Genomic DNA, 72,089 nt, shown 5'->3' with positions numbered 1-72,089 from the left:
CTTGTAATGCGGAGATCACCCCAAAGTTCCTAGACTTCCCAAAACGTCTATATGATATTGATTTCCCAGTAGGGTTCTTTAGGCTTACTTTCTGAATCTCACAATCTATCCTGGCCTTGTATAAGCTTAGCCAATCCATCCCCAGAATCACATCTAGGTCCCCCAAACTAAATTCTATTAAATTAGATGGAAAAGTGCAATCTTTTATCTTCAAAGGCAAGTTCTTAAATAATTTCGTACACCTTATTGTTGCACCATTAGGCATACTAACAGGTAAATCAATTGCCTCAAAATCTACTAACTTCAAATTTTTAACAATAGAGGTCGAAATAAAAGAATATGTTGCCCCTGAATCAAACAATGTTTTAACAGGTAAGGAGTTGATAGAGAAAGTACCCGAAACTACGTCTGCAGAACGTTCAGCTTCATTTCTACTCATTACGAACAGCTTTCCGGGAGCCTTGTTGTTATTGTTGTTTCCATTGGCAGGTTTGTTTTGGTTTCCCTAGTTGTTTGGTGCCCCAGTAGGCTTCGAACCTTGGTTCCCCGAATGGTTAAACCCTGGTTTCCCTTGGTTACTACTCCCACTACCATTCTGCTCTCTCTTCTGCTTTGTAAAGCACTCATACTCTCTATGCCCCTTCTTACGACAGTAGTTGCAAGTTACCAATTCCCCCTTACAGTCCTTCCCAGGGTGATTGTTGTTGCACATCTTACAGTGATGCACTCTGTTAGGCTGGTTTTTGTTGGTGTAGTTATTCCCCTGGTTATTTCTTTCCTGAAAGTTACCATTGCCATTATCATTCTCATTTCCATTTCTATTCCTTTTGAAGTTCCCCTGACTTCCCCCAGCATTAAACTCTTTCCTTTTATCCCCAACAACCATATTCTTTTTGTCCCTCCTGGTCTGCAGGCCATAAATATGGGCAGCTCTTCCATACACAATGTCTAAGGACGTAAAGGTTTCCCCGCCTAATCCCAGTTGGATCTCATCGGTTAACCCCTGTTCAAACCTCTGAGCCTTTAGTTCCTCAGTAGCTACCACCTCAGGTGCAAACCTCGACAAAGCTATAAACTTACTGTAGTATTCAGCAATGGTCAAATTCCCCATCATAAGGTTGATAAATTCCTGGGCTTTCTGCTTCCTCATAAAAGGAGGATAAAACTTCCCCCTCAAAGCAACAATAAAAGAATCCCAATTGAATCCCTCAGCAGCGCTTAGTCTAGTCCCATTTTCCCTCCACCAAAGGTCGGCCTCATCTTTTAGGTAGAGGACAGCTTGGCCTACTTTCATATGCTCAGGACAGTTTACCGCCCCAAATAGTTTCTCAAATTCCCTGATCCAGTTTTCAAGGAAGGTGGGGTCTGCCTGCCCCTTAAAGTATGGTGGCTTAACTTTCGCAAGCCTTTCAAACATGTCCCCTGCAGAATCGGGACGCTCAGTTCTTTCCTGGGTTAGTTTTTCCGCCAAGAGGCGAATAGCAGCAGCTAGGTCACTATTATTGGCCATCCTAGAGCGCGACCTGAAATTAATATGTTCTAATTCAGGTTCAAAACTTTACTTACATTATCCTCTAGCAATGCAATATCACATTAACATTCAAAATGCACACGAAATGAACAATCATGCAAAACATTCAACTGAGAGACAAGGAATAACTTCAATCATCACGAATAATAAGTTAGAATAAAAGAAGAAAACATTCCCCTTTCGTGCCCGTAAAACTTTGATCCTTTAGATAGTCAATAATCTAACTTTTATTCCTCAGAAGAATGTCAATAACAATCCTAAATATTAACACACACCTGTTCTCAAAATAAAGTAAAAAGGTTCTACGATATAAACATAAACTATGGTTGGGCGGATTGTCCAACATTTTTCTCACACACAACTAAATATGTAAGCAAAGCTAAAGGGAAACATCATCAGACTTGTCCTTTGATTCGCTATAACCTTCTAGGGTGAATAACTCATATTTAAGTTCATCATCGTCATCCATATCAAAATAATAAGCTTCTTTTCTTGGCCTAGAGGATCTTCGTAGACCTTGAAGTTGATGATTAGCTTCCTCTGGCTCAGGCTCAGGTTCAGGTTCATGTTCGGGCTCAAACTCAAACTCAGGTTCAACCTCCAATTCATGTTCGAACTCAAACTCAAATTCTTGTTCGAACTCAAACCCAAATTCATGCTCAAACTCAGGCTCCGAATCGCTTTCAGGTCTCAAAACATCTTGATAAATATCGACCCTAGTTTGCCCTCTAGCACGATCAAATTCACGAAGGGCTTCATCATCACTATCAGGTTCTCCTGCTCTTAAAACTCGACGCAGAACAAGTTCATGGCTGGTGTAACTGTTAATGTCAGACTCGTAATCCATTTCATTTTCATCATCGCTTAGAACAATAGGGTTAGAATTGCTCCCTATTCTATTCCCTTGTATGCCAGACATGATTAGTGATCTATAACAATTAAACATAGTTTCTATGTTAGTAATTAGTACTCTCACTTACCGTATGATCCCACAATACACAATAAGTAAGAATATATATCAATCGCAAAGCGTAGGAAAGACACGACAGTTAGCAGGTAGAGAAATTACAATCATGTTGACATAATGCAGACACAATGCTTCTATTCTATATGCCCTTTCCTATACTACCCAACTCTCAAAATAATCATAGTATATCAAACATTGAAGCATAAAAGAATAAAACACGAATGATTTATAAGAATTTGATTGATTAAAAGAATAATTATTAAACGATAAATAATTATTATTATTTTTTTTTTTTTTTTTTACGGTACTGTAGCAGCAGCAGCAGTAAAAAAAAATTTATTTTATTTTATTTTTTATTTTTTTGAAAATATTAATTTGAATTTCAAAAGAATCGAAATACATTAATTCACATGAACAAGAACGCATTTCAAAGCACGTTTCAAGAGTCAATATTAAAATAAATTCAAACATTTCTAGCTAATAACTTTCAATTTATTCACTAGTGCGAAATTACTTTTACGTAACTAATTAGTTAGTTAGGCGCCTAAATTATAAAAGGTAGACACGAAATGTCAGTAAAACATTTAGCTCAAAAATACCACTTTGTAACACCCCAACAATTCCCATTTTCTAAAATAACCCTTCTTAAATATAACTGTAGGGAATTATCAAAGTATTATCGCCCGTGTGAAAACGTAACGGCTTATTCAGAATTTTGCAGCGGAAAACATAAAACTAACTTTTAGGTTCATAAATAATCTATTACATATTAGGTCCAAAACCAATTAACTGAAATAAGGAAACACGAATAGTACGACAAATTTCAAATCCAAGTTAACAAATCAAATCACTTAATTAAACAAATATAACTACAAGCTCTCTAATCCCGATCCCAATGATGCATCATCTTCAAACCTGTAGATGGGCAACGCTTATTGATCCTTAGAGACTGCTCACCAAAGATGGGTCATCACAGGATCAATAGGCATAGCCATGATCAACACACACAAACAAAGCATGTAATCAGCAAAGCTGAGTACTACATACTAAAGCAATAATAATCCTAACATGATACTATTAAACATAATTAAGGGCAGACAAAGCATGATAATCTGACGACCATACTTAACTAGACTAGGCTAGACTGGACTAGACTTTTATAACAATAATATTATTTTAATTGAAATAGGCAATGGACCGAGTTTTCTAGCTAGAAGTCTTCACTAAGGAAGACGAGGTACGGGCGCGACTCCGTAACCTCAGTGACCTGCGATATCGAGGAACGTTTGACTGAAAATAGGACGCGGTGATCAATCCGGTCCGAATGAAAGGCCATGGGCTACCACCATGAACCCCAACTCCTGTTTGTCCGTCACTTTAGACGTGCACAGTCTAAAGCTATTGCTACTCAGTTTCACTTTACATGATTTACAAATTGACACCCTATTATGACTCAACAATCACATAAGGCATGCAACTCACATTTATTTACAACTGTTTTTATCTTGGAATTGAGTAAGTGATCACAAAGGCATCAAACAAGACTCATTCCAATTAACTCTAATCTTTTCTTTAATACTGATCAACCCCTGTATATGGGTATAAGGTTTCAACTTACTAAATAAGGTCCTCCGCCCTCATAAAGTAGTGAAAAGCTAAAAGGGAACAACAATTAACTGATCTGAATTATATACTAAATAATCTAGTGTTCCCAATCAAACATATTTGCATCAATCTTCCATACTAACATGTTATAATCCTCAAAATTCAATAAAGGTTTAATATGTTCATCCAACATTATCAAACATGCAATTTCGACCTGACTAAGTTCATCAACAACATTAACATAACCAAGTTCATCAACAATTCAACATGGTTTCAACAATTAGCACACATTCCAAGCACACAGGTATGTACGTACCTTGTGTAAACAAACTGATAGGCCACTTTAACACTTTCAAAAGTCGCCTAAAGAGAATTCTCCGCCTAAAACAACCAACAAGTAATCCCAATCAATTTCTAATCATTGGCAACCATAATAAAGCATTCTAAATGTATCCTAAACATATTTAGAGCTTTCCCCAATATCAAAACTTAAACATTTGATTTCCTAGCATCATAATTATTGAACTAGTGATTGAAATTCGTTGAAAACTTTTGCAAACATCGTACTTTAAATTTTCAGCAATATAAATTCATTTAAAAGCTTCACCAAGGTCAATCTACGTTCCTAGTATCTCAAAACAACCAATTCAATAATCCATACTCGACCTACCATGATTAATAATTATAAAAACCTTGAATTTCATACTTTAAACAATCAAAAACCAATATTTCAATGTAATTAGATAATCTGAAAATTAATAACTTTATTATGAAATTCATATAATCTTAAATTTATAATTTAGATCACAAAACTCATAACTTTAATTCAAGAAAACTTAACTCAAACTAATAAATCATGAATAAACCCTAACTCAATTTTTAATTAACCAAAACTGAAAATAATTCGTTTATAATTAGCAACCCAAAACTGAAAATCATGTTCAAGCCATAAAAATTATAAATTTAATATCAAGAACATAATTTAAATTAACAACTTTTATTTAAAATAATTAGTTACTTAGGGTTTAAGAAATAACCAAGAATTAAGGAGAGAGAAAAGCTGGACGGCGGAACGACGGTGGCTCGCGGCAAGGTCTACCGGCGACGGTGGTGCTGGGCCGCGGTGATGCTGCAAAAAACGCAAAGGGCTAAGGTAATGGACGAAAAACAGAGGGGGGGGGGGGGGAAAGGAACGAAAAACAAAGGAAGACAGGAGAATCGAAGGAGGAGAGAGAGAAGGCTGAGATTACCGTGGTGGTCGGTGGCTGGGACGACGGCGCAGGTGGAGGTGTTGAGGCCGATGGCTGCGGGTCGAGAGGTTGAAGAAGACAGCTGCTCTCTTTTCTTTTCTTTTTCTGTTTACGTGAGTTATCAAAAAGAAGGAGGGGTTATAGTTTTGGAGTTATATTGGTTTTGGGCTTTGCCCAATTGGGCCAGGAGTAGAATTTAGGTTGTTGAATCCGAAAGGGTTAGGACTTGTTTTCTAATTTCAATAGAACGTGGTTTTGCAATTCGAATTCGTTTTAAAGTAAAACTCGAAAATACATTTTGGTTTCATAATCATTAAAAGTATTCGAAATGAAATAAAATAATTATATTTCAATTATATATTCGTTTCTAAAATCCGTAATTTATGTTTAAATATATATTAAATATATTAAATATTCGTTAAAATATATAAATAAAATGTATAAAATTACGGGGGATTACATGAGAGCCACGACAACTCATCGAATGGGGGCACCAAAGATGGTGACATCTGGTGTCAAATCAATTGCCTTGGATGAGCTATGTGGCGCGGGGGGTGACAGACCACGACCTCGATCATGAATGCGATGCCCACCATTCACCAAACTTTCGGTCTTTCGGGTCTCAGCATCATCAAATCGTGCTTCCCTTCGAACCCATGCCGAAGAGTTCATACTCCGATTACCTCCACCTGTAAAACAATTTGAAACATGCTCTTTTTCCGAAGGAATGTTGGAGTTAGTATGAGTCAATTTAGTATTAAAATAATCATTAGAAACATTGACTCCAAAACATGACTCCTCTACCATAGGGCTCTTAGCAACATGGGTTAAATTGAAAGTAACCTTGTCATCCCCCACATTTAAGGTCAGCTTGCCATTCTTGACATCTATGATTGCCCCCGCAGTGTGTAGGAAAGGTCGACCTAAAATAATAGGGATCTTCCTGTCCTCTTCCATGTCCAACACAACAAAATCAACAGTGACAGTTCAGTAGGAACACTTGACAAGAGGGGGGGTGAATTGTTTCTTGGGAACTTGAGTAAGTTTCTTGCGGAATTTAAACAATAAAGAGACTGAGGACAATGAGCGAAGAAAGATATAAAACGGAGGAACCTTCTTGACCCTAATCAAGAAGAACCTCACTACTCTTTTGTATTAATGCAATAACTCTATTACAAATACACTCGTTAACTCGAGTTCCTCTCGAACACGAGTTCCCCACAGCAATCCCCTTCAATTACTGTGCTACTCTTTCTCTCTCTAACTTAACTCTAAGTCGCTCCTTTTCTCTTTGACTTAACTCTAAGTCGCTGTTTCTCTCTTTGACTAAACTCTTAGTCGCTCTTTCTCTCTTTGACTTAACTCTAAGTCACTCAAGGATCACTCAATCCTTAAACCCAAAATACAATATGATAGATAGATTCTAGTACGTAATAAAGCTTATAATAATAAGGAACTCAAGGAACACTATATTTTGCCAACTGATTCTTTTAAAACGTTTAAGCTCTTTAAGATAGATTTTGTAGAAATCAGTTGTGTTTTGAAAAGCCAAAACTCTTCTCCTTTTATAGGAGAGTTTTACTTAGGGTTGGGTACCCATGTTCTCCTCAACTACCCACTAACAGTTACTGCTCAGTAACATGGGCATAGTTGGAGAGAAACAAGGGAGACCAAATCAAAACACTAAATGTACGTTAAACAGAAATACGTGGGGAGAGTTTCAAGGAACATGGAAAATCTTTTACTTGAGAAACAAGGATAATAAATCAGAATCCTATGTTTCATTTATTAATTAAATTCATTTTATTTATTAAAAAGATTTTCCAAGTTAAAACTCTTTTATAATTACAGTTAACATATTTCATTTAAAACGTACCAAAATACTTAGGTTCCTTTCGTTCCAAATTACGTATAAACAATATTAAATACTTACATAAATCCTAAACATAAACTCATATGTTGTAGTCTTCATGTTGCACCTTTAGAAGCTTCACTCGAAGACTTCCCAATTTGTTCCTTCTCTGGAACATCGAGGATCCACATAATATATGAGGATCTCGCCTTAGGACCTCGCCTAAGGATCCCGCCTTGCTTAATGATTATTTCTTCAATGTAGTGTCTGACATGGATCAATTACTTGCTTATATTCCACGTTGCTTAGTTTATCCAACTCAGGATCTCCTTAACTTAGCATTATCCCTCTAAGGATCTCGGAACCTATTATGAAACATAACTTAACCAATTGTCAGGAGTTTGCTTTGTCATCATCAAAACTTTAGGGTCAACAATATTCCCCCTTTTTGGTGATGACAACATAAGCAAACTTTCACTAAATGCAATAATAATCAATTAGCATAAATATAAAGCAATAAATTAAATAAAGTATTTTTATAAAAATTAATCTAAATTTCCTAAATGAAATTAAGGAAAATTGAAATTAATTTTAATAAACGAAAATAAAATTAAGAACGAGAAATAATATTTTATAAACTTACATCGAGAAGAGAATAGTGAGACGGACTCAAGTGATCAATTTAAGTTAAGTTTGCATTCATTTCCCCCTGTTGGCATTAACAAAAAGTAGAAATACACAATACTAATATATACCGATTATAGCGTCCTCCGATCAACGGTTGACAAACTAAGTTAGCCTCAAAGTAAAGTTCCAACGTACTAGATTCGAATATAAAACATAATAAATAACAAGCCAAGTTTTTAGAGATACGATCTTTAGAAGTTCCACAGAAATAAAGGAAGAGAAATTGTATGTTTCCCAACAGATGGTTACATACAAAAAAAATAAAAAAAATAAAATAAAAAGTTCCAAAAAAAATCAAAAGCGTAATGTAACACAAATGGATAGGATCAGGAAAGATGGCTTGGGTATGTAGCAAGTTTAGGTTGTTCCTTTTTCAACTGCATATAGATCCATATCCTTTCTCAATTGCGTCTTTTCATTCTTCCACTTTCTCATCATCATTCTCATTATCATAATATATATCAACAAACAACAGAGAATATTTCACCTTGGAACCACTTTGTGAACCCTGTCATACTCTTTTTTGTTTTTTTTTTTGTTTTTTTTTTTTTTAATTTTTTTTTTTTTTTTTTTTTTGGTATAACAACGTCCCCTTAGTATATAAACTGCAAAGCTTTTCAACACCAAGTTTATAAACTGCAAAGCTTTTCACCAAATATGCATCCTCAACCGAAGAAACACGGTTTGGTGTAAATTCCCCCTGAGAACGAACATCCCCATTCCCCGACCGGTTTGAGGACCCCCCACGACCACCGCTGCCTTTTGGCGGGTCGGTGAGGCACCTCGGCGTTTGGATCGTTGCTGGAGGAGGGGTTGACATTGGAGGGTGGTTTAGGGACGATGGTCGGCGTGGCTAGGTGGGTGTCGGACACAGCCAGGTTTGGGTCATCAGCCGCCACCAGCGAAGGGACGTGGGTCACCGACGCTGGTGGCTCGCGTTTCTTTGAGGGATGGGTCAGTTTCGCTGGCAACGCGACAGTGGGCTCCGCGGCTGGGCTCGATCGGTTGGCCGGGTCGAGTCCGGTCGCTGGGCTGAGTGAGACTTGGCCGGTGGTCATGGCTAGCCGAGTCAGGCCGCCGGTAGTGGTGGTTGGTGTTTTAATTTTGGGGATTTTTGATATTTAGGGTTTGAATTTGGGGGTTTTTGATTTTTAGGGTTTCTTTTGTTTGAATTGGTGAAATTTGAATTTGGTGGTGGAATTGGGTATGAGAGATCCATAGGTGTGATCCATTAGCTTTTAATTTTGGAAAAAATAAAATTTAATGAAAAAAATAAATAAAAATATGGATATATAAAAAGAAATAAAAATAATAAAAATAATTTGTGGAAAAATAAAAGATGGAAGAAAATTGTAACAAAAAGAATATATCCATGATCCTCCTATTTTAGTGGAACTGTTTTAATTACGTATCTCATATTGCTTGACTAATTAAATACATATTTTAATTTTAATTTTTTAGTTGTTCCTTAACAATGGTAAACTTCAGTTATGCTTCACGCACATGTATTTATAATGGTATATAGTAGCTATGCATAAATCTATAAAAGTCATACCTTGTGAGGAACTTTCCTGCTTACTTATCTCAGCTTGATCATCCCGAGGTCCAATCTCATTTTCCCGTGCTTCTTTCTGCTTGTTTACTTTGCATGTTCCTTGCACAAATTTTCATTAGTTGTACCAAACAGTATATTATCAACGTAAAATTGTACAACTAGTGAGTCAGTTCCTTTTGATTTTAAGAATAAAGTTTTGTCATATCTGCTTCGTTTAAAATCATTTTTCAGAAGGATTTTAGATAATATTTCGCACCACGATCTTGTAACTTGCTTTAACCCATGGAGAGCTTTGTCAGGCTTATAGATGTGATTTGAAAATTCATGATTTTTATAATGGGGAGGTTGTTCCACACATACGTCCTTTTTAAAAAATTCATTTATGGAGACACGTTTGACGTCCATGTGGTACAACTTAATTTCTGTAAAGGCTGCAAAAATAATTAAAGTTTTTATAGTTTTTAATCTAACAACAGGAACAAAAGTTTCTTCGAAATTAGTACCTTCCTGTTGATTGTAGCCTTTAACAACTAACCTTGCTCTGTTCCTGACCATTGTTCCACGTTTATCAAGCTTGATCCTGTACATCCATTTGAGTTCTATCCCCTTCTGGTTATTTGGCTTGATTATGGAGAGGAACGCATGGAAAGTACAGAAGTTCCTGAGTTCAGATCTTGTCACAATTCCTCTTTCAATGTCGCTGACGATCAGATCCATTGGAGAGGAACTCTGATGTTTCCATGGCTTAGGTTGAGATTGAGCCACAAGAATATTCAAACTTTCCTCAGTTACTTCTGTTTCTTGAGTTCCTTGAGATCCTCGAGTTCCTTGTTCCTGTTGAATAATAGGGTGATCCTCAGGAACAGGAACTTCTGGATCATGAACTCTAAGATCTTGTTCCTCTTGAGTAGGAACTCCCTGATTCACTTTGATTTCTTGAACTCCTGATTCAACTGTCTCTTTATGTTGTCTAGCTGGAGAGGTTTCCTCATTGTTATCTGTGAAGTGAATCAAACCATTTTCGAAATCCTTCTGTTCCTGAACTTCATTAGTTTCATCAAGCATAATATGTACATTTTCAACTCTTTTAAAAGAGTCTTTAAGAGAGGTGTTCCTGTCAGGCAACTGAAAGAACCTACCATGTACATCAGATTTAACATTATCGAGGTAGGTTGTGTGTTCTTTGCTAAGTTCCATTGCCTTGTCACTTTGAGCCTTTATTACGATAAGCTTTTTAAAAATGTCTAGAGTTTCTATCAATAATTCCACTAATTCATTTACAGACAGAGATTGAAGAGTTGAGGAACTTACTTCACGTGATGGATCTTGTGTTGATTCATCGATCTTTGCCATAAGACAAAGGTTTGTTGTTTCTTCTGGTTGATCCTCATCTTCTTCCGAGTCAGTGGCTTCTTCCCAAGCTTCGATCATTGCCTTCTTGAAGTTGGGCTTGGCAAAGGTGCATTTGTTGAATCTTTCCTTATATTGATCCTTTCTCTTGCCTTTCCCTTTTTCATTTTCCCACTGAGGGCAGTCTTTGATTTGATGGTCAGAATCACCGCACTTGAAACATCCTTGGTCAGACTTGGAACCGCTTGGTTTTCTCATTGAGTTCCTTCCTCTTAGATTTCCAGGTTTAGAGTTCCTGTAAAATCTTTTCATTCTTCTGACCAACGTAGCAACCTCATATTCATCAGGTTCTGAGTCCTCCTGTTCCTCAGCCTTGAGAGCAAGGCCTCGGTTCTCAGGAACAGCTGCTCCTAGATGTAATTCATGAGTCATCAAGGATCCCGCCAATTGTTCAATGTTGAATTTGGTGAAGTCCTTTGTTTCAAACAATGCAGTGACCTTGGTTCTCCATCTATCATCCTGTGGCATGCTCCTTAGGATCTTCCTAACCTGTTCATCAGAGGGAATATTTCTTCCAAGAGAAACTAGTTCATTAGTGATATTAGTGAAACGAGTAAACATTTCCTGTATTGTTTCTCTTGGTTGCATTTCAAAACGTTCATACTTAGACATTAATAAATCAATTTTTGAACGTTTGACCTCATTAGTTCCTTCATGAGTTATTTGAAGGAGATCCCAGATTTGCTTTGCGCTCTTGCACCCCATAACTCTGTTATGTTCATGAGGTCCAAGGCCGCAATGCAAGATTTTCACAGCCATTGCGTTGATTTCAAATTTCTCAAAATCTTCCTTAGTAAAATCAGACATGGGTTTAGGAACTACCTCATTTTGAGCATTGATCATTGTTACCTCGAAATCACCGACTTCTATGACTCGCCAGACTTGATAGTTCTCTGCCTTGATGTAGATCTCCATCCTGTTCTTCCAGTAGGTGTAGAATTTTCCGTTGAACATTGGAGGTCTTTGAGTGGAATAACCTTCCTCGAGTTTCTCGTAAGCGTTCATACTTTCCAGGAACTTTTTCTCAACAGGGTTTCCTGTATTTTTGTGAGATCCTGCTCTGATACCAACTGACAGTTCAGTAGGAACACTTGACAAGAGGGGGGGTGAATTGTTTCTTGGGAACTTGAGTAAGTTTCTTGCGGAATTTAAACAATAAAGAGACTGAGAACAATGAGCGAAGAAAGATATAAAACGGAGGAACCTTCTTGACACTAATCAAGAAGAACCTCACTACTCTTTTGTATTAATGCAATAACTCTATTACAAATACACTCGTTAACTCGAGTTCCTCTCGAACACGAGTTCCCCACAGCAATCCCCTTCGATTACTGTGCTACTCTTTCTCTCTCTAACTTAACTCTAAGTCGCTCCTTTTCTCTTTGACTTAACTCTAAGTCGCTGTTTCTCTCTTTGACTAAACTCTTAGTCGCTCTTTCTCTCTTTGACTTAACTCTAAGTCACTCAAGGATCACTCAATCCTTAAACCCAAAATACAATATGATAGATAGATTCTAGTACGTAATAAAGCTTATAATAATAAGGAACTCAAGGAACACTCTATTTTGCCAACTGATTCTTTTAAAACGTTTAAGCTCTTTAAGATAGATTTTGTAGAAATCAGTTGTGTTTTGAAAAGCCAAAACTCTTCTCCTTTTATAGGAGAGTTTTACTTAGGGTTGGGTACCCATGTTCTCCTCAACTACCCACTAACAGTTACTGCTCAGTAACATGGGCATAGTTGGAGAGAAACAAGGGAGACCAAATCAAAACACTAAATGTACGTTAAACAGAAATACGTGGGGAGAGTATCAAGGAACATGGAAAATCTTTTACTTGAGAAACAAGGATAATAAATCAGAATCCTATGTTTCATTTATTAATTAAATTCATTTTATTTATTAAAAAGATTTTCCAAGTTAAAACTCTTTTATAATTACAGTTAACATATTTCATTTAAAACGTACCAAAATACTTAGGTTCCTTTCGTTCCAAATTACGTATAAACAATATTAAATACTTACATAAATCCTAAACATAAACTCATATGTTGTAGTCTTCATGTTGCACCTTTAGAAGCTTCACTCGAAGACTTCCCAATTTGTTCCTTCTCTGGAACATCGAGGATCCACATAATATATGAGGATCTCGCCTTAGGACCTCGCCTAAGGATCTCGCCTTGCTTAATGATTATTTCTTCAATGTAGTGTCTGACATGGATCAATTACTTGCTTATATTCCACGTTGCTTAGTTTATCCAACTCAGGATCTCCTTAACTTAGCATTATCCCTCTAAGGATCTCGGAACCTATTATGCAACATAACTTAACCAATTGTCAGGAGTTTGCTTTGTCATCATCAAAACTTTAGGGTCAACAAACAGGGATAAAAAAATTTACCTACTCTAACAGGCACATCTTCTAGAACACCTAGGGGGTATTTTACAGATCGATCGGCCATTTGCAGAGTTATGTTGGTAACTTTTAAATCACCCATGTTCAATTTAGTACAGACAGACAAGGGCATGACACTAACACTGGCACCTAAATCACATAAGGCTTTGTCAATAAAAAGGTTGCCAATATTACACGGGATAGAGAAACTCCCGGGGTCCTTCAACTTGGGTGGAGACTTATTTTGTAGTAAGGCACTGCACTCTTCAGTAAATGCAACAGTCTCCACCTCACTAAATGCTCTCTTCCTAGTCAAGATGTCTTTCATGTATTTAGCATATGCAGGTACTTGAGTAATTAATTCAGTGAAAGGGACCGTTACCTGCAGATTCTTTACCACTTCTAAGAACTTACCAAACTGCTTGTCTAGCTTGTTCTTTAGCTGACGATGAGGGAAGGGAAGTTTGATAGGTGGAACTTGTATCTCAACTTTCTTCTCAACCCTTGTGTCAGCTTCCTTCTCTTTGACCACCTTCTCACTTTCTCTTGGCACAGCACCACTTACAGATACTTCAACCCCTTCCTCTATAGTCATAGGTGGCCCATCATACTCATATCCACTCCGCAAAGTGACAGCATTTACAGACTCTCTGGTCACAGGCTGTGAAGGGAGTTGACCCTTGGGTCTCTCTGCGAGAGTAGTAGCCATTTGTGACAACTGTTTATCCATGATCTTGTTATGAGCAGTGAGGGCATCGATTTTGGCATCCTTTTCGCTCAGAGACTTCTGCAATTCTAACATCATATTCCGCATCTCAACAAGCATGGGATCAGGACGTGTGGGTTGAGGCTGTGGAGGAAAGCCAGGTGGTCCACTAGGCTGCGGGTTGTAGTTACTTCGCGGTTGGTAGGGCTGCTGTGGTGGTGGTTGGTAAGGTTGTTGTGGTGGTGGAGGGTGTTGAATCTGGTAGGGGTTCTGAACATTAGTACTCCTATATGATAATAGGGGGTTGTTTTTATAGCCCTCATTGTATGAGTTGGAGTACGGATTGTTCTGCTTGTAGGCCTGGAATGCATTGCATTGTTAAATAGAGCTCTTACATTCCGGTGCATAATGACCTTGCATCCCACAACTATTACAGACATTGGCCAACTGAGCACTCATTGCGGCGACACTAGCTTGTTGGGTGGCTTGGGAAGATGCGTTTTGCATATTATCCAGCTTGTGATGTAGGGCAGTTAGCTGAGCAGTAAGCTGTTCAATAGAGTTCATCTCATGCTTAACACCACAATCGGCAAAACCTCTAGGATTCCCATATTGGGCACTATGGATGGCTATCTCCTCAATCACCTCTAAAGCTCTAGGCACCTCCAGTTGCATAAATCTCCCACTGGCAGCTGAATCCAAAAGACACCTAGACTCATTACCCAGACCATTATAGAACTGCTGAACCAGGAACCAGTCCTCCAAACCATGGTGTGGGCACTCTCTTTGCAAGTCCTTGAATCTTTCCCAAACCTCGAACAAACTCTCATCTGCTTGTTGAGAGATACCTAATATCTGTCCCCTTAGACGAGCTGTCTTCTCAGGTGGGAAATATTTAACATAGAATGCAAGGGCCAAAGAATTCCAATCGGTGATTTTCATAGTCGCGCGGTTGAGACTATTAATCCATAGCTTTGCCTTCCCACTCAATGAAAATGGAAAGAGTATCTCCATAGTCTGCTCCGGTGTTAAATTCTTCTGCTTAATGGTGGCACAATACTGAATGAAAGACTGAATATGGAGATTAGGATCTTCACCCTTTTCCCCACCGAATTGGTGTCTCTCGATCATGTTTATCAGCTGGGGTTCGATCTTGAAATTCTCGACCGCAATGGAAGGCATGATTGCCTTGGGGAGCATAGACAGACTTGGTTTAGAGTAGTCTGTAAGCCTTGGCACAAGTGGGGGTGGCAGTGGTGGTGCTTGGTCACCCATCTCTGAATCTGTATGGAATAGATTGCTAATCAGATAGTCGGATTCAGAGTCAGAATAGTCTCTCAACTGTTTAACGAATCTACGCCGTCTATGAAAGGTCCGTTCAGGTTCAGGATCGAACGAAGTCAGATCGCTGGTATGGACAGTCCTGGACATAAACAAGCAAAAACTAGAAAACAGTCGTGAGATCCGGTCTCAAGGAACGGGAGTCCCTTGAGAAGTAACAAACAATAATCTAGAAAAACAATTAATAACAGAAAATAAAACCGTTTCCCCGGCAACGGCGCCAAAATTTGACAGGCTAAAGTCGTATCACCTAATCAAAGATAAACCTAACGTTCACCAACTAAAAATATAGAAAGGGAAGCAGGGATCGTATCCACAGGGAAACGGGCGTTCTTTCTACTATTAAATTACTAATCTAGACTACTGGTAACAAGAGTTTGGATTGGTTTGTATAAAACTAAAGCAAATAATCAAATCGGAAAATAACAATATTAAAGGAATCTAGGGCAGCGGTTCACCATAAATGCAGACCGGGATTGGACAACGAACAATGACAATCAATTAACAATCATAACTAGGAAAACATGCATCTCTCGAATCTTATGAATTCCTTAGGATATAACAACTAGCGGGCTCTCGCTACGTACTAGAAATAATTCCTATCTAATAGCCACAGACCAAAAACATCAGATTTATACCTCTCGGCGCATAATCTAAGGTTAATCGAACTCAAATCAAAATAGTCCGGCCGAACAGAATTGACGAGCAATAATAATAAGCTATAGAAATCATAATCAATCAATCAATTAATCAAGTCCACATATAATCCCAATCATGCATTCATGGATCCCCTAAACTCTAGAAATTAAACTACTCACTCATGATAATAAATAACAAAGCAATTAACATAATGGAAAGCATGATTAAAGCAATAAAACGAATTAAAGTAAGAAGCAATACCGAATTGAAGAACAATGAAGTAATAAAGCTCGAATCTTTGATTAAAATTAAAAACTAAGTGTTTGGAGAAATAAAGAGAACTAAAAATAAACTAAGTAATTAGGAACTAGAATAAAAGATGTCACTAAAAATATAAGGGGCTAGTATTTATAGTTTGCCCAAAATAGAGCCCAAAATCGGTAATAAAAACTCGCGAAATACGCTGGAGGTTGGCGTCGCCCGATCGGGCGATGTGCTCGATAGTCGGCCCAATCGGGCGAAATTCCGCCCGATCGGGCGGTTGCAAAATGCCCAGAACAGCGCCCAGAATGACCGCCCGATCGGGCGCGTGTTGAAACTGCACGATCCTCTATCTTCAAAACGTCATATCTCCTTCGTTATTCGTCGGAATCAGGCGAGTGAACACTTGTTGGAAAGCTATTGAAGTCTAGAATCCAACCCAATTGAAATTATATCATTTGGAGTTGTAGAACTTGAGTTATGCTTAAAATAGTGAACTATGATCATTTTTGTACTTCCTTCGTTATTCGCTTTGCTTCAAAACTCTTCAAACTTAATGTTTGTGCTCTCGAAAGTACATAATCTCTTGTATTGATTCAAATGAGTAGGAAATGCACAAAAATATGCTAATTCCTACAATGATGAACCTGAAACTACAAACACACTACAAGGAGCACATTAGTACTAAAAATTGCTCCGAAGAGCTCATTTGAGATCAAAAAGTACTAAGAGACGGGGGTAAAAACTCTATATAAAACACACATATCACTCTACCAGATGGAGATGATACTTATGATGTGTATAGTGATGCATCAAAGAATGGTATAGGGCGTGTGTTGATGCAGAACATAAAGGTTATTGCGTATGCATCAAGACAGTTGAAATCGTGTGAACGTAATTACCCTACCGATAACATAGAACTAGCAGCCATAGTGTTTGCATTGAAGATATGGAGACACTATCTGTACGGTGTGAAATGTAAGATATTCACGGATCATAAAAGTTTAAAGTACACCTTCAAACAAAAGGATTTGAATATGCGCCAAAGAAGATTGTTGGAGTTGACTAAGGATTATGATCTAGACATCCAATATCACGAAGGAAAAACCAATGTAGTTGCAGATGCCTTGAGCATGAAATCAAGTCATAGTGTAAATGCGTTAGTAGTCGCTAACGAGTTGTGACAAGATATGCAACGATTGAATCTGGAGATAGTGAGTGGTGAATGTCTGGAGGGCAAGATGAATGCATTGACTATTCTACCATCGGTATTTGATGAGATTAAGGAGAATCAAGCTGGAGATGTAAAGTTGGAGCGCCTCAAGGAAAAGATTTCGCAAGAAAAATAAACAGATTTTAAGTTCCATGATGATGGAAGTTTGAGGTACGAATGAAGGTGGTGTGTAATCCCGCATAAATTTATAAATGTTATGAATGCTCCGCATATTTTAACGCATAGTTAATTACATTTAAATAGAATTTACTAATTTTAGTAATAAATATATAATTAACGTATATTTATTTTATTTAATTACATTCTAAATATTAGATGTACGTCATCCCTTTTACCGGAAAAGTACGAATTTCAAGAATCCATGTTTACTTGTTATATGATCGTCGGCTTTGAGCCATGTGTGTCACCCAGTAAGCTTCGAGAAATAAGAGGGTTTGAAGTATAAGACGACAACATGATGTTGTGGTGGTTCTCTAGGTAGTGTTACGGTGGGTGAAGTTGGTGAAGCAACACCTCCGAGTGAGTCGAAGGCCGACAAATTTGAGCTAGTCACTGTGTGGAAATAATAGCTATGCTCTAGCAAGTCAGCAACTGTGGTGGTGGGTACGTTATGGAGGAGGGAGATAGATGGTAAAAGAAGAGATATAAGGTAAACGAAAAGTGTAAAAATATATGGTAAAATGGTAAGGGTAGAATAGAAAAAGGGTTGGATAAACTAGGGTGTTTTGGTGGAATTTCAGGGCGTCGTTTTACATACAACACCCAATTTCATGCCTAACCTCCTTTATATAGGTTTCCAAGAAGTGGTAGAAAAAAATTAGGAAATCGTTTTTAGAATTTCCAAAAGACACAAAAAGCCTTAATAAAACTTTCCATCATTTTCTATTTTGAATTCTCAATCTCTTTATAAAACTATTTCAAATAAAGAAAATGTTAAATGCTTTTCCTTTCTAAATTATATTTAATAAATATTAAATGAAATTAATTCCTCCTTTATCATTTATATGATTTAATAATCATGTAAAATCCTTTTAAAATGCTTAATTAAATTAAAAGTATATTGAAATTATATTTATATATAAATACGGGTATTACAACGTTCTCCCGTGTCCTGGAAAACAAAGAAACAACCAACCATGTCTCATTCGTCTGCCGAAGTAGTATATCGTTCTATGGTCGTGGCCTCTTGTGAGTTAAAATGGTTGAAGTCATCATTATCCTCCCTTGGGGTCATGCATTACAAGCTTATGAGTTTATTCTATGATAGTCAATTTGCTATGCATATTGCTGAGAATCAAGTGTTTCATGATCGTACTAAGCATATAGAGGTAGACCGTCATTTGTTTGTGAGGAGATATTGAAGGGTAATCTTTCTACGTCATATGTTCCTACACGTAATCAGTTAACAAGCATTTTGACTAGGACACTTGGAAAGACAATATTTTAGGTTTCTTTTGCGCGCGCAAGTTAGGAATTCAGGAACTACATGCTCCTACTTGATGAGGAGTATTAGGAATTATATTATATACTGAATTCCTAATATGTAAAGTTTCCTATAGTTAATAGGTTTATGTTTTAGGAGCTTATGTGGTGTTAGAGTTGTCTAACCGTGTATTAAAAGTATGTCAATAATAATATACGAAATACTAATCCACTTCCTCCTAATCTTTCTTGAGTGTAACAATCATGGTTTCAGAGCAACTGTTTTGGTCCATGTTTGTCCCACAAAGGGAGGGCCCACAAATGTTGAACAATTTGCAATATGGAGAAGTCGAAGATCTGTTTGGAGCAAGTAGCCCAACAAAAGTGAATGCCCGAAGTAAGAGCTTAACCTCAAGTTAAGAGGTTCCAGTATGGACTTTGTGTGTGACCTTTTCAGACTGCAAGCGTAAATGTGGCTCACATGTGAGGGGAAGTGTTAAATGTATATAGTTCACATGTGAGTATAGACTAGTAATCCCTATTGAAGAGAGAAAAAGAGATTGTCTAACATATAAATTAGTGAGCTACGTACTCCACCTATCAGTATATCGTGTTTGGTTTTAGAATCGAATCTCGTTCGGTGTTGGGCTCGACTTGACCCAATGGAGCTTATTAAGGGTCCACTTGGTATCGTTTTTTTCTTTCTTTCATGTTTTATATTTTTTACAAATATATGAAAATCGAAAAATGTAGTTTCCAGTTTTTTGTTGTCAGTTTTCAAAATCAACACGATTACTATAATTATGTCTGTTTTTTAGTTTATTATTCAATCTAATCACCCGACTTTGCAAAACTAAATAAGAAAAAACCGGGTGAACGAGGCCTTAATTTTTCGTAGTTTTTCATCACTCTAGAGGGGAAAAACTATGAAAAAGAAAATAGACAAAAAGCAACTAAATGATTTTCAAATTTCATTCATATATACTTTCACTAGTGGAAAAAATACCTGTTGAGGGGGGCATTTTGGGCTTATTGAGGCGAACATGGCCCGCTTCAATAGACGTGGCTTCAACAGCTCACTTAGCTGTTGAGGCGGGCTTTGTTCGCCTCAACAGGTCATCTGTTGTGGGGGGCTTTCAAAAGCCCGCCTCAACAGCCCAAAACTAAAGGAAAAATTAAGGACCTGTTGTGGGGGGCATTACCAAAAGCCCGCCTCAACAGAGTAGTCTATTGAGGGGGCCCTTAAAAAGCCCGCCTCATTAGCTCGCCAAATTGAATTATTGTTTCTGTTTTGGAATTTGAAATGTAATTATTAATTAATTTATCTTCAATTGCTTTATTTCTTGGCTGATGTGCCTTTTGCTTGGAGAATACTCCGTATTAATTGGTTAATATGAGCATGCTTGAATACTTCCGAGACAAAAATTTGAAATCCTTTGGGAAAATACAAGAACAAATTTATTCATATTGAACTAAATAACTTATCCAGCAATACATTATTAAATAAATTAACACTTTCTATATATAAGTATATATGATTACATCAAGTTACAATTATCAAAAAGTATGAGTATTTTTTTAAGTCTTCAATTCGGAGGATCTAGGTACTTCACCATTTGATAAACCTGCAAAAACAATTAGCAATAAAGATTAAACTAAGAAGTGAACAAACCAATAAGAAAAGATCCACCAAATAAAAAACAAATACGTACATAGAAATTAGAAATTAAATTTAGAACAAATAGATTTACATTAATTTATTCTAAACATTAAAAAATTAAATATATCTTTCAGATTGTATGCATTTTACATATTATTTGAAGTTCTTAGAAAAAAAAACTGGTAAAATTAATATATATATATAAATTATAGTTCTTAGAAAAACTGGTAAAATTAATTTTTTTTAAAAAATTTTAAAGCGGAAAATAAAAGTGATCGATGAATCCAATATAATGGATCGTAATTCCAACAAAATCGGCCGTTTAGAGTTTTATTATCGATCTAGATCTAAAATCCAATGAAAACATAAAATTAAGAAAAATTAAATAAATTACCGATAATTTCCATAAAATAAGAAAATCAAAGAACCTAAAGTGTTTTTTAAAAAAATCAAGAGATATTTCCAATGAATTCAGAATAACAACTAAAAAATTCAACAGGTTATCCAAAATAAAACAAAAAAAATGAAAATTATGAGGAAACTTGCCGTTTAAAACATTCTCCTCGTTCGTTTCGCCTTCTGCACCGCCATCCCCTCGTTAGTTCCGCCGTCTCCATCTCATATTGAAATATTGACTCGTTTAAATTTCACCGGCGCCACCTACACGATCTCGTCCATCGCCGTTAACATCTGACTCTTCGTCGGAGTTTCAAAAAACACATAAACATTATTCATCTTGATAGATTAAGAAGGTTTTTTTTAGGGGAAAGAGATTAAGAAGATGAACGAGAGGAATTAAATGCAAATGTGAGAGGATAAGTAAAATGAAATCGCAAAAAAAAAATGAAGAAGAGAAAAGATCAGATCTAAGGAAATAAGGAGAGAGAGAGAAAAAACGGCTAAGGAAATAAGGAGAGAGAAGGAATGAGATATAAAAACCCTAATCAAACAGGTGAGCTGATTTAAGTTGGGCGGGGGGTCTATTGAAGCGAACAATTAGAGTTCGGCCCAATAGGCTTGGTTTGGTTGAATCGAACAACACCAAAGCCCGCTCTAATAGACTATGTTGAAGCGAACAATTAGAAGCCCGCCTCGATATCTCATTAAAATCTTTGACCCGCGTTGACTTAGTGGTTGTTGAGGCGTGCTTTTAAATGCCCCCCTCAACAAGGGGGCTGCAACAGGTATTTTTTCCACTAGTGTTTTCCATTTTAATAACTAAACAAGCTCAAAAATCAAAATAAGTAATTCTCATATTTATACAATTTTACCGTACTATACCTGATCATCCATAACCCGGCCCGCTGATTGGAACCGACCCGATAAAGTACGAGTTTGAATAGCATAAAATATACATTTTAGACCAAAATCCGAGTCCGGCCGAAAAAATCCACTTCAACGTGCAAAACCCACACCAAATTCATTGGATTGGACATAATTTTTAGCATTAAAGTCTGACCCGACCCGAATTTTAGTCACCTTAGTCCTTACGTTTCCTCGTTATACCCCCTTTTACCAAATACTCCGCGGTCACTTGGACGACTTCCGCTATTAATTCACCCTTTAACTCCCTACAAAAAAAAAACTATTGTTATTGAATTGAATTTATTAAACATTAACCCATTCTAAACTCAGTCACAAATAGACCTGGTTATCGGGCGGGACAGGTCAGGGTCGGTGCGGGCCAAAAGAGGGTCGGGTATTAAAAGGGTCATTTTTAGCGGGTCGATAATGAGCGGGTCAAAACGGGTCGCGGGTCAATAGCGGGTCATTAGTGGGCGGGTCAATAAACGAGCAATGAAAAATGAAAAACAAAATAGCCATGTGCAAGTACAAGTAAATACGAAGCTATACACGTAATTTTTTGTATCATTATTATTTTATTTTTCAAAATAATTGTAGTATAAGTTTGACCCTATAATGGCCCTGTCCAATAAAGGCCCTGTCCAATAAGAGCCCTGCCCAATAAAAGCCCTATTAACTTGACCCTAACCCTATATCCATTGGACTACCCTGTCCAATAACCAGGTCTAGTCACAAATCACAATTAGTCAAACATTCGAAGTTTCAAACCATGCATTATTGTTATTGAATTGAATTTATTGATTAAATGATACACCAGCTGATAAAAAAAAAAAATTAACTACTACCATCACCACCACCATCTCCATCGTCATCGTCATCGTCATCGTCATCGTCATCTTCAACTTCATCTTCATCTTCATCTTCATCTTCATCTTCCACGCTTCTAGGGTTTCTGAGAAGATCAACAATGGCGCAATCGTCGGCGAAAGGAGGAGAAAGAGGCGGAGGAGGAGGAGGGCCGAGAGTAATTGGGGATTATTTGGTTGGGAAGCAAATTGGATCAGGTTCATTTTCTGTAGTTTGGCATGCTCGTCACAGAGTTCATGGCACCGAAGTTGCAATTAAAGAAATTTCAATGTCTCGATTGAACAAGAAGTTACAGGAGTCTCTGTTGTCTGAGATTTTCATCCTCAAGCAGATTAATCATCCTAATATTATTCGATTACACGATATTATTGAGGTATTTCTAATTTTCAGCTATTTGACTTTGAAGTTCGGTGTTTCATGATTTTGGCAATTTTATTTTATTTTTTTGGCTTTATGAGAAACATCTGAACTTGAATTTGGTTTAGTTCAGCCTCTAGTTCTGGACATTTGCACAATTTAGAACATAATTTAATTTTAAAGCAGTATTTTTACCTGCCGTACCTATAATCGGTTACAATATTCGAACAATTGCACATGGGGTGGTTCATATGGAGCTTGGCCAGTAAAAATGATATCTTGGGCCGAAGCTTTTCGTGGATGTTGATTACCTCAGTGGCTCAGTATGTTAATTGGGGCATTTTTGGGTTATGGGAACTATGCTGCTAGTTAAGGTTGTGGAGCACTCTTCTTTTCCTCCACTTTGATTAGCATCGACTTGTTATTATACTCTAAACGCACGTCATGTTTAACTAGTTCATATTGGTTACTATTACCTGTTATTTGAGGTTTCGCTGTCAAATGTTTTTAGCATTTGAAGCTTTTGGAGCTGATTGGTTTATGATTTAGAAGTTTTTTATGGAAGCTTTGGAATGTTATTGTTGGATAGGAAATTCTTCTCAATTTTAGATGACTAAGTGTTGTATCTCACTAGCTTTAATGAGTTGACTTGATGTAAGGCTCATCACTGTTTAATGTCTATGAATATGGTTGACATTGGCCTACTAAGTACTCACGACTAATGGTGTAGAAAAATTCTACATTAGCTGCTGCCATAAAGGGCACAATTGTGCTTCTTTTTAGGCAATTGGAAAGCTAGACCTACAATTACTTGGTGGAGGCCGCTGGAGCTACTTAAGTTTGTGTTATTTGTTTTTATATTTGAAATGTCAACTTTTAAAATTGATCATAGTGGTGATATATATTTTTGTAGCTTAACATTGCATCATAGCCTCATAGGCTAAAGGCTTTTGGTTGTCAATGATTTATGTTGCAAATTTTCTTGTGTGGGTAAAATGGAAATGCAATCATCTATAATTCCAACAGGAACTTTATGCTTTTGGACGAGAGAAACCTCTTATGACTTGGATGTTTTGTATTTGCTCAATTACATATTTACATGTAGTTGATCTTGTTTTTCTTTTTTTGGTGGCTACAAAAGCTGAAATAAGTTGTGGAATGAAAGAGAATACGTAATTATTGTGGTGGTGATGTGCAATAGAATGCATGAGATTGTCCTTTAAACTATCAGATCTGAAGCTTATTTTACCTACATTAGTTTGAGAAGAGGTCTATTGCAGTACTGCACCAAATCACATCTCATAAACTATAAGAGGCGACCTTTTTGCTTGAGTAGAGGTGTGGTAGTTTTGACCCATAAGGCTCAAGGGATAATGAAATACTCCAAGGAACGAGGGCTTTATAGTGTATAAAATGGACATAAATATGTTAACCTCCATTTTAGATTGCACGAGGGTAAGATCTCTAATGTTTTGGTAATTAAAAGAGGTAATTCACATGTTATATTTTTAATAGTCCATGTCACCTTTTATTAGAAAGAAGAATTGGCATATTATCTATGTCCCAATTCAGCAAAGGGGAATTCTAGATCCTTCTAGATGCTGTTGTTTAATCTTAGTAGGTAAGTGGCTGCTTGGAGCCTATTTAGTCTGTAGGTTTCTGTTAAGCAATCTAATGATTCTAAGCCGAATATCTGATTTGATAATTGCAATTATATAACTTAGTATGCAAGTGTCAAAATTCTATACCTTACCCAATCATTGTCCAGAGGTCATCAGGGTGGTAACTCAAGAAGCACATTCCTCAAATATCTTATGGGATTCCCCTTCATTTACGAGTATCACATTTTTCCTCGTAATTACTGCAGTTAGGCCATGCTCACTTCATCTGAATTTAATACGAATTGTTTAGTAAAAATAACTTTTAATTAAATGAAATTAGTTTTTAACCCGGGAAAACCAATTTTTGATTCGTAAACATCAGTTTTAGTAAAATTCAGCTTTAATTAGTACTCGTAGTTAGGAGTGTGCACCAGTCCAAACCGGAACCTGTATCCAAAATTTTCTTGGTCCGGTATCCGGACCGGTCCTTTTGGACCTGATTTGTTGTTAAAAGAAAATTGTTCCTCACAATTTGAATATGAATCAATCTGAATAAAAATTTAAACATCTATAATAAAAACTCACAAATCCAACAAATGAAACTGCACCAAACTTCACAAATATCAATCATTCACTAAAAATTCGAAATTAATGAAACAAAAAATTTCTAGAAAATAGAAGAAACTGAAAGAGTTTAATGAAAGGAAGAAGAAAGAAGAGATTTGAGCTCTAGCTAGTTAAGTCATAAAATTGAATAACGAGATAAATTTCCAGAAAATCGAGCAGTAAACTCAATTATGTCAAAATCAACTTCAATTACACTAGATAATTCCTTCTCACAACATAATCTTACTAGTACCAAAAATCCATCCAATTTCACTACCTCATAGACTAATTATATACAAGCAAATTGGATATAGTAAATTGCTCAACAAATACAGATTCGAGACGTAAACTGGGAGCAGATACAAACCCCTAAAATTTTAGTTAATCTCGACAACAACCAGATCTGCCATTGGAGAGACCTTTGAGTTGAAGGAAGAGATTTGGCAGCATAAGATTGACAAGAGGAAGAAGAAGAGGAGAGAGAATGAGGGGGAAGGAGGTTATGAGAAGGAGAGAGGAAGGGGAGAGGAGGATGTTAAAAAGAGGAGAGAGAAAGAAGGGGAAAGGGAGAATGCATTAGCATCGCCATGGGAAGTTGGGGCATATGTCTTGTGCTCTTCCCGGAAGAAAATAAAAAATACATCAAAACCGGTTTCTACTTTCTAGTCCAGACCAAAATTTTAGAGTTTTTGCCGGAATCACCTATTTCATTGGACCGAAGATTGGACCTTAACCCAGCGGTCCTGAGCGCACTAGACAGTTCATGTCCGGTTCCAATGTGAGAAATACACTAAGAAATCATCAAAATTCAATTTTTTTAATTAGAAAAACCGGTTTTGATGAGTAAAAGGTCATTTAGTCAGCAAACAGATAATAACTAATATTTCCTCCTGTCTCATTTATTTGCAAAAGTTTGACTAACTTTTGCACTATTCACAACTTCTTTTTGATAATGTTTGGTGATTATATACAAGAAAAATAGTCATTTGGGTGTTGTTAGATTCGCCTCAATGTGTATTTTCAAAATATATCTTCCTTCCAATATTATTGCACCATTTACCTTTAAGGAAGTTTCACAAATATTGCACCATTTCCATTTTAGGAAATAATATATTTGCTTTCATACTACCAATCACTGTTACCTGGTTTGCTAGTATGAGATTGGGTACGGGTTCGCAATTCGCTACCTAATTTGCTAAATTAGACCAAAACTATACCATTTTGATGTTATAGTTCGCTTTTTCGGTTCGCGGTTCGTGGGCTGATTGGAGGATTAGGTAACACTGCTACCAATAACTAATATACCCTTACATGTTAACTCTTGTTGATTTATTAGTGTTTGCAATTACATGGACAAGTTTGTATTTTTGTCTTTTCCTCTCTTCCTTTTTCCCACTACCTAAAATCTAGTGCCCAACCCATATGGTGCAATAAATATGGAACGGAGGAAGTATATATATATATATATAATTTTTTTTTTTAAATTTTTACTTTTTGATTATTGAAGATATGATTAAAGTTGTGCATCGGCAACCGTGAAAGTTAAACTGTTGACGTAAAAAGAACAGAGGATGTAAAAACGTAAATCAGCAAAAATTACATTGATTATTTCCATCAATTTCTTTTTTTCTTTTTTGTATTACTTCGATTAAAGGGCTTGCGGCTGCTCTTTCTCTATACTCTCATTGAAATTATTCATCAATACTAACTTAAGCTTTTTAGGGCCAATTCTCATTGCATTGGCTGTGGAGTCTACCTTCTAAATGTTTAATAGCTATGTCTAATTTTGCACCCCTTAAAGTTTGTGTTCTTAGCTTCAGCTAACCAACTTTTGTTAGAAGCCATCAATTCAACTATTAAGTGAAATATGGAGTTCTAACACAAACTTCCTTCTTGTTTTTAACAAGGAAACTCTTTCTCTTCAATTTCTCTATTTGAGATAATCCTGGGAAGTTGAAACAAGAATGCAAAACACTTCCATGTAGTTGCTTACATGCTTAGTTTTTTTAGTTGTCATGTAACTTTGTTAATAATTTAATATTTTGTAATTATAGCTTTGTGATCAATATTCTCTTCTAAATAGGGAAGACTTGGGTGATTATTTTGATGAATAAAAAAGGGGCTATCTCGTGGTTGAGTAAAACTTTGATATCCCTTTAAAAGGTTGTTTAGCATAATTCTGTATGTTCTGTGGAAAATTTGATTTTGGACATTATGGTGGTATAGCCTTTACTTAGTGGTAATTTCTTCTTTGCTTTTTAAAATTTCTATCACTCCAAACATCTGTTCCACGTACTGAGCAAAAGTTCAGGTGCTAGTCTTTTTACAGTTCGGGAGTCAGTTCTATTTCACTTCCTAGTTCTTATGTCAATTTAGAATGAAATTATAGTATCACTAAGACTGTAGGTGTAGAAAGAAATCATGAGGTCAAGCTCATTTGCAATAGTTGAAACCATTTTAGTGCCTGATCCAAAAAGAAGTGGCTTTAGGGTATCTTTTAAATCTTCTGTCTGTCCGGTCCTATTATTGAAACCCATTAAAGCATTAATGTAGTTACATTATTATTTTCAAATTGCGTCGTTTTTGTTCGGTGATATGCTCTAATGACGGTCAATTGATGATGTTTTTCCTTTACTTGTCACTATTTCTTGTTGAATATGGTGTTTCTTGTTTGCATAGTTTTAATAGTCTGTCATTTTCTATTTTAATTGCTAAGCATGCCTAATTGCCATGTAGGTTCCTGGAAAGATACATCTTGTATTGGAGTATTGTAGTGGAGGCGACCTTTTCGTGCATATACAGCGCTATGGAAGGGTCTCGGAAGCCACTGCCAAGCAGTTGATGCAACAGCTTGGTATATCCTGATTTTGGCTGTTCAATTATCTAAAATTCAAGATGATTTATCTGAAAATTTAATTCTTGCAGCGGCTGGTTTAAAGGTTCTAAGAGAGAATAATATTATTCATCGGGATCTGAAGCCACAGGTGCGTGTTATTTTGGCATGTGCTTTAATATTTATTACGGAGTACATATTAGGGTTATGATGAAATTCATGATTGGTTTCTTATTTGCTTCTTGCTCGTTTTGAGGTAATTAGCCTTGTGAATTGTGACTTAACTCTTTAAACTCCTTGATCTTTACTGCAATTTGCAACCATTAGCTTGTGAGAAAAACTGTTGTGGGTATTGAAAGACTGAAGCTGCTACTCGAAGACAAAATTATTTGGATCTTTATGATGAATTTTTAGGTGTTAGTTCTTGCAACTGCTAATACGGTTTTATGGTATTCTTGGACACCTGTTTTTATCGTGACAGGTTGATTTGATTATCTTTTGCTTCTCCATTCACTCGATCATATATGTGTTGTTTGGGTATGCCTTGTTGTTGATGTGATGTAACCTCTTTAACAAAGGCCCTGTTTTTCTATTGTTTTCTGTGGATTGTCCTCTGGATTGTGTTATTTCATATAAACTTGGTTCATATATCAACAATTGTTTTCAATAGGATAAGCATATGATCTAATATTTGAAAATCAAGCTGACAGCTTGACATGCCTTATGGTATTTGGTCCTGATATTTGTTTATGAACATGGGTAAAATCCATGGCTGAAACAGAAACGATAAAAATCTCTCAAAGCATTGTGGGAGAAGAATATCTTTTTATTAGATGAAGTCACAAATTTGAATGAGTATAATAAGACCATACTAGGACCTTAACCATCTCTTCTTAGCGTTTGAAACAGTGTGTATTTCTGGCACACAATTTTTATGCACTGAATGAAGGATAGTCACTTTCACCAGAGAGAGTGCCTAGCTTGAACGATGGTTGAATAAACTAGAGTCCGAGTTCTTTTTGGTTGTTGACTTGGATTTCTCTGTTCAGCAGTCACTTAGATAAGTGAGTACACTTGTCTCTTTACTTGCCTGAAACATTGGGTATATTCACTGTGAGGACTATGTAATAAATTAGTATGCGCTACGCCTTTTACAAAGTACTGAATGATATGGAAGGAAGTCGAGGAACTATGTTAAGAAATTCGAAAATGATCAAAGCTGAGATCAACTTTGATACTTGAATAGAGAAATCTCGCAGTTCTATAAAAATCCCCAAATTTTCTTTGATTCTCCTCACTTTCTCTCCCTAAACTAAGCTAATGGAGTTTAACACTAAATATTACTCTAATTAAGCTACAAAATATAACAAGAATAATTGAAGGTTGAATTAAATACAATAAGGGAAAATAAACTAGAAAATAACCTAAAAACTGCCCGTAGGAGTGACACAAATGTCACTCATCAAGGACCTAGTGGCGTTTTTTTTAGCTTGCAGGTTGGTTTGAGACTAAATACTTTCTGAGGTGTGAAAGTGTTTGGAGAGATCTTTTGACGAAGAGGAGGTGAGGTGGGCTGTTTTCAGTACAAATGTGGACAAGGGGCTGTGTTCATATGAATTTACATTGCCGTGGGATGTTATTATCCTTTACCTTCTTGCATATTTAGGAGAGTTTCATGAGATTGGGTTACTGTGAAAAGTATTATCTTGTTTCTTCTGAAACTGTAATGAAGGTAATGTGTACCGTACAATTTCTGAGGTCTTTAGGAGAGACAAATATTTTGGAAGCGGCTCCTGTGTCCAATTAAATTGTTTATAAGGCTCGTCATAGAGGTGTAAAAGGCTTGGATTTTGTGACAACATATTAGAGAATAAAGTTTTGAAGATGGTGAAGGTGCTCTTAGGGATTATTTTTTCACTGGTTAAGGCAGAGGTATCTTGTGCCTTCTCTTCAATTTTTCACTCTAGGTTTGCTTGGTAGGATGTTTAAGAGATGTGTACGGTTCAGTGCGGGCCGCACGCAACCCGACCAAGTGGCAATTTCTATAGTTAATTTACCATTCTTCTACTCCCTCCGTCCCTTAATACTCGCACCGGTTTGACCGCTGCGGAGTTTAAGACATTTGAATTGACTTATTAATTTAATGGGTGGTAGTTGATAGTGGGGTATTTTTTAATATAATTAGTGGGAAATGTGTAAGGGGTGGGGAGTGGTGAGTGAGGGATGTGGATTTTTAAATGATTTTTTGTGGGGAGTAGGGGTGTAGGTGGGGTAGTAGGTAAGTGTGAGAAATAATATAATATTGGTAAAGATTTCCATTTATAGAAGTGGTGCAAGTATTAAGGGACCGCCCGAAAAGGAAAGCGGTGCGAGTATTAAGGGACGGAGGGAGTATTTCGCTTGCCCAGTTATCCTCTTTACTACTCTCTCTGTTCCACTAAGATTGCCCCATAGGCAAGAATTCACTTTTTCAAAATTTGGTTGAACTTTGGCATGTGGGGTTCTTGTTTTGTCCTTTTCCTAGCTATTATCTCTATCTCTTTCTTCCAAAAAGGGTATCGGGAAAACTGACTATAAAAGGAAATAGGAATCTTAGTGGGACAGAGGGAGCATTTATCTATTTTCAACATTTCAAAGGAAGTTGTGACTTGTGAGTGAGATCGGAAAATTTTGAGGGTTTTTAGCTTGGGTTGGGGGGTGGGGTGGGGCGTGAGTGGTGGTGAGAGAAAGGATCATCTTGTTCTGTGTATTTTGGTGTGTTGTGCCAGCATATATGCAGAGGAGCAGGCCCCATATTTTGTTTTCTCTTCTCATACTATCCTCATTTCCAATTGTCTTTGTTCCTTCCTTGCATCAATCATCATCGACTATTACGCTATCAAATCTTCCATATAAAAAAGGTCTTGAAGGTCTTAGATTTGTGTTCATAAAGGGAGTCATTTCTCTTCCAAATTCCATCACCAACGAGCTGATTCAGAGGAAATTGGTAAAGAAATTTTTCTTAAAATTTTGTAGTTTTTTTTACTTCATATCAGTTGAGGAAGGATTAAAGGAGATGGTTTTTGTGACTCTCCTATCTAATTGTCTATTGCTTGAATTGATGTATCTGAAAAATGCAAATTGGGAACTGGGGTTGGACCTTTCTATTGAAAATTTGTTTTAATAAAAGTGGAAAGTAGTTTTGTCCATTCTCTCTCCTATTCTCAGTTTGGCACTATAATCCTCCAGGTTTCTTCAATTGAAGATCAAGGTGAACGGGAGGTGTGGATGGTTTGGTGATTGGCTGGTGGCTGTTTGTCAGGTGGAGGTGGTAGGGTAAAGGGTGAGGGTGGGATTGGTGGGAAGCAACAAGCAGGGGAGGGACAGTGATGGCATTGTGGCAGGGGTAGGAAAAAGGGGAAAATAAAAAAGGAGTTGTTTTACCTGTTTAACAGGTTGTAAGTGATACATGACCAATTTGGGATGACAGTCTGACACCCCCAAAGTTGTGACCATTCCTATTTAATTGGAAGTTGGAACTGCTTATAGAAGGATGGACATGGTTGGTACTCCACATTGTAAATTTCTTTATAAGTTGTCCATACTGCATAGTGCTTGTGTCTCCTCTTTCCATGTTGGCATTGTTTATATGTTCACGATGGCTTCACCATGAAAGGGAGAGCGACAAGTTTATCTTGATTTTTGAGTTCTGGCCCGTTTATTGAAGGCTGCTACTATGGCATCAACTAGGTTAAACCGTTGGCTTCGTTTAGCTTTGAGTACCTTGATCAAGATTTGGTTTCTTGCAGACTTTCTTCTGTCATTTTTGTAGCATATACTTGTTGTTCTACTTTGGAGTTATTGGAAGGTTTACTTTGACGTACCTCAATTTATTATAACTTGTTGGTTCTTTATGACTTTAGCCAAATGAATAGTTGAAGTTATAGTTGGCAAGAAAAGCAAAGTTGTGCTCATCGAGCTGTTTGTGGATGTTATTAGAACTGGAGAGCAATGCTGTCTTGTGCCATGAATGATCTTGCAGTTTAATTTAGTCATTAATTAATACATGCAAGACTTTTGTTTTAAGACGGAGAAGATGCTGACATTTTTACATACACTGTTTGTTCACAGAATCTGCTTCTTTCCACAAATGACAATAGCTCAGTTTTGAAGATTGCAGATTTCGGATTTGCTAGGTAAATAAGCAATTATTTAAGTTATGAGTTTTGTACTCTTCATTCCTTTTCGCTCCAAGGATGGTCTATGTTTTATAAAACCTATGTTCTATTATTTTATATAGTTCCTTGTTAAGGCTTGCTTGCATGAGTCAGCATTTCAAGTTTCTTTTTATATCTTAACAAGGTCTTCATAAAGAAACATCATCCCATTTAGGTAAACTATTTTCATATGCCTGTCTATGAGTTGCTCATAAAACTTCAAATGGGTTGTTTTATTCAGGTGCTATTAGTTTATCTTTTGATCAACTTGGGTGTTCATACCATTCTTCATTTTATATGGATGTGCACAACACTTATGAAATATGTCATTCTTGTTTGTATAAATGCATATGTTGCTTATGGCTTATGCAATTACATTTGTATGTAAGAATGAATACCTGTTTTGTTGTCCGGCATATGTTTAATTCATAACTAGTTTTTGAACCCACGCGATGCCCCAGAGTATCTCATGAATACTCCCTCCGTCCCTTAATACTCGCACCGGTTTGACCGGTGCGGAGTTTAAGACATTTGAATTGACTTACTAATTTAATGGGTGTTTGTTGATAGTGGGGTATTTTTTTAATATAGTTAGTGGGAAATGTGTAAGGGTTGGGGAGTGGTGAGTGAGGGGTGTTGATTTTTAAATGATTTTTTGTAGGGAATATGGGTGTAGGTGGGGTAGTAGGTAAGTGTGAGAAATAATATAATATTAGTAAAGATTTCCATTTATAGAAGTGGTGCAAGTATTAAGGGACGGCCCGAAAAGGAAAACGGTGCAAGTATTAAGGGACGGAGGGAGTAACAGTTATGCCTTTGTGCAACCATTCAGGATGGCACCTTTATTAATCTTCTTTATTATATCCTCCTTTATTTCAATTTGTTTGTAAAGAGCAACATGCAATATGACATGGTTCAATGGTTAAGTTTTTAGTGTTTAACTTTTAGATCATGGCTCAAATCTTGCCGAAACTATATTACTAATTTTGTTAAAGGTATGTGAATGACATGGAATGAGACCCATGAATAAAGGAGAGCGCCACATGGCATGTGGAGTTGTTTAGAAACGCTTTTAATATATAGTATACATAAACATCGATTTTAATGGAAAAATAATGTGTGATGCGAATTCTTGTTTTCTTTGACCAAGTAGGTCTAAATATACCCTTCTCCACGTGTTCTGTCTCTCATTTAATATAGCATGAATTGGACTTCGACTTCAGTAGGGTTTAATCACTTAATGCCTGAATGATCAACGCCTGAAATTGGACATATTTGAATCTTATTTAATCTTATTAAGTCTTCCAGCTTTTGGTTATTCCCAAGTAGATATGATTGTGTGAACTACTGAACTACACCCCAACTAATAGCATATTCCTTGGATGGAAGAAATCTAGTTATCCAGGATGCATGAGTCAACCCATTAGTCCTTACTTACTTCAAGCCCAATCTAGTCCTTTTTATGCTAAAAATCCTATCAATCCATTAAGCCTGATGGTTGTCCATCAGGTGGAGTTTGGCTACGTGACTTGAGACAAAAACAAAATATCATTGGTCAAACAATTACGCTACATGGTGATTATCTTTTGCATCCTTTTACTATAGCAAATGGAGTGCTTATCAGGACTTTAGGAGTTCCAGGTTCATTTAAAGCACACTCCTACTTAATTGTTATTATAAACTCTGTAATTTCTCCACTTTTTTTTTTATTAAATCTATATGTGATTGTAAGTAATTAAGGAAATAATGTTTTCAAAGATTTACATTTAATTTAAGAATTCAAATATAAAAATGATACGATTTTAATTAGTTTTGAAGTATTTAGTGATGTATTGTATTTGTGAATGTCTGGTCTCTGATCCATGAAATTTAGGAATTCCGAATTATGTTCATTACCTCACTTAGATCTTTGGGAGCGGATTATTGAGCAAAGATTAAGGAGTCCAAGACAGAGAGACAAGGGCAATTACCTTAGATGGGAAAATTGTCCAAGGCTCTGAAATGTTCCGTTATTTAGGATCTATTATCCAAAAGGATGGGGAATTGGATGGCGACGTGGCTCATAAAATCAAAGCAGGTTGGTTGAAGTGGAAAAGTGCCACGGGGTTCCTATATGATCGAGGCATGCCCCAAAGATTGAAGGGAAAATTTTACCGCACGACAACTCGACCGGCGTTGTTATACGACACCGAATGTTGGGCAGAGAAACATTGTCACGTGCATAAGATGAATGTGGCGGAGATGCGCATGTTACTTTGGATGTGTGGGCATACAAGAAAGGAGGAATGAGATTATTAGGAAGAAAGTAGGGGTTGTACCGATTGAGTTTAAGATGGTTTGGGCATGTAAGCAGAAGATCAAATGATACCCCGGTTAGGAGGTTAGAAGGGTGGCAAAGTGATATAATTGCAAGGGGTAATATAATTGCAAGGGGTAGGGGAAGACCTAAGAAAACTTGGAGGAAGGTGATTGAGCACCGTATGAGCCTTCTTGGGATTGAGGAAAATAAGGCGTTGGATAGGACAAAGTGGAGGGAGAGAATATACATTGATGACTTCATTTGACTTATACAACTTCCATTTTGACTTGTTTTTTATTTTTATTTTTATTTTTAAATGTACTTATTTTACTTATTTATTTATTTTAAACTTGACTTATTTTTATTATCCCTCATAATATTTTTCTGTAATATAGTATATATTTTCCTCTTATCTTACTTTCATTAATTTCACTTTCTCTCTCTTCCTTGTTTATTTTTTTAACTTCCCGCTCCTTTCTGGTTGGATTGGTGACAATAACGATTTCCTACGACGATTCATGTTAGCTGACCCCAAAACATCTTGGGACTAAGGTTTTGTTGTTGTTGTTGTTGTAGAGACCACACCTGAATAATTCTTGTCCGTACCGATCTGGATCTCTAAAACCGGACTGGACCGGTAAATTAGCAAATGGAAATTTTCAGATAGGTATATATAATTTTCAGATAGGAATATATTTTCAGATAGATAGGATAAATAAAGATTTTTTTTCCCTTTCAAGTTTCAATATTTGTACTCCTTTAGTTCCCTTGAGTTCTTCCCTATACTGTTGCAACAAAGACCAAGGAACTGAGGGAATTAGTGGAAACTGGAAAGTGGGTCCCTTTGATAATTCTGGTAGAAAAGTGAAAGTTGTTTTGAGATTCTAGTGTTTTGGAACCTTACCTGACAGATGACTAGCGTAATATAAGAGTATGTGTCTATTTTTCAGACGCTACAAGTCCAATGTTTTCAGACCATTACCGTAACCACACCCTACCAAGCTTAGTTTCACAAATAAAAAAATACGTGAGATTTAAAAAATCACAAACCTGGGACTGTGTAAATAATCTATGTACTACTCTTTACACAAAACAAACTGCCATCACTTCATGAAACTTGGACATTCATACTTGAGACCTTCACCTCTGATATGCTCATTGAGTTACCTTGATCCCTCACAGAGTCACAGTCTATGCTCAGTTGCTCATTGTCTAGTAACCAGCTCACTGTCTAATCTCTTACAAGGAACCTCTCATCACCTACCATTAATGCAATTATGGACTGATGTGTGTGATGTTGAGAGCGACTCTCATAAGTCATCACCCACAAGGTTGTGTGATTGGGTGTCAGATTGGCAAGGATTTTAATGGTGGCTTCTAGAATGTGATTGGCTCACCAATACGCTCTAAGATTTGTTTAAATAACAAACTGCCTAGAATTTGTTGAATAACAAAACAAAATCCTCTGATTTTTAGACCACCTACAGTAATAATTTAATCAGCTCAAAAAACAGAACTTGTGACCCGAGAAACACAAATGCTCCACATCAACTTTGTTGTTAGTAATGGCTATTGAGAACGAATATGTTACTGGTGTTTTTATATAGCACTGGCTCTTTTGAATACATGTTTTGTCCCCTATTCTGGTGTCAGTATGACTCTCTTTTCTTGTCAGATCTCTCCAACCCAGAGGACTTGCAGAAACCTTGTGTGGCTCTCCTCTTTACATGGCCCCTGAAATAATGCAACTCCAGAAATATGATGCAAAGGTAATTGGATGCTTTGTGATGTTTTCTCTTCTTGCTTTTTTTTCAAAAACTAATACGCGCCACATCCGTCATTTGTTAATCCTGATTTAACTGTGCAGGCAGATCTCTGGAGTGTGGGTGCAATTGTTTATCAACTTGTGACCGGGAAAACTCCTTTTAATGGAAACAACCAAATGCAGGTGGGGTTTGGTTACTTGTGTTGGTTACGTGTGACAGTTTAGTTTTGTGATATTTTGTGTCCAGTTCTCAGGAGCTTATGGCTTCTTTGTGTTGTGCAGCTGCTCCAAAACATAATGAAAGCCACAGAACTGTGTTTTCCTCCAGATATAAAAGGCCTGAGTTCAGAATTTGTAGATTTGTGTCAGAAGTTGCTGCGACGTAATCCAGGTAAACGGGCAAAAGAATCATGCCTCAAATGTAATAATATCCTAAATCTAAACTAAAATCAATTAGATGGTGGAAATAAATTAGAGTTTGAATTATGTTAACAGAATAGTTCAAAAATTATGAGCGAGTTTTTTCTTATAGGGAAGCCATTAAGTACGGCGATGCAAACAAAATCGTTCTCTAGTCTTGAATATATGAGTATTGCCTTATTGGTCTTACAGAAAATTTCATATGCTAAAGACCCCTTTTAGGGGTTAGGGCCTTAGGGGGGTAGCATTCATTTATGTTCTAAATAATTTTTTTGTGAGACCAATACCTTTGTCATATAAGTAAAGGTGATCCTGGATTATGGAACCTGTAAAACCCAAAGCAAATTTATTGATGCAACATGAACAATAACATGACTGTTATGAAGGTTAAAAACAGTCTAGAACTGAAGCAGAAATATCTGATATAGGCTTCATCTAACCTTTGTCCTTGTATATGCAGTTGAACGACTAACATTTGATGAGTTCTTCAACCACCCCTTTCTTTATCAGAAGCAACTGAATGAAACGTCTGGGTAAAATAAAAAAGAAGAGAAAGGAGATTGTATTTCTTCGTCCAATCCTGTAATAGGTCTCATGTTTGTCACTAAAGTATCCATCTGTTACATGTAGGAGTGAGACATCATTCAGAAGAGCAGATAATTATTGTTTATCCGAGTGCAATCTTTTGAAGAACAGGAAAGAAAATTCTCCAGATGATTGCTTGCCATTTCTTTTGGATGATGATTGTAGTGTTGCTGATGGAAGCCCGTCTTTTCTTGGGAGGAGATCACCCGTTAAGTCTACTCGTGGTTTTTCCCTTGATTCCAGAAAAGAAGCAGTGTCTAGCTCTATCAGACATGGTGATCATTCTTCTAGACAAGGCAATGAAGCACATAAGCTACAAACTAATGGTTTTAGGAAAGATAGCAGTAGACCTGGGAAAACACAAACTCAACATCCTCCTATTTGCATGGAGCAAAGACGGGTGAACTCTCATTCAAGAGGTACTAAGAACATAAATGATGATTGAACTTCTTTCCGTGGATTGATGAAAGCTCCTTTATCTTATTAAATACTTAGTACTTCTTTAACATATTCTCTATAACTTTGCAGCTTTGGACTCTTTGGAGTTTACTGATCAAGATTACGTCCTTGTGTCTGGAGATACTGGACCCCCTTCAGATGCTTCAGCCACCTCGCCTAACATGTGTAAACCAAGTCCGTCTCCAATCAAGTCTGAGCTCCCATTTCCTACATCTTTCGGTCTTAGCTCAATATCTAGTGCCCCAGTGCCAATTGTTGGTCCATCAATCAGGTACCCATCCTGCATTGATATCATAGATAACCAGTCTTCGGTCCCTTCTGGGACCTCACAGGGGTCCATGGATGCACCAGGTGGCTTGGAGCAGCCATCCAGTGACTCCATCACAAGACTTAAGTCGCTGCAGGAGTGTGCAGCTAGTGTCAAGGAACTGGTTAATGAGATGGTATTTTTTCAAGTCTTAACCAAATATACTAACGTCTTAGGACACTCTATTTGTTCCTCTTTTAATGCCATGCATCCTCATTGTGGTTTTTTAGATCGAAGCTGGTAGACTTCTTGAAGCATTTTCCATCCAGCTTGTAATTTTAGCAGTTTGGAAGCAAGCACTGCATATTTGCCATACACAGGCCGTCTCCTCCACTTATGGTAGTCCTTCTCCTGAATTTGCAAAGTCTAGAGGTAGCATTAACAAGATCAACTATAGTCCAGATTTCCAAGAATCTCTTGATGTTGTCTGCTCTCAAATGCTTGAGGATGTCTCCAATATAATCAAGAGGGAGTTCTTTAGTGAAGTAGAGCATGCTGAAGAATTGTCGAAGTTTGTAGAGCCAGGTAATTGCCAATTTGATGCTTTAATATGAAAAATTGCTTAAGTAATAATTATCAGTCCTTAATGAGATGGATGGGATGTATGAATAGAGATAATAGGCTGATTAATTTGTTCATTCATACTGTCGGTAGTTAGGAAGATGTATCAAGTAAATAAAGGTTGATGTATGATCGGCCAGTTTCTTTTCTTCTTCTTTTTTGGTGTGGCTGGCAACGTACAAATAAGGTTGGCAGGAAGCTTGCCTTAACCTATATAAAAAACCTGGTATGGAATTAAGATATAGGTTACTTGGTTGCTAGGCTAATACATAATTGTTTTGCTTTTACTTGGTTTACTTTTATAAAACCAACTCCGACCCTATTTACTTGACGCACTTTTATTAGTACGTAGATTTAAGAAAATTACTTGTGTTATTTTATTGTGTGATACTTCCTCCGTTTTCCTAAGTTCTACTTACTTTCTGTTTTGACGTATTTTCTTAAGTTCTACTCACTTTTACTTTATTTCATTTATGTCGACTTTTTATTCATATTTTATCATCTTTCATCCACTTTGTGGGACCCAATCATAGTTAATGATTCTCTTACTCTTTATCTCTTGCCTCCCACATGTAAAACACCCACTTGATGGCCCCAATTTTGTGTTATTCTTGGTTTCTGTTACTACTGAGAACTAAGGAAAACAAAGGTAGTAGTTGATAGTGGGGTGTTTGTTTTATTATAATTGATGGGTAGTGGAGTACTTCCTTTTTAATTATAACTAGCGGGCAGTTAGGTTTTTTTTATTTATTTATTAAAATATACTTTCTCTGTTCTTTTTTAGATGACACAATCTGACTTTTCGCTTCGTTCATATAATCTACTTTGATTATCAATTGTGATCTATACTTGAGAAAAAAATATAATCATGTGGGTCTGTGGGGTCTTGTTATAATCATCACATTGTATAGATTTATAATATCAACTTTTATAATTTTGCTCATTGATAATTAAAGATATTAGTGATTGAAATATTGCACTGGCAAACGTGATAAAGGAATTGTGTCAACTAAAAAAGAACGGAGGAAGTAATGGGGCTTTTTTTTAGTGTGTGTGTGTGGTTAGTGGGACTAAAGTGAAGAAAGAGGAATATTTAAAAGATAGTGGGTCCATTCCATTTAAGGAAAAAAGAGTAGCGTGTCAAGTAAATAAGGAAGGTCTATGAGAAAAGTGTGTCAACTGTAAATAGGGACGTATGATATATTAATAAAAAAGTTCCTCTTCTTCCTGTACGCATTACCGCCTCAGGGGCGGAAGAGGATTCAATGTCTACTGCATGCTGGTTAAAATACTGTCTTTTGATGTTGATCTGGCCATACACAGGCTGCTGCATCTAGCCATGAATGTTACAAGTAGCAGTCTAGCATAGCAAAACAGACTAGAGGGAAAAGATGGACATTGAATGAGGAATGTTGATTCATAGGAAACAACTTAGTTTTGAATTGTTATTATTGTCAAATGTCTATTATATTGAAGGAAAGAAAATAAACATGTATGAGATTTTATCTAATAGGATGCATCCTGCGAAAGCACCCACTTCTCCTATTGCTCAATGACCACCATTTACATGCGAGTAGAGTTAAATTGTTTATTCGATTCAGATTTGAATTTTGAGATAGCTGTTTATTCACTTGATTGGGGACTTTTGCTTGCAGGAAGTGTAGAATTGCCTGATGCCATGGAAACAATTTATCAATCTGCTCTTGCGCTCGGAAGACATGGCGCAGTAAGTCTCCATCCCCCCCCCCCCCCCCCCCCCAACCCCCCCCCCCCCCCACACACACACCCCTACAACCAACTGCCATAACATGCAATACAAAAGGAAGGAAAGGGCTTTCCTTAATGATGATAAAATGTACGTATAATTTTTTTAAAAAACTTCGCAATAAAGGAGTCAAATATGTGAAGTAAATCCCTATGATCCTCCTGAAACTTCTGGAGATACCCAATTAGCGAGTCCAATACTATGATTTTACGGCTTATGCCACAGGAAGTTGGGTGTAGGGAAGAGTGAGCTCAACAGAATTTTCTTATTCAGCTCCATCCATAGACATCAAAGAGCTTTAAAATAGTCACATTCCCAAAATGTACCTCCTTACTGTAGCTTACCAATCCGTTCAATATTCCATCTATTGTCCCCATTGATTCCTGTAATGCTATCACTATCTGGAAAATATCAATACCGTATGATGCTAGATTGATAAAGACTTCCTCCAGTAATGCAGGATTCCAGTATTAAACTTCTATTGGAATACCCCAGAAACATATATTTGAGCTGCTTTTATGACACAGTATTCTACATATAAACCAGTGTTTTATGCTGTAGACATTCCTTTGCAGTTGTGACATTTATGTTTTCAGATGGACTCCAGGGAAATGGGGATGTGTACTATGTGCGTCCAGATTTCGTCAGATACTGAATTAAATACTCCGTATATTGTAGCTATAGTGGTTAGCGAAACAGTGTATTTATAGTATGGAGTGGGGAATTTGAATTTGGGATTTAATGTATGTAAGACCTAGGATTTAAGCATTAGGTTTAGACACGATTAGTAAAATGTTACTTGCACGTTGCAAGCGAAGGGGGAATCCTCTTCATATGTGCAACCACAGAACGAGGAAAATATTGCTGGTTGGGAAATATAAATTTCAGGAATGTAGTATCAACCAGAAAAAAGTATCATGTTCTTCATGGTGCAAATGGTTATTTTATATTCATGATAACTTGAAAGATCAAAGTGAGTATCGTTTTATAACTCAGTTTGATCAGCACAACCCTCCAGAAAATCAGAGCTTTAGGTGTCTATATCGGTTCCCTTCAAAGTATATAGGAATGCGCATGCTGAGTAGCTTGCGCCAATTTTATCACCTTGCGTCCTTGCCAAAAATGAGAAAGAAGTACAAATGAAAAAAGTTCATCATTCATGGTAATTCAGTTTTATAAAGTTCAAATCTCAAGAGGTACAATTGCTTGTTTTTAACAAGGTGCATGAATGGCTGGCAGGTCGATGAGCTAATGGGAGATATGGAAAGTGCAGCATCTTCGTATTCCAAAGCTGTGCGGTTGTTGATCTTTCTTCATGTGGAAGCACCATCTTTAATACTTAATCCTCCGTTTTCTCTAACGAACTCTGACCGATTTAGGCTTCGCAACTACATTAGCATTTTGAATGATAGGCAAGGCGTTTCGAGATCTCAAAGGATGGCCCTTCTTAAGCCCGAGGATCAGCAATGTCCGCCTTAAACAAGGGGCTGCTTCTGACATGACTTCCAATGGTTCACCCTATTCTTGGTGTATATAATTTGTTTCTGTGTACAGCTACATTCTTTTGGGTGACTGTTGGGAGTTGACTGAAGTAGACATGTATCTTTGATTCTCTGTTGTATGTATACGCCATGTTTTCATTCATTGAGGTTTAAAGAAAGAAAGGATTATTTAAGTGAAAGAAGTTCAAAGGTTTCTTATCTGTTTTTATAATATTTTCAGAAACCACTAATAAACATATCATATTAGTTGCAATTAGGAAGCTGGATTTTACAATTTCATAGGAGAAAGGTTAATGAAGCTTTGGTCGAAGGTGACATTTTACAGCAAAGCCATGAATAAATCTGTACGAATCATGGAAAATAGTCAATTATGGGAAATTGTTGGCGAGTATAAGAAGTTATCGAATCAAACATTCGTGTCTGGTTCAAGGTAGGGGTGAGAACAGCTCAGGTAACCGAAATGATAAGCTTATCGGTTTGGTTATTCGATACCCGTTAAAGTCAACACCGATATTTGATACCGACCAATAAGATACGGGTACCCGAATTTCGGACAACCCGAATATAAAGGTGCCCACACCAAATATCCAAACCGAACCGTTTATATGACTTTTGTTTGAATATTAATTTTTATTCCAAATTTTTAATATGTAGTACCTATTTTACGACAAAAGTAAGAGTTTAAATAATGATTTGTATAACATGACGTCATGCACATATATATATACCGGAAGCAAGTGTGCAGTGGGTATACTGGAAGCAATGGGATTCTATGGGAGAGCAAGTCACCTCGTTTTTCTTTAAGTCTGTAAAAGATAGGAAAACAACAAACTTTATTGGCGCGTTGATGAAGGAGGATGGGAATTGGATTGCGGATCAAGGTGCTTTGAAGGAGGAGTTTGTGTCGTTCTTCAAGGGTATCTACGTAGATCACTCTACGGATAACCTAAATGCAGATATTGAACCAATCCTGCAGGATTGGTTGTCGAGTGATCCAAAGATCTCGGAACAGCAATACGATTTACTTAGTGTTCCATTCACAGACCTGGAAATTAAACGCGGTGTTTAGCATGCAGGAGATGAAATCACCTGGACCAGACGGAGTACCACCAGTATTCTATCAACGATTATGGCCGGATATAAATCGAGAGGTATGTGAGATGGAGTATGTGGTTATTGACAACAAAAAAAGGCGTAATAATTGGAGATAAAAAAAAAAGGCGGAATAAAAACTCTTAACATGCTGGGTCAACCCGAACCCGAATACTTTGGGTCTTGAACAAGCATTGGTCAAACCAAACCCGAAAGTAGCCGACCCGATAAAACCTGAACTCGAAATTGACATACTCTGACTTGACCCGACCCAACCCAACCCGACCTATTTTACATGTCTATAACAAAACCGTTTGTTTTTTTGGGCGCTATTGATCGGTCTCGTAGTCTCGTGTTCCTCCGTGTCACACATACGCTTTTTAGACTTGTACAAATTCACAAACAATTCCCAGGTTTTTCATTCTCGATCAAAAAACATCTGTCTTTCACATAATCAACCCACAACTCTTTCTCCTTCCCCACTCTTCCGGATTCCTGCGATTTAGGGTTTTTTCACCTTCAAACAACTGCGATTTAGGCTCTTTTTTTGAAGTTTAGTGTTTTTAATTCTGATAATTGATTTGAGAATTCCGATCCAATGGATTGGGGAAGCGTAACAGCGGAGGATCTGATGGATGCTTTGAGAGAAGTGGATTGGTCGTCACCACCCCGACCCGTTTCTGAATTCTTTTCCAGATTCACCCTTCCTCGATCTTATGCCAAATGGAATAGTCGCCTCAAATGCAATCTTTACTAGTATGTTTTTTTCATTTCTTTCTTGTTTTCCTTTTTTGGAATCGAATCCTGCAATTCATTTCATTTTCAATTTTGAGCTCGAATTATTAGTATTAGTATTTATAGTATCATTATTATTATTGCTAGTGGATAGTGAACGTCTTTTCAATTGTAACGAGATTGAAGCTGCTAGTTTGTAGCTCTGAATTCGCTCAAATTTGGGGCGAAATCGTTAGCCTATTTTTCTATGATTATGAAGGTGGCATGAAGTGGAAAATATACCTTTTTTCTGCTAAAGTCGAGCAATATTTTTGAAACCTTCTTAACTGAGCAGGAATAACTATGTAAAATAAGTAATTTTGTTTCTTTTGATCCCTCCATTATTCAATTTAATGTGTATTATTAGGTTAGTTATGCTCCGTAGTATTGTAGGGTTGGCATTGGTATTTTGAAATTATATGAAATTATGAGTATTCCTATTATATGGGACGGAGGGATGAACTATTGGGGAAGAATTAACTATCAGGGAGAACATGCATAAAGTACGAACAAAATTAAAATACTTCCTCCGTTCCATATTTATTGCACCATGGAGGTTAGGCACTAGATTTTTGATAGTGGAAAAAAGGAAGGGAGGGAAAGGCAAAAATACAAACTTGCTCATGTGATTGAAGTATTAAATAAATCAACAAGAGTAACATGTAAAGGTATATTGGATGTTTGTAGTGTAAAGCAAATATTTTCTATTTCCTAAAATGAAAATGGTGCAATATTTGTGAAACTTTTTTAGAAGCTAAATGGTGCAATAATATTGGAAGGGAGGAAATACAAGATTTTACTTGGGAAATCACTTCTTAAGAATAAGGGGAAAGAGACGGAAACTTCACAATTCATAATATTAGGGGAGCACAACAACCAGCACCATAACAATAGTAGGTGCAATATGTAATTTGGACTACTACCTTTTAACACACTGCTTTCAGTTGTGGGGAAGGTTTTGTGAGGCCATTCTGTACTTGCATAGTTACATGATCTTGGTACAAAAGTACCATGATGATTTACATCTTACTTTAGATGTTGAGCTAAAATGTCTCGAAATGGTACATTGTTTGTGAAAAATAATTATGGCTTGTAGCCAGGAAGGGAGTTTTGGAGAAGAGTTCCCTGTTAGAACCTTTTATGTAAACTAGCTTTTTCTGTTTTTAATACTGGGGGGTGGAGGTGGGGATGAGTAATTGGGGATGTATTGCAACTAGAGAAGTATTAGTAACAGAATTTCAAGTAAGGGTTTATAGCTTTATAGGGTAGTATGAAGATGAAGGTTCAATCTGTTTTCATAAAATTAGTGAACAATTCTATGAAAATACCTTTTTTTCTAATTAATGTTGGTATGTGCTAATTATTAGCGCTTAATTTATCATGGAAATGATGGTCCTACCTTATTTGTTCAGAAGACGGTAATTATTAGTTCTAATTATGAGCTCATAAGTTCTATGTATCCCTCCTCTTTCCCCCGCCTCTTCAGCACACAAATCCAGTATTGGGAAAGAGGTCTTTTTACTCCGTCTTTCAAGCCCAACTTGGACGAATCTCTTCTTTCGACGGGAAACTCCTCTTTAGATTTTGTAATTCAAAACTCTATAGGGGGCTCTGTCTTGCTGGTACCGAGCACATTGCGTCCATTAGTGCTATTCTTCATGCGGAGGTGTTTTCTCTTGTGAAGTGGTTGAATGAGTAATCTTCATCAGCATAAAGAACCTCATTGTGGAAGGTGAGAATTTGTGCGTTATCAAATCCATAAATCACCAATGGAAAATTCCTTGGTCGATTTTCAACATCATTGGTGACCTAGAGCGAGATCTCATCCATTTTGACACGGTCTCTTTCAATCATTGTTTTATGGAGGCGAATCAAGTGGTGGATTTTATGGCCAACTTAGGGCATTCTCACGGTCTACATTATATTGGTTCATTTCCTGTAATGGTTTTTTTTTCCCTCTTATCATCTATTCAGATGAGTTAGGTTTTTCCTCTTTTAGGGATTAGCCTAGTTTTCTTCTTAGTATCTCCAAAATTTAACATTCCTATGGAGTAGTTATTAGCTCTTAAGTTGTTCGTTGTATTTCAAGGATGTTAGAGATGGGCATTTAAATTAGTATTGAGGTTTTCCAATGATGAGGAAACTTGTTGAAAGAATCATGATTAAGCAAATTATGAGGTTCATTAGTTTATATTGCGGAGTAGTGAAATTTCTCCAGGTGGAGTTAGTGAAAAGGAAAATAAGTATTCCATGCCCAAACCAATTTAAGCCGTGGGATTATGCCAGGTTTACATTCTTTTGTGGATCCTTTTAATGTCCGATTTCCATTTTTCTTCAGCATGACATCTCTCTAGGAAAGCATAGTGCATGAAGTAGAATACTTTAGCAGAATTCATAAATTGGGAAATAATTCAGCTCCAGATTTCTATATATGGGCTATGGGGTTCCACCTCAGTCTTCTGCAATTTTGCTCTCAATGTTCAAGGGGCCAAGGGGGAAGCAGGTGTTACATAATGCTGTGGCATGGTTGATTTGATTTGTTTTTGCAGGGATTTTATTTATATAGAATACATATTTTCCAATGGCTTCTTTAAAAGCTCGTTTCCGTATATGGGAAAAAAATATTGGAAAACATTTATCTAGAATATATTTTAAGAGAAGACTTTAAGTATTACATGTAGGTGGCTAGGTGCATCCTTTGCTGGTAATTGGAGGAATCAATCTATCACCTTTTACGTCTTCATTCCTGAGTGCTCACGGCATTTCATTTGCCTTTTCTTGGGGTCGGGTTCAACCAAGCAATTTTCTAGTAGGATAAAGGAAGTCTTTATAGTGAATGGATTCTTGAAGCATGGAAGCAGGTCCCTTTTTCTGTTTGTTGGTGCATTTGGAAAGAATTTAACAGATTTTTGAGGGCTTAGCTTGTTTGGATTTATTTTATAATTGTATTGAAGTGCATTATTTAGAGTGTCACCTGTCATTTTTAATTTTGTAGATAAGATCTCGAGTGATTCTTAAAGTTGTTGACGTTATTACTTGTATATCTCGCTGTCTTCGATGATTGGTAACTGTTTGAGGTTTAGTTATTTTGAATGATTCTTAAAGTTGTTGACGTTATTACTTGTATATCTCGCTGTCTTCGATGATTGGTAACTGTTTGAGGTTTAGTTATTTTGAATTATTTTTGTCATTAGCATCCTTTTGTAAATAGATAATGCTGGATGAGTATAAAATTTGTTAACTTTTTGTACTATGTTATGTGTCTATAAAAAACATCAAAACACTTTTTGGACCTCCGTATGTGTCTAAAAAAAATATCAAAGCATGAAAACACTTTTTGGACCTCCTGTCCATTCCCCCCCTTTAACTTACAGATGCTGGGTGCTTAGGTCAGGTACTCAGGTTTTCAAAGTAGAAATACATGGATTTTATGATATATGCTGACACTTTTGTTTTCTGCTTTAATTTTTTGTGACAGCTATCGGACAAACTACTTTATCATGATTATCTTCATTCTTGGTGAGTATTTAACTTGTGTATTCGGCTAAAAAGTGTTGTTGCTTTGCTATTGTTTCATTTTATTTTACTTTTGACCATTTTGTAGGGCTGGGCTTTCTAAGGAGGCCACTTGCAATTGTTGCTGCTGCCTTAACAGCTCTTACTATTGCTTTCCTGAATGACAGGTTTGCTGATCAAGTCTTTAAGCTTTTTGTAAGAAGTATATTAAACTAGCTCTTGAGCCCGTTCATAAAACACGCGGTTATATGGTGGTTGTTTTGCCGCCTTTTAAAGTTCTAATTTTATTGACGGCTCGTGATTTTATTGAGAATGTATGATTTAAATAAAGGTAGAATTTGAAGGTTGAAAGAATATATAAATTTAAATGGTTTTATGTGTTAAAGGGGGAGATGGAGTGGAAGAGACTGACTGAATATATTGGACTATTGGTGAATTGATGTTGAATGAGAAAGACCAAGTAGAAGAGGCGTTGAAGCTGTAAGAAAAAAATTGAAAAGAAAAAATACCAAATTGATGGATGGGAGGAGGGGATGACACGTGTCTTCTAATCATCTATGGTTTCGCTTTTTAAATACTAGGTATAGACTAGGTATAGATTTATTACATTATATGCTGGAACCCATGTCTTATTAGCTGTTATTGTTTGAAAAATTATGCAATTAGTCAATAATGAGGAAAAATCAATTACTTCCTCTGTTTGATTCTAGTTGACACATTTCGTTAGGCACATTTTCCAATGATGATTATCATTAAGCAAAAATTAAAAACTATGGTGAAATGTTAATTTTGCAATACGATTATCTATTCGATTTGTGGGTTCTGAAAGGCGAAGGATAAAACAGAACTTGGCGAAATGTTGTTATGGCAATCCTTTGGACAAGTTGGTTGGAATAGAATGCTTGGGTTTTTAAACAAGCATCTGTTCCAGGTGATTAACTATAGGTTAAAGTAACTTCGTTGCCATCCTCGTGGACTAAGGCAACCGGGATATTAAAAACTTACTCAATTGGGGAGCTACGGCGGAACTGGGATGATTTGTAACTATGTTTTTTCTTAAGTGTAAGTCACAAAAGAAGTCAAAGAAACTTATGTGAATGGTGTCGAAGTCAAATCGAATCAACGAATAAGAAATGGAAGAAGATTAAATTATACACAATTCAATTTTACCGGGTCCTTTTTATATCACAAGTCACATGCTCATTTCATAATTGAACTCTGAAAATAAATTGTCCTCAGAAATTGTTTCATACAGACTTACAGAGTAGTACATTTTAAAATAAATTTGTCAAAAATTTTTGAGAAAAATCAATGCTTGGATCTTTACTTTAGAAAGCTGGGTGCCTTCTTAAAGGGAGAAAGTTATATTTGTCACTGATAAATGTCCTTTTATCGGTTTACATTCCTTAAAGAATTTAAATTTATTGGACAGCAGTCTTTAGAAACTTTTACTATTTTCAGAGACTGCAATGAACTGATATTATGGAAAGGGGTATTTTTGTAGTTCCACTATGATTCAGTTATTAGTGGCTTGCATAATAAGTTGGCTATTTTGTTAGAGGGAAAGCTCTATATATGGAGCAGATTAGAGAGAGATCGAATTATGTTGAATATTGATTGAGTATTTGGTTGAGCTTTTAAAAGTTCATTTAGGAGAGACACAGTCACACAAGCCTCTTGAAAGCTTGAATATCGTTACATTGTGCTGTAATTTCAGTTTATTAATCAGATCATCTTCTTGTTTAATTCCTGCTATTAATGGTGCTACAGCTATGTTAATTCACATCAGGGTTTTGAGGAGTGCAAGCCAACAAAATTCTATCCCCTAGGATTTTACTGTTTTGGGGTTTTCTTCTCAATATAATTCATTGTAGCTTTTCTTTTCATCTGGTTTTGACATCTATATAATAGTTTTTATGTTGGCTATGCTTTTTTGTAGCTTTGCTGGCACATTTAGCGAGAAGGTAACAAGAACTGTGAGGCAGTTTTCTCCTCACCTGGCTGCGAAAATGAGGCCTCCCCTTACGTATGTCACTTAATCTTGCATTCGTTTCAGCCAAGCCTTTGTGTGTTGGTGTGTGTATGTCTCTTACGAACAATTTGAATGTACCAGGCCTGTCATTCGTGGACGTCCTTCCGCCAAAAGGGCAATAAACATTTGTGGACGGCCTCGTTGGGTGTTTGTGTTGATTTTCTCTACTGGTAGGTCCATGTTTTAAATATTCTGTTTTGTGGGAAGTTAATCTTTATAGATATGCTAATTATGTTTTTCAATCATCTTGTTTTAGCAAGTTTTTTCCTCTGGTTTGCTTCTTGTGGTCTCCTCATAGTTCTATGGGCTTTTGCAATTGGACTTCTCGGTAAGTGACACTCTCTTTAGTGTTTTTCATATTTGATTTACATTTAACCATTTTGGTGCTCTTTATAAATTTTTTTCATTCTAACCTTGCCTATCAGCCACTGTTCTCCATGCAAGCTTTAGGACCCCAAACTTGAAAGCCCGTCTGAATACGTTCCGTGAGGAATTTCGCGCAGTTTGGCGAAACTATAGTGAATTGTAGTTTTTCGAGCTGTACATAATGTAAGTAGATTCTTACTTCTTGCTTGACTCTACTTATTTGTTTTTACAGTAATCAGTGTAATTATACTTCCCAAGGATGTTTCAAAGTTAGTGTCAGTGACGTGTCCCCTCCCCTCTTTCCCATATTGTTTAGTGACTTTAGTTAGCTGACTTTTCAGAAAAATCTAGGACTGTAAATAAGAACAAATCGATCTAGCCATATAGGAACTGGATCAAATCTATTGGACTATATAATTGATTCTTAGTAATTAGATATTTAATATGAAACATAATAAAATAGAGAGGACAATATTATGAATCAAAGAGAGCAGTTTTTTCCTTCCCTAATGAAGGATGATCTATGGAAAGGCTAGCAACTGTAATGATCAAATTTGATCATATACTGATTTGTTGTTGATGGGAGTGGGCTCCGTTTGTTTCAATTTAGAAGTACTTCTGAACCAGAGAAATTGGGTTATGCTTTGACTGTTTTTCTTATGGAGTTAGATGAATTGTAATAGACTGAAAATGGGAAACATGGAAATTGGGAAGAGTTTTGGGAAAGATTAATAGTAGATTGTATTCGATGCGATTAAATAACCAAATAGAGCATACTTCGAGCTTCGACGTGGCTGGACACTCTCACTAAACAAAGAACTAACAAAAGTAAGTCTCAATTTTCGTAAAGCGTTCTTTCTCACCATTAACTCCTTTATTTATAAACTAGCTAGTTGCCTCTTCTTGTTGCTTAAGCCACCTCTAACCTTTCCATTGACAATTCCTAATGCGCCTTTCCCCTAATACCCGATGCATTACCGAAAAAACCCTAAATTTTGGCAGTCATATCCAATAACTAATTGTAAGAAATATGGGTCTGTCTCTCTTTCCTTGTTTGTTGACTTACTATGTTATTCGCGGGGATCGCACCGAATTGTGAGTGTATAGGCTAGTGAATCTGTTTTTATGTCCTTGGGTTCTTTCTCTTTGGCACTTATCGTTAGCCTTGTCTGGAATGAGCTGGATTCAACCTTCTTCACTGAAAGATGCCTTTGTTGCCTGGAAAGGGATGGAAAATGGTTGGCCTGCTGGGGTGCTGGATATGAGAGAAATTCCATTGTATTGGCTTATGTATCAAGTATAAACTTTCTTCTTGGACACTAGAATGAATTCCACTGTTGTGGCTGGATATGAGAGCAGTTCCATTGTTATGGCGAGGCATCTCTTTCAAAATAGAAATTAGAATAAATTCTGAACTTGCCCCAAGTAACTGAAGTTAGGTAAATCACAAAATGTCACTTTTTTCTGTTGGGAAATTGGTTTTTCAAAATGCCTTTTATATTAAGAACCCTTCCAAAGATGAACGGCATTAAACTTTTTCTAACTTCTCTACTAGGCCTCCAATAGGCTTTCAATACGTCCAAGGGTTACTGACTTGCAACCTTTGTAGTGTGGTTGGCTGTGGAAAGAACTTTGGAGTATTTTCTTGAAATTGCTCATTGGCTATTTTTCTATCGAGTCACGAGACTTGTTTTGCAGCTGATGCATTTCGTGGCACAGAAATATGACTGATGTTTTAGATTTATGATAATCCAACTGTGCCCTAGTTTGACACTCTGTGACACAATACAATAACCATTTATTACCCGAGGTTCCTGAGGATATATCTGTAGTTTTAATTGTTGCAAGCTTTGATTGAATATTTGGCTAACACATCTTATTTCCTCCCTCTTACATCAGGGTCACGGCGTTTGTGAGGCTGACCTCGGTCTTAAACGTTGACATCAAGCTACGGCTGCAACACACTGCTGTCTCAGTTTGCTTCTCGAAAAAGACTTCAGCAGATAACTTGTGGAACTGTAAATTGTCATTACTGTCATTTTTTGCTAAAACACACCAATGTTGTATACACACAACTGTCCAATGATATGTGCTTTATAAAAGTGTGTATAATGTTTGTAGTTTATCCCGCACACCCCAGCTTTTTCTTCAGGTTAGCTAGCAAACAATCAGCTTAAGCATCTTTTTTAGGTGACTATACTGTCAGTAGACTCAATTCTAATTGAAGAGTTCCATCTTTTAATTAATTGAGTAATCCTACCTTTTGGCCTTTAATCTAAATAACATGTACTTCCTACATTTCAAAATAGTTGTACTATTTTGATTTTCACATTTGCCAATGCATAACACTGACCGTCAATACTTAAAATTATGTGTTAGTAAAAATTATAAAAATGGTGATATATTTAAAATGTTCATTGAATCAAATCCAATAGCATTTTACATAATACTCCGTAATATTTAGAAACGGAGGTAGTAATTTTTCGATGGTTTTGTTTTTTGTTACTCCGGCTCTACATGAGGAATTCCCAATCAATATTTGTTTAACAAAAATCAATATTTATCTAATTAATTGTATATTGCGCCGTAAATTTGGGATTTATGGAAACAATCGGTCTTGCGCGCAACAGGTGTACGTTAATATTAACGTACACCAAAGAGTTCACACGTGCCAAATTACCAAACAAATTGTTATGCGCCTCATCATCTGACAACTTAAGCTTTATGTCCAACAATAGCTACCAGATTTTAGCAATGGCAGCAGCTTCTCTACAGAGATGTCGCCGCTCAGTTCAAGTCTTCTTCATCCTCTTGATTCAAGTCCTACATATCTAAACACCCACACGAGTACTGAAGAGGAGATTGATAGCTATTTCAGCAGCGTGGAGACTTTGCTTCAAAGCTCAATTCTTTAATGCAGAACAGAGGAGAGAAGCGGCGAAATCACGGTGAGAAAAAAGAAGACCCATATCCATTCCAATGGCACTACTACAATCAAACTAACCACAAGAAAATCTCAGTGTAAGTTTCTACTCTTCTAGTTTTTTATTGAATTTCGGTCGCAAAATTGGGATTGCCCGCTAGGTGTTCGATGAATTGTCTGTGTGAATTTCTGAAATTGATTGTGTCAACATTGACTTACTCTCAAATGTGAGCTCTGGTGGAGTCGTGAACATCAGCCGTATTGTTTGTTGTTGTAGCTTCATGTTTTCTTCTTGTCCTTTACAAACTGATCAATGTCATCTTGGTGCTGAGGTTAGAGTACTTGATTTTATCAACTAGTGCAACATAATGTTATACGTACTTGTTACATTCTTTCAATAAGCCATCATGGGCACAAACATTCAAGATTGATGCAAATGTAATAACGATAGGCATAAACATTCTAGCCTCTTCATTTCTTCAAAAAGTTGTAAAGCTGTTATTGCACATCCATGAGATGCATATCCACCTATAATTGCATTCCAGGAGATTACATCCTTCTGCATCCTCTGACCTCGTTCATTTCCCCACACCTCGAGTACATTGTAACAAGTGAATTATTGATTGGTAGATCCGCAGTGTGAGTTTTGGTAATCAGCTGATGGATTTGTGTGCCCAAATCTAGGGCAGCAAGCCTTGTACAGACACTAAGAACTGATGATAGAGTGTGCTTATCATGCTTCACTTCCAGACATCCAGGATACAACACTGACAGCCCAAGCATAGTAGCAACAACACTTGACAGCCCAATCTTTTAATGGCTATATATGTCGACATTGTGTGTTTTTTATTTTTGTAAGCCTATTAGCTCAACTGGCCGAGCACCGTGCAACTTGTGCGGAGATGTAGGTTCAAATCCTACATAGGCTATTGATTTTATTATGTAAAAATATAAAAGTCAGACTTTTAGCAGTTAAAGTTAATTTATTAAAAGTAAAAGTTAGGTTTGAGATGATGGACGACTGCCTTAACTTTTAGAACAATTTCCATAACTTTAACTTATAAAACTACAACTTTAACACAAAAAAGTACAATGTGTGAAATAAAAAGAATGCACGTCTCACATTAGCTGAAGAAAGGTAAAAATATAAAAGTCAGGCTTTTAGCAGTTAAAGTTAAGTTAATAAAAGTAAAAGTTAGGGTTGAGATGACGGAAGACTGCCTTAACTTTTAGAACAATTTCCATAACTTTAACCTATGAAACTACAACTTTAACACAGAAAAGTACAACGTGTGAAATAAAAAGAATGCACGACTCACATTAGCTGAAGAAAGGTAAAAATATAAAAGTCAGGCTTTTAGCAGTTAAAGTTAAGTTATTAAAAGTAAAAGTTAGGTTTGATAGTCGTTTCACAATATATCAAAACACAACCCAATAGTATGTAGGCTATATGGGACTTGAACCCATACCATGTACATAAATGCACATTGCTCTACCATTTGAGCTAATAGCCTTAGTGTTCAAACATTTGCATATTGGGTAGATTGACACAAAACTTTTCTTAACTTATAACAATTTCCATAACATTAACCTATAAAATTACAACTTTAACACAGAAAAGTACAGTGTGTGAAAATAAAACTAATGCATGACTCAAATTAGTTGAAGAAAGGTAAAAATATAAAAGTCAAACTTTTAGCAGTTAAGTTATTAAAATTAAAAGTTAGGTTTGAGATGACGAAATACTGCCTTAACTTTTAGAACAAGTTCCATAACTTTAACCTATGAAACTACAACTTTAACACAGAAAAGTACAATGTGTGAAATAAAAAGAATGTGCGACTCACATTAGCTGAAGAAATGTAAATATATAAAAGTCAGGCTTTTAGCAGTTAAAGTTAGATTATTAAAAGTAAAAGTTAGGTTTGAGATGACGGAAGACTGTCTTAACTTTTAGAACAGTTTTCATAACTTTAACATACAGAACTACAACTAAATACACATACAACTACAATGTGTACAATAAAAAGATTGACAAACTCACATTAGCGGAAGAAAGGTAGAAATATAAAAGTCAGACTTTTAGAACTTAAAGTTAAGTTAATAAAAGTAAAAGTTAGGTTTGATATGACGGAAGACTGCCTTAACTTTTAGAACAATTTCCATAACTTTAACCTATGAAACTACAACTTTAACACAGAAAAGTACAATGTGTGAAATAAAAAGAATGCATGACTCACATTAGCTGAAGAAAGGTAAAAATATAAAAGTCAGACTTTTAGCAGTTAAAGTAAAGGTATTAAAAGTAAAAGTTAGGTTTGAGATGACGGAAAACTGCCTTAACTTTTAGAACAATTTCCATAACTTTAACCTATAGAACCACAACTTTAACACAGACACGTACAATGTGTGAAATAAAAATAATGCACGACTCACATTAGCTGAAGAAAGGTAAAAATATAAAAGTCAGACTTTTAGCAGTTAAAGTTAAGTTATTAAAAGTAAAAGTTAGGCTTGAGTCGACGGAAGACTGTCTTAATTTTTAGAACAATTTCCATAACTTTAACCTACAGACCCACAACTTTAACACATAAAATTACAAGGTGTGAAATAAAACAGATTGCATGACTCACATTAGGTGAAAAAGGAAGAAATACAAAAGTCAGACTTTTAGTAGTTAAAGTTAAGTTATTAAAGGTAAAAGTTAGGTTTGAGACGACGGAAAACAGCCTTAACTTTTAGAACAATTTCCATAACTTTAACCTATAGAACCACAACTTTAACATAGACAAGTACAATGTGTGAAATAAAAATAATGCACGACTCACATTAGCTGAAGAAAGGTAAAAATATAAAAGTCATACGTTTAGCAGTTAAAGTTAAGTTATTAAAAATAAAAGTTAGGCTTGAGTCGACGGAAGACTGTCTTAACTTTTAGAACAATTTCCATAACTTTAACCAACATAACCAAAACTTTAACACATAAAATTACAAGGTGTGGAATAAAACAGATTGCATGACTCACATTAGCCGAAGAAAGGTAGAAATATAAAAGTCAGACTTTTAGTAGTTAAAGTTAAGTTAATAAAAGTAAAAGTTTTAGGTTTGAGACGACGAAAAACTGCCTTAACTTTTAGAAAAATTTCCATAACTTTAACCTATAGAACCACAACTTTAACACAGACAAGTACAATGTGTGAAATAAAAATAATGCACGACTCACATTAGCGGAAGAAAGGTAAAAAATATAAAAGTCAGACTTTTAGCAGTTAAAGTTAAGTTATTAAAAGTAAAAGTTAGGCTTGAGTCGACGGAAGACTGTCTTAACTTTTAGAACAATTTCCATAACTTTAACCTACAGACCCACAACTTTAACACATAAAGTTACAAGGTGTGAAATAAAACAGATTGCATGACTCACATTAGGTGAAGAAAGGAAGAAATATAAAAGTCAGACTTTTAGTAGTTAAAGTTAAATTATTAAAGGTAAAAGTTAGGTGAACTTATATAATACTTTTCTTAACTTTTAGAACACCAGAGCTAACTTTATATTGATATTCTTAACTTCTACGAATTATATTGATATTCATAATTTTTCACCAAGTGAAACATCAGAAATGAAAGTTAACCTTTTTTAGTAAGAAAAAGTAAAAGTTATTATTTTTGAAGTTAAAGTTAGTATTCATGCAGTAAAAGTTAAGTGAACTTATATGAGACTTTTCTTAACTTTTACTACACCATATCTAACTTTTATATTGATATTCTTAACTTTTACGGGATAATTGATATTCCTAATTTTTCACTTACGTGAAACCTCATAAGTTAGCTTGTTATAGTAAAAGTTAGGTAAAGCTACATAAAACATTTCACTTATGTGAAACCTCATAACTTAGTTCAAAGCTTGCAAGCATGTAGGCTATGCGGGATTTGAACCCACACCATGTACATAATTGCACATTGCTCTGCCATTTGAGCTAATAGCCTTTTGTAGTAACATTGGAAAAAACAATACTCAGCACAACATCAAAGACATCATCTAAAATATTTCAATCGACCAATATGATAGTTATGCAAGATAATCAGATTTGTACCATCATTTAAGATCATGTTGTCAGATTTTTACTTGAGATACTACAATCACACCCCAAAATTCGACAAAAATCAATAAGATACTACAAAAACAAAATCAGAAATGGAACTGTTTGATCGTCTAAGAGGCTACCCAATTTTCACCCTCCAAAACAAATCAAATCAAATCACTAAAACTCAAATCACGCTACCACAATTTCTAATTCCATAAATAATGCACATAAAAACAAAAACCTTTGCATTTATCCAAACAATAACAATGTAGATAAACAATGGTTTTATATAATTTGTTAATATTGAAAAAAAACAAAAATGTTCGACTTACAATAAAAGAGGAAGAGGGAGATCGAGACGGCGACTAGACGGAAGGAGGAGGAGGAGGATATACGGTAGTGGAGATGGCGGTTTGAAGTGAATGAGAAACGCAGATCCCAACGAAGGGCAAAAATTCCATTGTCGTTGAAAGAGGGGGAAGACAGAAGGAATGAATAAACAGAGAACGACAGAGAATAAACGAAGAATGCGCGTCTTTGATACTCACACGTGTGAGTCAAGCCCAAAGTAAAGAAAGTCTGTCAGTTGGGCTTTGGTTTACAGTAATTTATTGTACACCCTTTTTAAACAAGATTTTGTGTTATGGAAAAATCACATGAAAAGGTTGACAAATGTTGTACTTTTTAATACATTTGTCGTACATTTTAAAATAAAATCTTCGCAATTATTTATAAATTCGCCATTGAATCATTGATATACCAATTCAAGTATACAATTTCTTATACATCGGATATATACTTCGGGTTTAGGAATGGTTGGAAATTATTAGGTGCATCCGGGTGCACGGTGCACCCAAGGATATTTTTATACCCATAGTTGGTACCTCTTATATTTTCTCCTCACATGTAAGGGGGAAATGTCATAGTGTGTACCCGGATACACCTAATACGAAGTGTGTTATAAGGAATGGTAACATGACGGACTATGCAAGATCTGAATCCAACCGGATAAATAAACAGGTCCACTTTGTATTAAGGACAGTTTCCATTGCGGTGTTTATTCAACTAGAGGACTTGGCCTAAATATCAAAATTTTACATACTTCATTGTGTATAATATCTCCACAAACACCCTGTTCTTTTTGGCTTGATTGTAGTTTCAGGATTCATTTGGAAGTTTAGTTCAGTTCATAAGCATTCATTTCAGTTACTCTACGTTAAGTTAAGTTAAGTTAAGTTAAATTCAGTTAAATTCAATTCAATTCAACTTACTCCGTATTATTTATTATTATTATTATTATTATTATTATTATTATTATTATTATTATTATTATTATTATTATTATTATTATTTCTTTTTTATCTTGTAAACATTTTACATAAAGTTGGATGAGAGTTTAGAAACAAGTAATGCTGCCACCCCTTTCTGATTGCAAAAACTCACTCTATGAAAGACAAATGAACAACTCTTAACATTGTTAGAGTGACTAATAGGGAGAGACTTGATACGCGAAAGTGTGTCCAATGACTCCTTATATAATTCCCAGAACGTAAGAAAGAAAATGGGATGAACTTGTATACGTTGTCCTCACATTTGCACGCATACTTCTTCTTTTTCTTCTCCACAGCATTGTGCAAGGCCACCGCAGAAGCCCAAGAACTCACACTCATACCAGCAAAGGGAGAGATGCCAATCACATCCAAACATGCATCTTTACCCTGGAACCAATTAAATATAAAAGGTCTGCAAGTCTTAGATCCTTCCCAACCTCTTAGAGGAAACCCATTGGAGCCTCCTTACGCACCACGATCCCGACTTTGGAGCAAATATCAACAAGAATATCACGCACCGAATTATGCCTGAACTTCACACTGACTTCATTAGAACAGTGAAAAGTGGACACCAGATTATTATTATTTATTATTTTTTATTATTATTATTATTATTATTATTATTATTATTATTATTGTTATTGTTATTTAGTACTCCCTCCGTTCCTAAATAAGTGTCACATTTCCATTTTTGGCGTTCCCTTATAAGTGTCACATTTCTATTTTTGAACATGTACTTTTCCCACTTTTCCATGCACTTTTCATACTTTTTCATACACTTTTCCCACTTTTCTATAAATCATAATTACTTTTACTTACACATTCTACACTTTTCCACTTTTCAATCCCACATACACTTTTATTTGTACTTTATTCAATTAAACAATTATCTACTTTATCCTTTCCCCAAAAAAAACATTCTCAATCATTAACTCTTACACACTTTACAATTTTATTAATTACCGTGTCCGAGCCCAAATGTGACACTTATTTAGGAACGGATGGAGTAATAGCTTATTATTTACTATTAATTTATTATCAATTATTATAATTTTTCATTTATTATTATTATTTAGTAATAAATTACGCATTATTAGTTATTAACTAGTATTTATTAATTATTAATGAACTACTTGTCAACGCTTTCCTGAGTAAGAAATGAGCATCCTACGATTGACTGAAGCGATCCCTGAATCCGCATTTTCATTTATAGTAACTGCTATGTATAATAACTGTCACTCCAAATATAGTAACTGTATAAGATATATATTCAAGAGATTATATTGCACTCCAATTAGTCTTTTAGGAAAGATAAGAGTTGCGCTCCCACTAATCTTGTATAAGAGATAAAACCATAGAAAAAAAATAAAATTCGAAATAAACCAAAAGAATCTAGAAAAACACGTGGATAGATTTACCAACGCTAGAATTTTCTAGCGCGTGGCACCCATACACCACTTATTTCTAGCACTGCAACTGCAACTAGGGGTGTCAATTCTCAATCCGACCCGATCCGGTCCGTTAAGTTTTCAATCCGATCCGATCCGACCCGTTAGCCAAATTAATCCGTTCCAATCCGATCCGTTTCAACCCGAATCCGACGAGTCCGACCCAAACCCGATCCGTTGATCCGATTTGACACCCCTAACTGCAACCCATCGTCGCTCTTTTTCATTTCCTAGGTTCGTTCCCTGTGAGGAGAAGAAAGTACTCGTAGTATTTTGTTCTGGATGCCAAGACTGCAAAAACTACTTCTTTCTCAATGTCTCCCGAGTATTTTTTTCATTTCCTAGGTTCGTTCCCTATGAGATCGAGGCTTTAAATTTGTCCTACAACAATGTTGTTTTCTTTTTATACTTTACAAATGTAATTGTAACTTCCCTCTAGCTATATTTTTATACATTCGTCACAAATCACAACGATTAGATTCGGTTTGTTTTGCATTGTTATGGTAAATATGCTTGTGCATTAGATGTGTCTAGACGTCCAAATCTTGAATTAGGTGGATAATGGCTCATAAATCATAATGAGTATAGTGCATCAAAAGAACATGTGTGCATAATCAAAAGAACATACTACATATTCCCTCCGTATTTATTTAAGGGATATACTTGCTTTTTTCGGCCGTATTTATTTAAGAGATACATTTGCCATTTTTAGTAACTTATCAACCCTACTATCTAATTAAATAATCTATCTAATATATCATATATCCCACCACCATATTAAAAAAATAATTTCAGAACTACATCGCACCCCCACCCTCTAAAATGACATGGTCCCCATTTGTTTTACCTATTAAAATATCTTCACAATCCCATTTATTTTATTACATTATTTCATTTAATTTTTCTTCTTAATACTCGTGCTCAGCTAAATGTATCCCTTAAATAAATACAGATGAAGTATTATTTAACTTTTTTTTTGACGCGCAACAAAATACAGAGTAACACATTATTTCACTTTTAATAATTAAGTATAATAATAAATAGTCATAATCATAATGATATTAAGAACAATAGCAATTTGGATTATACACCCGGGTGCACAGTGCTTATTGTGCACCCTGTTGAACATCTATTGAAAATCTAATGAACATGGAGAATGATTTCGATGTACATGTACTAGTGAAGTATTTAAACTATGTGTTCTATGGATTTAAACTATATGTTCATTGGCTATATGTTCTTTAGTGATGTATTTAAACTATATGTTCTATGGATTTAAACTATATGTTCATTGGCTATATGTTCTTTAGTGAAGTATTTAAACTATATGTTCTATGGATTTAAACTATATGTTCATTGGCTATATGTTCTTTGGATGTGAACAATATGTTTTTTTTTTGGTGTTAGTACCCGGCTCACCTTTAAGGCTAATTCGGTGGGGACTGGAACAATATGTTCTTTGAATTTAAACTATATGTTTATTAAAAAAACAGGGTGCACAGTGAGCATTATGCAACCGATATATAAACCATATTTTGAAGAACAATGCTATAGAATATATTCGATATAGCTCAAAACTCTGAACCTCCCAGTTATCTGTGAAACAATGGCTGCCTCATCATCAAATGGTACAATCCTTTTCCCTATCCTATTTAATCTGTTTTGCAATTTGAATGACCGTTGTTGTTGTTGCTGTTGCTGCTGCTGCTGCTGCTGCAGACACCATCCTTGAGCAACTCAGAAATGGCAGTGCCCAATTTGAGCTCGTATCATCGTCTCCCGTTGCTTCAATTTCAACACCCAATCCAACTCCAAGCACCATTCTTCGTTTTTTCGCCCGAGTCGGACCTCCGCCGTAGGTTCTTTTCCACATAACCTAACTTTATACAATTAGCATTGTTTTAAGTTGTCTAATCATTTGTTTAATTGGAATTCAGAGGCGGAGTGTCATCTTCAAATTCAAATATAAAGGTGGAGCGATTTTCTGTTCATAAGGTTACCGGGGATGGCCGTTGCATGTTTCGGGCACTTGTAAGATTTCTCCTTAGTATTTCTCGTAGTAATTCAATGAATTTCTCAATTAAATAATTGGTTTTATAACATTGCCGCATTTCAATTGCCTAATAGAGGCTTTTGATGTTTCTTTCATAATTTTTTTGTAGGTTGAACTTCGATTAGCCGATGGTTTCGTATAGTGTGTTAACATGACATACAATTTCAAATATCATAAAATTGTTTATTTCTATGTTGTTGAATTTTTATAAAATCTTGAAGGAGCGTATAGGCAAGTCTTGATTCTGACTTAATCAAATGGCTCATTGTAATATGGTTTTTATTTGTTGTAAAATAGTACTACGTATTAAGGATCGGACATAGGGAATTAGGGAGCATCCTATACAGTGTAAGCGAAAGCGTGTAAGAGCTTCAAATTCACACCCCTTGTCCTGCTGTAAGACGTAATTTCATTAGAAGTATTGGTTAATGGTATCATAAGGTTCTGTGTGGATAAAGAAGGTAAACTAGTTGTGTTGGGATTAAGGAAGCAGTAGGTTATTGATTGTTGTACTAAAAATTGGTAAAAGAATTTTATTTTTAACATGGGTTCTAACATACAATTCCTTTTTATAGCCGAAATTCTGACTTTGAGAATACTATTCTACAGAACTGGCAAGTAGTAATCTGACATTAATGGGGTGAGGGGAGGGGAGAGGTAGGAAAGGGACCTAGTCATGTGGCTGAGAAGACAATGTGGAGATGCGAAATGACATTTTTGGTTATGTTTTCTTATTTATTACGTGCATCTCTATTTTGTTAAACTATACTTCTAAACCTATTTTAGGGTTCTTAAAGTTTGGATACGGAGCAAAGGAATGTGGCACAGGAAGTTATAAAAAATGATGTCCACGAAATTAACTTTGCTAGACGTTCTGATAAAGAAAGGCATCAATTGCCAATCATTATTACAGAATCTTCTTATAGGCTAGAATCTCCTTTTCCTTTTCTGAAGAGACGGCATTGGGCTTATTTTAGGGTACACTGTACTTTACCATCATAATTATGGTTTTGGTTTTTTGAAGTATGTCCCTTGTATATGTTGGTTGGTTCCTGAATTATGAACATTCTTGGTTCTTTTTTAAAGTAATTTAGAAAACCTGAGATATTTTTATGATAGAGAAGAAGATGACACAAGCTTTAGATTCAGATTCTCTTTTTAGTCTATGCCATCTTCATTAATTCAAACGTTGTACTTTAATGTCTTTCTGGCTGTAATGGGAAGAGTATGATATACTTCGTATATCTTTGTGATATGTAAGGGCGTTACGTTAAAGGATTTAGCTGAATGCCTGAATGTAACAGGAACATGACCTAAGTCATCATCTACGCTACACTCACATTCTATTGGTCATGAATGAATGGGTCAAGCTGTATTAAAACGTGGCTTTGTATTCCGAGTGATGATTTCTTGTTCAAGTGTTTGCAATCCGTTGTTTTGATCAACTGGTTTTGAAAATGATGCTTGAGCAGAGTTATAAAAGCCTTTCCTGCGTAAAATGTGGTCTAAATTTGTCTAATTGAGGGATTTAACACTTACTCAATATTTTAACTGACTTAAGATTTGTGAAAGCCACCAGGAACCCTAAGTAGTCTTATTCACCTTTTATGATTTTATTTTTATCAAGTGATGTCTGATTGCTTGAGTTTCTAGTGTTTATTCTGTTGGAAAAAGTCTTAAATGAATGGATTACTGAGTGTTGAATATGATGTTGTAGGTTCATACATGTTGGTTGAAAAGGACCAGTCTTTATTGAGCTAATGGTGGTTATCGTCCCTTTATTGGCATAGCTATATTGTATAAGTTGTCCTTAGACAACTTTGTCCAGGTTTAAGCGGTATCCGTTGCTGTCATGGTTGGATTATTGTCTAACGTCTCATCATCATATAGCCAATAACTGACCAAGTAAAATCTAGGCATGGTCATTAAGGAAGCACAATCTGGCAAAGAATCTCATAAAAAAATCCTAACAACCAAAGCTATCATATGATTCTTTTATCATGTGTTTGTATTATTTTATTACAGTTCCATCATGTAAATACCATATAAGTATACAACCCTATTCAGTACTCACTTTTCTGTCTATTGCTAATGGAGATCAATGGTTAATTGTTCATAAACTATATCAAAATGGCTCAAAGAACCATTTCTTTTTGGAAAGAAGATTTTTTTATTTTTTTTAATAATAATACGTGGCTAACCACAAAATAATGCATTAGGAAGACAAGGAATCCTCTTAAAACCTTACAAATACATGTAGGACATCTATTATGTTAGAAATGCCCTGGATGGCACAAACCACCAAAACTGTAAGTCACAAGACACATCCTCCGCCGTCCACTTCGTCAGCGTTATTACAGCTGTTCATTAAGGTTAACCGAAGCACCTAAATCACTGGGGAAAAGAGCACTCATAGCTAAAGAATCTTTTGTTCTATACTCCCTTTGAAACCAATTTAACTCACCTGTATATGACATTATGACCTCATAATGAAGTATGAAGTATAAGCCAAAACTCTACTTGAAAATCTTATGTGATATAGACTGAATCTTATATCTTTTTTGTTGTTGAGAGAGCCACAAAGGGAAATGATGTGTACGGGATTTCTCCTGGTAATTGAATGAATTGCTCAGTCGAAAGCTGCAAAAATTAAACAATTGGTTCGAACATTGCTGCATTTCAATTGCCCGATGGAGGCTTTGGCTGTTTCTTTCATAAACTTTAAAATTTGTTGATGAAAGGATTTCTTTGCTTTGTTTTATATATTTAACTTTGATCAGCTGTTGATTTGGTATAGGTGTTATCATGACATTGCATTTCAAATATCAGAAAATTGTTGATTTCGTCCTTCAATTATGTTATCATGTTGTTGAATTTCAAAAGGCTTGAAGGAGCGTATAGGAAACATTTGACTGAATCAAATGGCTCATTGTAATATGGTTTTTATTTGTTGTGAAATATAATAGAGGATCGAACGTAGGAGCGCCTTACATGTTATAGGTGTAATTAAGTGTATAAGAGCCTCAAGTTCAGATTATATGTGTAATACTGTGTACGTTTGAACCCCCTTACAGTATAAGACTGAATTTCGTAGAAGTATTGCAGGTATGGTAGTTGTCTTGGGATGAAGGAAGTGGTAGGTTGTTGATTTTTGTACTAGAAATTGGTGAAAGAAGGTTGGTTCTAACATACGATGCCTTTTCCTAGCTAAATTTCTGATTTTATGGATAATATTCTACAGATTTGATAAGTAGTATGTTACATTATTGAAGGGACATAGTTGGTGAAATATTCTATCTTTTATTTTTATTTCTGCTATTACTTTAGTAACAAAAATTTTCTTTTTTAAAAATAAGGTTAAAGGCATGGCTAGGAATAAGGGAATCACTCTTACACCACGTCAAGAAAGAGATAATGCTGGTATCGTGGTTGTCTTTGCTCTTCTCCACCCCTTTTACTCTCTGTTTTTCTTATCGATTTTGGGTATATAATGCATGCCATTATTATAATGATTCTATTGTTAAAGAAATATAGTTTAACTTGTATCCAAGTGATTTTATTTTAGAAACATCTTATCTTATTTTTAACTACTAGAGACTGGCTATTGCAGATGAGTTAAGAGCCGCAGTGAAAGAGGTTATTTGTGAAGATGACAATGAACGGCGTCAGTATAAAGAGGCAGTTACTGCAATTACTGTAGATGAGCCTTTGCACCGGTTTGTCTAATTTGGACTTGCATCTTATGAAGTTTGTGTTGTTAATATTTTGGGTGCTACTGGTTCAACTATGTGCTTTCCTGTCTTATTTATAAGCTTGTTTACAGGTACTGCCAGCGCATTGGACGATCTGACTTTTGGGGAGGGGAGTCCGAGCTACTGGTTAGTCCTCTCCAAATCCTTGTGTATATCTGCAATAACATAGATGGATGGATTTAGTTGTAGATAAGTATATTGATACTCAATTGTGATTAAATGTAATCAGTTGACTTGTTGAGCAAACCAGAATTGGCCCCTACAGAAGGGCTTTATAACTCTTGTCAGAGAAGAGAAGCGGAAAATTTATTCTCCTTCCCACTTCACTCATCTTCTTCCTTCTGTCTCTTAGCGAAATGTCTCTCTTTACCTTCCTATGCTATACCATAAATTCTTCCTTTCTTTATCCTATATTCCATCTGATAGATATAATATCAGGAGTTGCAACTCTTATCCGACAACCCCTCCCACAAGGCACAACTTACTCTTAGAGCTAAAATGATGGAAGGAACTCAAAAGGAACATGTATAATTAGATGATATTGGATGTTTTATTTGTTTCCTATCAATTGAATGATAGAACAGTATGAAGAAGAATCACAGAGAAGGAATGAAGGGCTGCAAGGGTGAAATAATAGCCGAAAGGCGCTTATTCAGAAACAATGGGACTAACAGGGTAAAATAAACTTTGTTTCGTACTTAAATTTTATGGCCAAACAATTATGTTTCTCAAAAGTGGTTCTCTAGAAACAATTTTAGGAAAACTAATTCTACGAAACATAAGTTGTTTTGTAGACGACCGACCAAGCAAACCTATATTTTGCTTTTTCGGCTTTATGAATGGGTGGTATGAAGGATGGAACCAAATCAACTATAAAACTTGTTATGCCTCAAACTTTATTTACCTAGTACCTACATATTGTTACGGAGTAGGTAGTATTAATTAATGCCTACATATTTTTGGTGATTTCTTTTCAGCTGCTGAAAAGAAACTTTAATTTTGCCTTTTAAATGTTACTCTATCACATGTCAACTGTAACAAAATTCCATATACATCCATGTCATTCCTAACCTTAGATCTTGTGGAATGGAAAACTTAAATAATCTTTGTTGTTCGTTTTGGACATCATCAAAACTTTAGAAACTGACAACTAAAAGGATAAAAAAGCAACAACATATCTCCCTCTTCCCTGCCTCACAGGTCTTGTATTTGGAAAGTGGAACTTCAAAAATCAGAAGTTGTGGATTAACCATGATGTACCAAGCTTGTTTGTATGTAGGTGGCAATGTGTGTTTCTTATATACATACTTGCATATACTTTATTTGAACATCCAATCTTTAGAACAGATTTATTTGATACTAACCTAGCAATTATTCTATGAAGATAAAATTGCAATATAAATATAAAAGTTACTACATGCGCTTGTCATTTCCTCCACAGTAAATCAGTTTTCTCTCGAGGGTGCTAGAAAATCTCTGCTTTATCTATAAAACTTTATTCATCCAATACAAAATCTTTGGAGATTCATACTTACCTATTGTGGGTGATTAACATGAAGTATAATGATATCTAACCTTGAAATTGGATGTTGTAACATATCACTGTTTGACTAGACTTTCAGGCATCTATTGGTTGGTCAAATCAACCATATGGCAGTTTGAACCATTGTGTGTGCTATGCACACTGCACCGAAGTTTGCTAAAAATAAATCAATAACAGCCTGTGTTTCATAGGTATAATGCTCTGATGGGATCACAGTTGAAATCACATTCTTGTTTTAACTGGAATTTTTTGGTTCTCAGTGTTAATTTGTTTTGACAGTGTACAATGATGCTTCACTGTAAGGTCATATTTTCTAGATTTTTTGACCTGTAAGTTTGTGTGTGAAATATCTACTGCATGAATGATTTGATTTTAAACATGAAATATATACTTCGTATATGTTTCTTCTTGCCACTTGTCGTTTTATTTAGACCAAATGCTCCTGCTGTAGAACTTATATTGCTTCAGTGCTGGTTTCTTACTGCAGTGGACCTTTCTGTGGATGCTGTTGGTTTTTGCTTATAGTTTGCATATGATTGATGTCTTTAGACACAAGAAACATCCAGAAGTTACAGAATAAATCTGACCAGCATCTCATGTTTCTGGTGACTTGTTTTCGTGCAGGTACTGTCAAAGTTGTGCAATCAGCAGATCGTTGTATATATACCGGAAACTGAGGTTAGTTTTCTAGTTATAAATGAGAGTATTGAGTGTCATCTCTTGTAAGTGGTAGTCATGATTTCTGCTTGATGGACTTTTTGGGGTGTTTTATTCTGAATTTTGAAATGCGGTCTTCAATTTCTCAAGTATCAATTTGAGAACGCTACCTCCGATGATCCTTTTATTAATTCTGTTTTGACATCAAATTTTATGCAGATATCGGTTCCAAATTATAAAAAATATGTTGGTGTGGTTTAATATTCTTTTAGTTATACTTTGACATGGAAACCGCAAAGGGAGACAACAGTGGATTATTTTGAGTTATAAGTATATTGGAAGTTGAGATTACTCTGTCAAGACCAGTAAAAGTTGCGATTAGTCATGTTCAATTCTTATTAGTATAGTTTAATTTCTAGATGTAAACCAATTTTGCATGAAACGCAGAAAGTTTTGTTATCTATATAAATAAAGTACATGTACATACAATTGCATACCTTTTTCGCCAGAATTAAATGTCACATTATTGGTTTATATTACACTATCAATTCTGGTTATTGGAAAGTGTGTAACAATTGGTTTATTTGGACAGCATAACAGTAGCAAGCGAGGGTCTGGTTTCATTCCTATCGCAGAATATGGAGCGGTGAAGAAGAAGCAACCACGACATGTCGTGAGATTACTTTACAGCGGGAAGAACCACTATGATCTCCTAGTTTGATAGTCATCTTTCATTCCATGTATGCTTGAAATGCAAAGTTATTAATGTAATAAAGAATCGATTTTGTGTTCCGAATTGAATTCCAACTGGTTTGTATTGTTGACAATTACAAATCATGTGAAGTTTTCTTTCATCTTTCTTCATGACCTGAACACTAACTCCCTCATGATTACAAATCTTATTACTAGCTTTGTCTCCGGCCAATGTCCGGCAAGACTATTGCATAACATAAAAAACAATGTGATTGTATAAAAGTCACACATTGAATTGTGTGAAAACAAACGACTATGGATGTGTTCTCTTTAACTTAGACCTGAATTTATCCGAACTTATAGAATCTTATAGGACCATGTTTAACTTACAGGACCTGAATTTATCTGAACTTATAGAACCTTATAAGACCTTGTTTAACTTATATGACCTTATTTAGCTTTCGGTAACTTTTGTGTAAGACCGCCTTACCGGAAAGACCACTTTGATTGCTTAACTAATTGTTTCATTTGCTTAACTAATTAATTCTTAATTCTAGTACTTAACTAATTAGTTTCATTGCCTAACTAATTGGTTTCAGTACTTAACTAATTAGTTCGAGTGTTTAACTAATTGATTTTATTGCTTAACTTATATGACACCAAGAGAGTCTTTTAGGGTCTTTTGTGTGAGACCGTCTTATATAAAAGTTTGTATTTAGCTTTAGGAACTTATAGGAACTTATGAAACCTTATGGGAACTTATAAGACCTTATTAAATCTTATTAGACTTTATTTAAAGTTTATTATTTATTACTAAATTTTTAACCATTAGAATATTGATCATAGTTGATTGTAAATTTTAATAAATAGAAGTTAATAAAGCAACAATTATTTAGTTCTTATACTAATAATTATTTTTTTCTTTATGTTATTTAATAATATAAATTATTACTCTGTAATAATTATCCAAAATTTATAAAATTCAAGTACAAATTCGACCAATTGGTATTTTACTAACTCTTTAATAAACATCGTTATATTTTGTAATGTAACTTTATCACGGACGAAAAACAACTCATTGATACTCCGTACGAGAATTTCACTTGATGCATGTAAAGAAGTAATATTATGATTATTTGCGTCTCACAAAAAAAAAACCGTCCATTGATTTGTGATGTACACGTAATTTTAAAAGTGTTCATTAACTTTTCCCTTATAGTTATATTTATAGAAATTAATAATAACATATTAATTCATATTTATGTATCATTGATAATTATTATTGTCAATTAGTAACTACGAATTATTTTAATATAATGATATAAATATGATTTATTTAATACAACAACGCAAATAGTCATAATATTACACATTTTATTTAAAAACTTATTGGAACTTATACGACCTTATTAAAACTTATAGGAACTTATAAGACCTTATTGGAACTTATAGGACCTTATTAGAATTTATAGGACCTTATTAGAACTTATAGAAACTTATTGGAACTTATAGGAACTTATAGGGCCTAATTCAACTTATAGAAACTTATAGGAACATACTTATCTAAACTTACCTGAATTTATAGAACCTGGAAATAAGGTCCTATAAATTGAAGAGAACAAAACCTATATCTTTAGTTTTAATTGTTCGTTGGACCATAACGGACCTTATCTAAATTTATTGAACCTGTAAAGTTAAAGAGAATGCAACCTTGATTCATATTTTCATTTCCTAATTTTTGTTTTGAAAAGATAAGTACAAAGTACTACCTCTGTTCTTAATGTTCTTTAGGCTTACTATTTGCACGGATTCCAATACAATATTTAAGCATTAATATATCTAATTATGTATTTGAAAAAATTATAAAAGTTAATATTTTGAAAATACATACCGAGACCAATCTAACAAGATCTTACATGATGGAGTTTTGATGTATATAATAGTGAGAATTTACAGTCAAAGTTTTTATACTCTGGACACATATTCCAAGACGTAAAGAACTTCTAGGAACGGAGGTAGTATAAGACAAAGATGGATAACTAATATAATTGTTGATAAGTGATAAAGTCCATACCTGTCCTTGATGAGTTAAAAAGTGATACCGCAAGTGCACGGTGTCTGTTGTTAGCAGATACTTAGCAAATACGGGTCGATCCCACAGGGAGACAAGTTCTATTAGTTTTTGCCCAATTAAATAAACTATTTCAGTAAACGAAAGTTGATTTTGAATATTAAATAATGTAAATGTGAATTTATCAATGAATTAAAAGGTCTAGGGCGTCTGTTCGGTTCACCATGCTTATACCAATCCAAGAACACAAATCAATTTGGAAATGAATAAACTAAGCCGAGTAATTAAAGTACATGCTAATCCTACGGTCGGGTCTTAACACTTTTAATTCAACATATGCAGTACGATCGCTAACATAATCAGAATTGTCAATTGCACTAAGCCTCTAAAAATACGATCTTTCGATTCTAATTCGTATTAGCTAGATAATCAATCCATGAAATTGGCCGATAACATGAATCAACAATTAAAACAAATCAATTGGAATTACTCAAGCAATAATCTATAAATTAACAAACTTTAATGCATAACAATCATGGTATAAACATGGCTTCCCTTACTTAGCCCTAGAATATAACTACTCGCTCATAATTGAATTAACAAACATGAAATAAATAATAAAAACGAGATTCATAATCAAAGGACGAATTAATCTAAGAAACGAAAATAATAAGAAAGAATTAAAGCAAAAGAAATTATCAATTACCTTCGATTGATGAATTGAATTAATGAAAAGCTAGGGTTCAACAATGGAAAAGAAAGAATAGAAAAATAACGTGAAAAAGAAAGAGTTCTAGGGATTCTAAAGGAATTAAAACATTAGGAAAATAAAAGCATAAGGGAAAATAAATTAATTCCCTTGAATTATTTATATGCTTCCTAAATTCTAAACAAAATAGGAAATAATAATAATTGCATAAGTTATTATTTAACTGAACGGTCACGAGAAGCGACTCAACGAACCGCGCGGAAGTCAATCTGGGCGGAGAAACCAGCGGCCCCGCTGGTTGGTCGCTGGTTTTCGCGCCAAGGAGAAAGTTGGGCCTGCGTTGTGGGCCGTGGGCGAATCGGATAGTCGAGCCATCTTGTTTATGTCATAACTCTTGTTCTACAATGTCTATAAGGACGTGTGACCTGTCGTTGGAAAGCTCTTGAAGCCTACTTTCTAGCCCAATAAAAATCTTCTCATTCCGACATGTACAACTTGATATATCATCAAAAGAGTGAATGCTTGTCCGTTTTGATGCTTAGAAAAGTAGCGTTTAGCTTCGTTGTTGACTCAAAATTATCATTAGAGACATACAATGATCCTCGAGTCAACATTCCATCCGTTCATCATCCAAATCAACTCATAACACTCCGAAAGCATCCAAATGACCGTAAAATCACCTGAAACATTCAGAAAACACAAACGGGGCGTAATAGAGTACGACAACGATACCTTATGCAAATATGATCCTAAATGCAACTAAAATGATATAAATGCCTAATAATGCAACCTAAATGCGCCTAAAATACCCTATACAAATATGACTCGTCAGTCCTACATAAACTTTCCATCTTCTTGGCACGTTTGTTAAAATACAACTTTAACTAATACTCCCTCCGTATTTATTTAATAGATACACTTGGCCGGTCACGTGTATTAAGAAAAATAATTAAATTAAATTAAATAATAAAGCAAGTGGGATTGGGTAGATATTTTAATAAGTAAACAAGGGGACCATGTCATTTTGGTGGGGTGGGAGGTGGAGTGGGTTTATGAAATTATTTGTTTAATAGGATGGTGGGTTATAGGGTAAATTAGATGTATTA

At 35.6% G+C, this 72,089-nt stretch overlaps 3 protein-coding genes and 1 non-coding gene across 4 annotated transcripts; all 4 read left to right on the top strand.

Moving 5' to 3' along the window:
* Positions 1 to 14,719: 14,719 nt before the first annotated feature.
* Positions 14,720 to 14,826, top strand: LOC130462181 (small nucleolar RNA R71). The gene has a single exon (XR_008922312.1). It is a non-coding gene; the product is annotated as a small nucleolar RNA R71 (small nucleolar RNA).
* Positions 14,827 to 22,545: 7,719 nt separating this feature from the next.
* On the top strand, positions 22,546 to 42,139 carry LOC110798417 (serine/threonine-protein kinase ATG1c). The gene is made up of 13 exons (XM_056828895.1): positions 22,546 to 23,058; positions 27,986 to 28,103; positions 28,175 to 28,233; positions 32,193 to 32,257; positions 36,253 to 36,346; positions 36,445 to 36,525; positions 36,625 to 36,733; positions 37,223 to 37,295; positions 37,393 to 37,766; positions 37,876 to 38,249; positions 38,344 to 38,638; positions 40,330 to 40,400; positions 41,679 to 42,139. The coding sequence occupies exons 1-13, from the start codon at positions 22,786 to 22,788 to the stop codon at positions 41,916 to 41,918; spliced, it is 2,226 nt and encodes a 741-aa protein (XP_056684873.1). The 5' UTR covers positions 22,546 to 22,785; the 3' UTR covers positions 41,919 to 42,139.
* Positions 42,140 to 43,374: 1,235 nt separating this feature from the next.
* Positions 43,375 to 51,995, top strand: LOC110798416 (PRA1 family protein A1). Its single transcript, XM_022003588.2, has 8 exons — positions 43,375 to 43,789; positions 47,286 to 47,326; positions 47,412 to 47,490; positions 49,263 to 49,349; positions 49,437 to 49,525; positions 49,612 to 49,683; positions 49,781 to 49,904; positions 51,621 to 51,995. Exons 1-7 carry the CDS (start codon positions 43,632 to 43,634, stop codon positions 49,882 to 49,884), a joined length of 630 nt encoding a protein of 209 aa, XP_021859280.1. The 5' UTR covers positions 43,375 to 43,631; the 3' UTR covers positions 49,885 to 49,904; positions 51,621 to 51,995.
* Positions 51,996 to 60,986: 8,991 nt separating this feature from the next.
* LOC110798423 (OVARIAN TUMOR DOMAIN-containing deubiquitinating enzyme 3) lies at positions 60,987 to 68,364 on the top strand. The gene is made up of 8 exons (XM_022003595.2): positions 60,987 to 61,133; positions 61,225 to 61,360; positions 61,443 to 61,536; positions 64,915 to 64,978; positions 65,169 to 65,274; positions 65,382 to 65,436; positions 67,478 to 67,531; positions 68,103 to 68,364. Exons 1-8 carry the CDS (start codon positions 61,112 to 61,114, stop codon positions 68,229 to 68,231), a joined length of 660 nt encoding a protein of 219 aa, XP_021859287.2. The 5' UTR covers positions 60,987 to 61,111; the 3' UTR covers positions 68,232 to 68,364.
* The last annotated feature ends 3,725 nt before the right edge of the window (positions 68,365 to 72,089 follow it).

Source organism: Spinacia oleracea, chromosome 5 (assembly GCF_020520425.1).
Source record: "Spinacia oleracea cultivar Varoflay chromosome 5, BTI_SOV_V1, whole genome shotgun sequence".
NCBI lineage: Eukaryota > Viridiplantae > Streptophyta > Magnoliopsida > Caryophyllales > Amaranthaceae > Spinacia > Spinacia oleracea.
Note: the sequence above shows the minus strand (reverse complement) of the source record. Positions and strands in the feature narration are given on the sequence as shown.

What these genes read in the sequence shown, in the direction of transcription:
- LOC110798416 (XM_022003588.2), top strand. Translation starts at nt 43,632, where the DNA reads ATGGATTGGGGAAGCGTAACAGCGGAGGATCTGATGGATGCTTTGAGA. An exon ending in CATGATTATCTTCATTCTTG is followed by an intron (nt 47,327 to 47,411) that starts GTGAGTATTTAA and finishes ACCATTTTGTAG; the next exon opens with GGCTGGGCTTTCTAAGGAGG. An exon ending in TTTTGCAATTGGACTTCTCG is followed by an intron (nt 49,684 to 49,780) that starts GTAAGTGACACT and finishes CTTGCCTATCAG; the next exon opens with CCACTGTTCTCCATGCAAGC.
- LOC110798423 (XM_022003595.2), top strand. Translation starts at nt 61,112, where the DNA reads ATGGCTGCCTCATCATCAAATG. An exon ending in GCCCGAGTCGGACCTCCGCC is followed by an intron (nt 61,361 to 61,442) that starts GTAGGTTCTTTT and finishes ATTGGAATTCAG; the next exon opens with AGGCGGAGTGTCATCTTCAA. An exon ending in TCAAGAAAGAGATAATGCTG is followed by an intron (nt 64,979 to 65,168) that starts GTATCGTGGTTG and finishes TGGCTATTGCAG; the next exon opens with ATGAGTTAAGAGCCGCAGTG.
- LOC110798417 (XM_056828895.1), top strand. Translation starts at nt 22,786, where the DNA reads ATGGCGCAATCGTCGGCGAAAGGAGGAGAAAGAGGCGGAGGAGGAGGA. An exon ending in GGTGAACTCTCATTCAAGAG is followed by an intron (nt 37,767 to 37,875) that starts GTACTAAGAACA and finishes ATAACTTTGCAG; the next exon opens with CTTTGGACTCTTTGGAGTTT. An exon ending in AGGAACTGGTTAATGAGATG is followed by an intron (nt 38,250 to 38,343) that starts GTATTTTTTCAA and finishes GTGGTTTTTTAG; the next exon opens with ATCGAAGCTGGTAGACTTCT.